This window comes from Monodelphis domestica, chromosome 4 (genome assembly GCF_027887165.1).
Source record: "Monodelphis domestica isolate mMonDom1 chromosome 4, mMonDom1.pri, whole genome shotgun sequence".
Taxonomy (NCBI): Eukaryota; Metazoa; Chordata; class Mammalia; order Didelphimorphia; family Didelphidae; genus Monodelphis; species Monodelphis domestica.
This window is the reverse complement of record NC_077230.1, coordinates 353786422-353858510: the sequence shown is the minus strand read 5'-3', so window position 1 is coordinate 353858510 and position 72089 is coordinate 353786422. Positions and strand designations below refer to the sequence as shown.

The following is a 72089-nucleotide window of genomic DNA, read 5'->3' as shown; positions in this document are numbered from 1 at the left end:
TGGGTGCTCCTCACCTTAAGGTTTACACATTTAATTTCCTATATTTAATTGTTTTGTGTTCATTGGATGCCTTCACTCCAATGACCTTGCCTCAGTCCACATTCTTTTTGAACTCTGCAGCATCTGACACTGTTGATCACTCTTTTCTCTTCTATACTCTATGTTTTTTTTTTGTGATATTGCTTTCTCTTGGGTTCTCCACCTTCCTATTTGACCATTCCTTTGTCTCCTCTGTTGCCTCTTCATTGACATCATGCCTGCTTGCTGTGAGTGTCCATCTGGGCTCTGTCTTGCACTCTCTTCTACCTCTATACTGTTTAATTTGGTGATCTCTTCAGTTCTCATATATTCAGTGACCTCTTGGATCCACTGGTCTGGCCCTAACATCTTTCTTGATCTCTAGTCTTGCATCTCTGGCTGCCTATTGGATATCCAAATTAAAAGTCCCATACACATTTTAAATGCAACATATCCAAACTGAACTAATGATTTTCTCCCCAAACCTCCCCTCATTCTAGAACTTCCATTTTTTTCCAATCTAGGGGACCACCATTCTCTCAGTTAGTAGGTTCATGACCTTGATGTCATCTTCTATTCTCATTCTCTTACCTCCTTCTACCTCTTTAACCAATTATTTACAAAGTCCTATCATTTTTACCTTCATAATATTATTCATATACTCATTCCCCTTTCTCTCCTCTGATGTTGATACTCTTTAGCACTTCATGCTAGCAAGCTAATACAATAGACTGCTGTAAAAGGATATTGCAGTAGACTATTGGTCTTTTTGCCTTTCTCTACTCCTCACTCATCTGGAAAACTGATCTCCCTAAGACATAGGTCTGAGCATATCATCTCACTTTTCTTCACTTCATTCAGTAAGCTCTACTGGCTCTCTACTGGCTCTAGGATTGAATATAAAATGTTTTGCCTTTTAGAGCCCTTTATAATTTGACCTTTTCCTACCATTCCAGTTTTCTAATACCACACTCTTCTCCATATATTCTGTGATTTAGTGGCACCAGCTTTCTTGATATTTTTCTTACCTGCCATTCCATTACCTGACTCCCAGTGTTCTTACTGGCTCTCCCTCATCTCTGGAGTACTCTGACTTCCTCTCTCTCCCTCCCAACTTCCCTGGCTTCCTTTAAGTGTCAGCTAAAGCCTTCCATCCCACTAGAAATCTTTCCTAGTCCTCCTTAATTTTAGTGCCTTCCTTCTGAGACAACCTCAAAATTTATGCTGCATATGAAATTGTATATACTTACTTTTTTGTGTGTTGTCTCCTTCATTGCACTGTGACCTCTTGAAGAGCAATATCTGATTTTTACTAATCTTTATATTCTCCAGAACTTAGTTCAATGCTTGGCATATAATAGGTTCTTTATAAATGCTTTAGAAAATAAAAAAAAAGATTTTATAAAAAATAAAAAGATTTATAAATCTTTATAAATGCCTGACCAGCCTATTTCTGGTCCAGGGATAAAAGTCTAACAAATCTTATATATTTACTTAATACACGTGCCTGCCTCTTTGTTCAGTCATTCAGTAGGAATTCATTCTCTTTCTTGAATTCTTTCTCTCTTCTAAACATTTGAATGAACATCATTCATTCCCTTGTCCTGAAGACTCCACAGCTGTAGACCTGGGGTACACACCTTAAAATAAATAGGCTTTACTTCAATTGGTCATATAATTTCTTCCCCTGAATTTATTAAAGTTTACTTTAGCCCTCCCTTTCTCTTTCTGCTCTCCTAGACTTTCAAGAACCCACCTGCCTCTCTAAGGAGGTTAATCCTGAGTTTAGTAAGGGTGGCCAGTGGTCTATTTATCCTGCTTTGTGAGTCTGTCATCTCTACCCTTCCTTGGTCCTCTCCACCCCTTCATCCCAATAGAACCACATCAGCTGGCACAACTCCAGTGGGAATACAAGATGAGCCAGTTGTAGAAGGAGGTGATGCTAGAGAATTCTTGAAAACACAGGAGATTAAATATAACCTGGAGGGGAGATTAGGGAACTGAAGGGAATAGGGAAGATAAAAGGATCATAACAAACTGATTTTTTCCTTTCTTTTTTTTTTTAAACCCTTGCCTTCTGTCTTAGAATCAATATTGTGTGTTAGTTCCAAGGCAGAAGAGTGGTAAGGGCTAAGTAATGGGGGTTAAGTGAGTAACTGAGTACCCAGCTGCCCCCCAAACTGTTTTTTTTAAGGAGACCTCAGAGCCAAAGTAGAATAAGATTATGGTGTGTTTGTATATGTGTGTCTATATCTGAGTTTATGTAGTAGAAAGCATATTGACTTGGAGGCAGAAAACCTGGGTTCAACGTTCAGTTTTGCTACTTTCTTTGTGTGACCCTAAACAAGTCTCTTAACCTCTCTAGACCTCCCATTTCCCCATTTAAAAAGTGAGGAGTTTGGACTAGATGGATAAGGTCCCTTCTACTTCTAAATCTCTGATCTTATAAACCTGTGGATTCATATGATTGGTCCTAATTCACTGTAACAACTTGGGAAACTATTGGGCATAGACATTCTAGGGATCTTTCATCAGAAGAGAACTTTCCTGGAGACAGGACAGGTGTTGTGTTGATTTAATAAACAGAGTTGGTTGAGTCTTAGTGCTATATGATGCCTCCATCTGGGATCCCTGTGCTTGTTCTTGTGGCTGTCTATCTTGCAGGGGGATGACAATCACATCTTCTTAGACAAAATGAATATTCTGAGCACCCAAGGCAGAGGTACAGCTTCCCCCTAGGGTGGAGTACCTCCAAGGGTAGGGTAGCCCTAAGGATATCTTGGGAGCATCAGGAGATATGAGTAGAGCTGTGTCTAGCTCAGTGGGCTTCCTTCATTCATCCAGGAAATATTGTTATGAGCCTCCAGTTTTTAATGTCTTGGTCTTCTTTTTCCTTGGATTTCTTGATTCTGATGTCCATATCCAACCCCCTGAAGTCAACACATACTTAATATACTTAACACAATGATAGCTAACATTAGAGAGCTTATTATGTATCAGGGACTCTCTTTACAATTATTATCTTATTTAATCTTCAGAACAACTTTGCATAGGTGTTAATATTACTCCATTTTACAGTTGAAGAAACTGAGGCAAATAGATTTCAAGTGTCTGAATGGGATTCAATCAAACTAAGTTCTGAGTCCTAATAGGACTAGAATAGCATGGGCCATGGGGCAAATAATTGATAGAGTGATATCTGCACAAGAATCCCTCTTCATGCCTGATGCTGCTCTATGTGTCCACACAAAATTTCTATTTCTGTCCATTTACTGGTGATTCCAGGCAGTCATGTCCACCGCTGTGTGATCCTTCAATGTTCTCAACTGGTGAGGTTTCTGCTCTCCTCTGTTCCTGAGCCATTCTCAGGCTGCTTTCTTCTGCCACCTGCCGGTATTTCTCTGAAATGCAACTTCCATTTCTGGGATATGACTTTCTCTCCAGTAACCAAGCTTCATGACCTTGAATTCATCATTTTCTCTTCATGCTCATTTGTTTTGGAAAATTTTATTTAATTAGTTAATTTAGAACATTATCCTTGATTACAAGAATCATATTCTTTCCCTCCCCTCCTCCCACCCCTTCCTCTGGTTTTTACACGTGTCCTTGGGCAAAGCCTATTTCCATGTTGATGTTTGCTCTAGGATGATCATTTGGAGTTTTCATCCCCAATCATATCCCCCTCGACCCATGTGATCAAGCAGTTGTTTCCCCCTATGTTTCTGCTCTTCATGCTCATTTAACACCAGATCAGTAGCCAAAGTTTATTAATCCTATCTTGAAAATATATCTTATCCTTTTTTTCTCCTCTCATAAAGCTTCTTTACTGCCTAAATGATGACCAAAATTTCCTAATTGATTTCCTTGTCTTTAGACTCTCCCTTCTCCAAACAGTTTTCCACACAGCTGTTAAATATATGCTTAAAACACAGATCTGACTGAACAAACCCCCTGTACCCCAATAAAACAAAATTAAACCTCAATGACACCATATTGTCTCTTAGAATAAAAAAGTACAAATTCTCAGCATGACAGTGTCCTGTTCATTCCAGTCAAATTGTCCTGCTATCTTGTCTTCTAATGAGATAGTCCATTTTCTACTGCTATTCCCTTGCATAAGTGGTGCCTCTTGCCTACAATGCATTGCTTTCTCATATCAGATTTAAATAATCTCTAACCTTCAAAGCACCATTCAGGGAGGCTTTTCCTGATTCCTCAAGTTATTTTTATTGTCTCTTCTGTAACTTACTTTCTATATGCTTTCTATTCATTCACTCATCTATATGTTATATCCAATATACTTCCCCTTTCCTTTTAAGCTCCTTGAGGACAAGGGTTGTATTTATAAGCTTCCAAACATCTTAACAAATGTTTGTTGATTGGAATTTTCAACCTTGATATGGGGAACAAATGTTTTAATGGCAACTGGCAAAATATTGCTACTATTAACATATTTTATATTATTCAGATGGCGCCATTAGATTCCTTCCAGCTTGATGATCCCGTTTTCTCAGAATTGAAGAACAGATTCTGATGTTTATTTGTTGTGTGATCTTGATAAGTCTGCTCTGCCTACTGATCTCCTTGACTTCCTTTAAGTCCCAATTAAAATCTCATCTGTTACTGGAACTTTTCTCCAAACTCTCTTAATTCTAGTGTCTTCCCTCTATTAAGTATTTTCTCTTTGTCCTGTATATAGCTTGGTTTGATGTGTGTTATCTCCTCCATTAGATTGTAAGTTCCTTCAAGCAGGGACTATCTTTGCCTCTTTCTGTACACTCAGCATGAAATGCAACACCTTGCATGGAGAAGTTGCTTACATTTCATGGATTGATTGAATTCTAATTATTAGGAAGTCTTCCCTGACATTGAAGTCTACCTGTGATGCTCATGGTGGCTCAGATATCAATTGAATATATAATCATTAATTTCATAGAACAAAGAACTAAGAAGTTGAGAGTTGGGGTACAACTAATATCATTCTTTTTTTCTTTTCTTTAGTTGGGGTGGGAATAGGGTATTGTGGTCCCAGGCTCCAGGTACAAGGAGATATGGAAATCTGTTGACCCAACTTCTCATAGTGTAGAGGAAGGAAGAATAGAATCAGGAAGAGAAATTGAAATCAGATCAGGAATGAGGGAAATTGATGTTGCAGGTTTTGTAAGCAATATTATAGGAGAGGCACTGATGGACTCACATTAGAAAGTCAAGGACTGTGACTCAGTGTCTGAAGACTAACCTGGGGAATTGGATGAATAATGGAAAAGGCAAACAGAATAAGAGTCAGAGAGAAGAGGGGGAATGTAAGTGAGTGAGGTGGAAGGCAGGGGAGAAGAGGGAGAAATAATGAAAGAAAGGAAATTAAATGGGTGGAGAGGGAAGAAAGAAAGAGTGACTGACCTTGCTATTTCTGGTACTCAATGCTCAATTTACAGCACCTGAGCCTTGAATTGTCCCTGGGGATAGAAAAAGGAGAAGGATAAATATGCCTATAATAGACACTGGAATATGGTCTCTCAATGACTCAACTTTCTGCTGTCTGACTGCTGCTTTTTCCTGCAGTGAGAATCAGTAGGGCACAAACCTGGTCAGTTAGAGAACAGTCTGTGGTGAGTGTTTCTTAGTTTAGATCTTTGATACTTTAAGGATGGGGAGGAAAAGAGGCCAGAGCAGGGATACATGACATTTGGCTACAATGGAAAATAGCTTGAGCTGGGAATCAAAGGACTTGAATATGATCCCTTGCTCTACCACTTCCTAACTCTGTGACCATGAACACTTGAGGGCAGGGAATGACTTGTGTCTTTCTTTGTATTTCTAGCACTTAGTCCAGTGCCTGGCATGGAGTAAGTGCTTAAAAATGTTTATTGACTGAGTAACTGTAACCTTGACAAGTCATTTTTCTTCTCTGGGTCTTGGTTTCCTTAAAAAAATTTTTTTTAAAGTAAGAAATTGGACTTTCTGATCTATGAAGTCTACTCAGGTTTTTATTTATTTATTTTATTTTAAAAATAATTTTTCATGTTTCCAAGTTTCATTTTCTTTCCCTTCCCTCTTTCCTCCCCCTTCCTGGATCTAATAAGCATGTCTACTAGGTTATACAAATGTTATCACTTATACCTATTTTCATATTATTCATTTTTGCAATAGAGCAATCTTCTACTCAGGTTTTGAAATTTATGATTATATGACAGGAAAAGTAGAAACAAAAAGAGGGCAGGGTTGGAGCAGTATTATTCTAAGGAATTTTAAGTGGGACCTTAAATATGTGGAATGTCAAAAGGAAGTCCTTACTCTTCTTCTTTTTTTTTTTTTAATTAAACCCTTACCTTCCGTCTTGGAGTCAATACTGTGTATTGGCTGCAAGGCAGAAGTGGTAAGGGCTAGGCAATGGGGGTCAAGTGACTTGCCCAGGGTCACACAGCTAGAAAGTGGCTGAGGCCGGATTTGAACCTAGGACCTCCCATCTTTAGGCCTGGTTCTCAATCCAATGAGCTACCCAGCTGCCCCCCTTACTCTTCTATAGGATCATAGTTGTAGAGCCAGAAGGAATTTCATAGGTCATATCATCTAATTCAATTTTATAAATGAGGAAGATGAGGCATATAGGGATGCTTAAATGGCTTGTCTAAAGCCATACATCAACTTGTTAGAGATGAGATTTACCTAGGTTCTTTGATTCTAGAGATTTCCTGCTGCATCATGACACCCATTCATCTCCTAGAAGCCTAATGTCTGATGCTTTGGGTCCTGCCTGTCTTGGAATCAATACTGTGTATTGGCTCCAAGGCAGAAGAGTGGTAAGGGCTAAGCAATGGGGGTTAAGTGACTTGCCCAGGGTCACACAACTAGGAAGTGTCTGAAGTCAGATTTGACCCTAGGACTTCTTATTTCTTGGACTGGTTCTCAATCCACTGAGCCATCTAGCTTTCTCTAAAGCTTGATCATTTTTAAGGGGTTGACAAATATATTGATTGGGTTTCAGGATACCTGGGCTCCAGTCATTCACCATTCAACCAACAAATCCAGGGCTTTCTCTTTGTATTCATATGTCTCTCTTTGTTCTACCCTCTTCTTCCCTACTCCCTCCTCTCTATTACACATGTATCTCTTCATGCTTAGATGGAGCATGGAGAATCTCCTTTGCTCTCTCTCCTCTTCCCCTATTGAGTCATGGAAACAGTAAGTAACAAATAACAACAAAATAATTTTAAAATTTCTACAATTAACAAATGTCTTTGAATCAGGATGTGTGTGTGTGTGTGTGTGTGTGTGTGTGTGTGTGTTCTATTGGAATTGTGAGGGTCTTGAGAAATCATATTGCTCATGGGCTCACTTGTGCATGTAGAGAGCTTGGCCTTAGCAAGGGTCAGCTCTTTATGTGAAACAGGGATGCAGAAGGACAGTGGCAGAAGGCACAGCACGCATCTAAGGTGAAAAACAAAGGAAGAAAGAGATCTTTTGAGGAAGGGCCTAAACTTTTTTCAGTGAGACACCAGACAACATTCTCAGCTGGGAGGGTGAGAAAGGGGGAGCTGTGAGAAGTTCAAGAAACAATAAAAAAGTTTTAGAAAAATGTACTTAAAGGCAAAGCAGTTTGCAAACTTCAAAGCACTTTATTAGCATCAGTTAATATTAACAATTAAAAATTTGAGAGGGGGCAGCTGGGTGGCTCAGTGGAGTGGATTGAGAGCCAGGTCCAGAGATGGGAGGTCCTGGGTTCAAATTTGACCTCAGACACTTCCCAGCTGCATGACCCTCGGCAAGTCATTTAACCCCCATTGCCTAGCCCTTACCACTCTTCTGCCAGATGGAAGGTAAGGGTTATACATTTTTTTTTTAATTTGAGAGAATGTTATTTATAATCAGTCCATCAACCAACAGGTATTTAGTATGTGCATTCTGTGTGCCAAGCACTATTTTAAGTACTTAGGATAAAAAGAAACAGCAAAAACTATCCCTGATCTCCTTTAGCAGGTTATATTCTAAAGGGGAAGATGATACCATACATAAATCATCACTACATACTAGTATTGTGTTAGATAGTCTATTGTGATTTTGCATCAATAGATAGATAAAGGCTAGACATTGAAGCATAAAATCTTAGCTACATTTTACTGAGTCCAAAATTAACCCCATACTGAGTTGTAGAGATTCAGGATTTTTAGATCAAGGATGAAATAGGAAAAAAGAATGGGATGAAAAAAAATACTCTTTTCTGACCAAATTTTTCACTCAACCTTCCCACCATATATTTATCACCTCCCAAAACTTTATTATTTCTTTTCTTAAAAAGAGAATGTTTATTTATGAAACTTGAAATTCTATGTATAGAAAATAAAAGTTCAAATCCACTCTAGCATTGGATTTTACTGTTATCTAGTGGCTGAAGGGATGAGGGAATCTTATAAGATTTGCTTATACAGCTCACAGATCATAGAGAGAGAAGGGGTGGAATTGAAAGAGCCAGGTGGTCAGATGATATCAGTCTGGTAGAAGGCATTGTTTATGGTGGGATTGGTAGATGTTAAGGAGGAATTGTGATGCAAATGTAAATGAAGACAAAGAATGAGCTCTGATTCTGATTTGCCTCTTGTTAATAAGTAACCATACCTGTTGGTTTTCTTTTCAGCTTGTTCTCCAGAAAGAGTCCCAATTTTTCTTCATTTCTCACTTTATGTCCCTTATCAATGCCACCCATTTCCGACCTTCTTTCTACCTTATTGGTTTCCCTGGTTTGGAGGCCATTCAACACTGGATCCTTATCCCCTTCTGCCTCATGTATCTGGTGGCCATCTTGGGCAACTGCTTCATCCTGTTCATTATTAAGACAAACACTCATCTCCATACCCCCATGTACTACCTCCTCTCACTGCTAGCCTTCAATGACCTTGGCCTCTCGGTGTCCACACTGCCCACCACACTGGTCACTTTCTGGCTTGGGACTCAGGACATCTATTTTGGCACCTGTCAGTTCCAGATGTTTTGTATCCACTCCTTCTCCTTCATGGAGTCTGCTGTGCTCCTTGTCATGTCATTCGACCTTTTTGTGGCCATCTGTTGCCCATTGCGGTACTCAGTCATTGTCACAGGTCAAAGAGTAACTCAGGCTGGCCTTGCCATCATCCTTAGGGGTCCTGTGGCTCTGCTTCCAATTGTTCTCCTCCTCCAAGCCTTTCCATATTGTGGATGTCGAACTCTCTCACACTCTTTTTGTCTACACCAGGATGTGATCCGCCTAGCCTGTGCGGATACCACCTTTAATAATCTGTATGGATTGACCCTGGTGGTATTCACTGTGGTTCTTGATCTGGTCTTCATTGCCCTGTCCTATGCACTAATTCTTCACGCTGTGATGGGTCTGGCCTCCCGAGAAGAGCAGCTACGAGCCTTTCAAACGTGTACCTCACATCTCACTGCCGTGTTGGTCTTCTTCGTGCCCATGGTGGGGCTGTCTTTAGTACACCGCTTCGGAAAGCATGCTTCACCTGTTGTCCACCTCCTCATGGCTAACATCTACCTGTTTGTGCCTCCCATGCTCAACCCCATCATCTATAGCATCAAAACCAAGGAGATTCGCCGGGCAATTGTCAAACTCATGGTGCGACTCAAATAGAGATCTACATATTAGGGTCAATGGAAGCCTTCTTGGGAGTGGGGCAGATTATGATTTCTTTTCTACTTTGTTGTTGGACAAATGTTTATTAAATTTCTATTGGGTACTAGTCATTGAGTTCTATCCTGAGAGAATTAAAAAAAATTATTTAGTAAACAATCTCTGGTATAAAACACCAATAACAGGTAACCATAAAACAAAATGTAACATTCCATTTTGGACAGATGGACCAATTGAAAACCCAGAGACAGCAATAATAATATCATGGCTCATACTTTCATTGAGATATATCTAGAAGCACTGGATTTAGCTCATTTCTGGCATAGCTCTGATCTAAGTATCTTTAGTTCCCTTGAAAATATTTAAGTTTATATGGTATGGAACATAGAATAAGTTCAGGGCAAACCATCCAGGACAGTATCACAAAGAGAGACATACACAGATATTAACTATTTCCAACTCAAATAAGATTTATTTTGAAATCTTCTAACCTGGATTCCCTTCTGGTCTCTTCAGAACATTCCATTCTCTACCCACCTTTCTTCTCTCTCTAGTTCCCTCTAACATTAATCATTTTCTCCCACTCATTTGGCTAAGTTCTCCTCAGGCTCCCTGGGCTACTGAAGAAACTGTCCTTTTTTTCCTCTGCCAATTCATTTTTTTTAAATCTGTGGTCAGCATGGTCCCCGGGCTCAGATCTCTCAAGTCATGGTTCTGTAAGTGTCTCTTGACATTCAGCTTTTTTAAAAAGTCTACACGAAGCAAGTAAAGCTCTCTCAGGGACTTGTCCTCTTATTACCTTTGATCACAACAAAGCAGAGTTATTGAACTTGTCCAAGCACAGAGCCTAGGCTCTGGAGTAGACCAGGAATTCTTGTACTATAGAAGACTCATTGGGGTAGTACAATGGAGAGAATTTTACACCTGCCATCTGAAAGACTTGGATTCAAGTCTCATATGAGATATTTACTAAATGGGTGACTTTAGTCAAGTTAACCCTTCAGTGCCTGTTACCTCATCTGTAAAATGAAGGGATTGGATTTGAGGTCCTCAAAGATCCCTTCTAGCTCTAAATCTATGACTCGTGCCAGAGGGCCAGATCAGGAAATTGGTCTCAGACTCAGCTGGGGAAGATTAGTGGGAACTGTATGCAGCTATGATTAGGTCCGCTAGGTGGCATACTGGGTGTACACAGAGTGTAGGACCTGGATTCAAGAAGACTCACCTTCTTGTGAGTTCACATCTGACCTCAGACAATTACTAGTTGTGTGACCCTGGGCAATTCACTTAACTCTGTTTGCTTCGGTTTCCTCATCTGTAAAATGAGATGGAGAAGGAAATGACAAACCACTTCAGTATCTTTGCCAAGATAACCCCAAATGGGGTCAGAAATAATCAGACACAGTTGTAACAACTAAACAACAATATGACTATGTTACTTTTATAACTAAATGTATAACCTATATGTGGCATAGTAAACTTGTAAATATTTCCTTGTGGGTCAGGTGGGGTCTGGGAGGTGGAAGAAGCAGAATGTATATTATCAGCCTGAGTATGTAAGACTGTGCGATGGCTGAAGGTGCAGCAGCTGATTTGGGGGAGAGAACTCTTTCCATGGTTACCAAAATCAAAATAAGACAAACTGACCACCACATGAATGCTTCAGTAAGGAGCTAGCTTCTGTGATAAAATGCATGCAAGAGAGGCAAAACCTTGCCAGGTGGCAGCCCTTCCATCCCATACAATAAATAGCCTCTACTCTGTTATCATCACAAGCTGAAATGGGACTTAATCTCAGAGCTCTTGTGTTCCTGGCTCCCAATTCAAACTGATTTAACTATCATTTACCAAGGTTTTACTATGGTAGAGGCAGTAAGGTGGGTGCTGGAGACCCAAAGTAAGTGCTACAAAGGCTAAACACAAAGTCAGAACCCTCCCCTTCCCTCTTTCTAGATCCTCTGTTCTCAGCAGTAGCCAGGTCTGTTTCCCTGTTCTATCATAGATTGAGCTGAGCCCCAAAGGACCAGCCTTATCCATAGGATTGTGTTTACATATCTAATTTATCAGTTGTTCAGATTCACAAGTAGGGGTCCCTCAACCTAAGAAGAAGCTAGGAAACTCCCCAAAATAGAATGTGGACAGAGTATCTCAGGAGGAGAGTTCTTTTGAGGAATCCATCACCCCTAAAGGCAATCAGAGTATGTATAAAGTCCCCTAAGATATTAGCTGTGTCACCCTGGGCAATTTTCTCAACCCTGTTTGCCTCAGTTTCCCCATCTGTAAAGTGAGCTGGAGAAGGAAATGGCAAACGACTCCAATATCTTTGCCAAGAAAATCCCAAATGGAGTCATGAAGAGACAGACACCTCTAAAAAGACTGAACAACATGAGGAAATGTTCCACATGTAGGATAAACAAGAATCAGTCAAAATTCAGGAGCAGAGCCCCAGACCTTCAGATGCCCAAGGATAGTGTAAATTAAGAGACATCTAAAAATTTCTGTCTCTTAGTGGCTAGCTATTGGGACTACATTACCCTTACCAGGCATGTAGCTCTTTAGGGCATACTCTGTTTCTTTGTTTCTTTGTTTCTTTGTTTCTTCGTTTCTTCCTTCCTTCCTTCCTTCCTTCCTTCCTTCCTTCCTTCCTTCCTTCCTTCCTTCCTTCCTTCCTTCCTTCCTTCCTTCCTTCCTTCCTTCCTTCCTTCCTTCCTTCCTTCCTTCCTTCCTTCCTTCCTTCCTTCCTTTCCCTTCCTTCCACCTTAGAATTAATACTAAGTATTGGTTCTAAGTCAGAATAGCATTAAAGACTAGGTAAGGTTTAAGTGACTTGTCCAAGAAATATCTCAGGCCAGATTCAAACCAAGAAATTCTTTTCTCTAGGCCTTGCTGTCTTTCCACTGAGGTAATTTAGATGCCCCTAGCTATATATATATATATATATATATATATATATATAAACAAATTTATTGAATGCTGCTTCCCAGTCAGGCTCTGTGCTAGGAATTGGGGATAAAAAGGCAGAAATGAAAATGTCTATTCTCAAGGAATTTACAATCTATAGGAGAGATAACCTGTATGGTAGAAGTGGCAAACACAAGACCTAAGGGACTGTTGTAACTCACAACATTCCTGAGTGGGGCCTGAAGCATATTAAAGCTTTTTAAAATGTAACTGGGAAACATTTAACAAGATAAATAAAAAATATAATAGAATATAGATAACAAGTGTAGGAATCCTTATGAGAATCCTTTTCTATTTAAGTTTAATACTATTGATAAAAGTGTCTAAAAGAGGAAAAACATAATAAATACAAAGTAGTTTAAGAAAGAAACTAGGGAAGTAGTTAGGTGGCTCAATGGATTAAGAGTTAGGCCTGGAGATGGTTGGTCCTGGGCTCAAATCTAACCTCAGACACTTCTCAGCTGTGTGACCCTGGGCAAGTCACTTGGCCCCCATTGCCTAGCCCCTTACCACTCTTCTTCCATGGAACCAGTACACAGTATTGATTCCAAGACAGAAGGGGAGGGTTATAAAAAAATAGTAGGAGAAGATGAACAAATTTGGATGGGGGCGAGGGTCACTTTTATTATCAGGGTCCTTTATTTCTTGGACATAGTAATCTTTAATTTCCAGGTTCATTCATTCATTCAATTATTCTTCACCTGTTTTGACCTGAGCATTGTGCTCAGACCTGAAGGAGAAATTAAGTTTATTATTATTTTTAATTTAAAATATATTTTTTATTTTAAGTTCCAAATTCTCTCTCTCCCCTCCCTTCCTTACCCTTACTCCCCCCAACCAACTGAGAAGACAAGAAATAGGATATTCAAGCAATCAAGTTTATTGCTCTTTGGTGATAGTCACTGTTCTCATAGAGGGAAAATTAATAGATAAGACAATAACTATAGTATAAAGCAAAATTAAAAGAAACTGCTAATTTTACAGAGGAAAAAACCAAAGCCCAGAAAAGGATAATGATTTGCCCATCATCACACGGATAGTTAGTAGCAAAGTCAACATCTGAACAGAGATCTTTGTACACTAAAGCTAATGTTTCTTTCTGAGACAACAATCCACTCTCTTCAGTTTCCTTTGAATACTACTGAGAGGCAAAGCTGTACTGTGGATGAAGTCCTGATCTGAATTAAGGAAGGCCTGCATTCAAATTCTGTCAGCATCATTTATTAACTGTGTAATTCTGAGAAAATCATATGATGTCTCCCTTTCAATTTTTCATTCAGAAAGTAGGATAATGATAGCTCACAGAGGTATTATTGAGGCTCAAAAGAGAAAATTTATTGGAAGGATTTTTATAAGACTTAAGGTGTTTTATAAAAGCTATTCTCTTGCATTTCCCTACTTGGTTCTCAGGATCCTCCTCTTTAAAATGGGGAAAGGTGGGATTTAAATTAGATGATCCCTAAGGTCTCTTTAAACTTTAAATCCTAGGAAAATATATTGCTTTGCTATAGTCTCCTGAGAGGAGATGGAGGACACTGGATCCACAAACCTGTGATGGATGCCAAGGGATCACTGGGTAGAAGTGCATCAGTGATTTGAGAATCTCTGATGAGCTCAAAGTCCCAGTGATAATTTATGAAAAAGGAGGTGATATAAATATCCTGGCAGGGAGGGGGACTCACAGGCTCTTGGGTACTGGGGACCTTAAAGGTAGGCAGCACATAGGTCTGGCTCTACAAGTATTGGCAGAGGAGTCCTGGCTGGCAGAGAGAACAGGTGAGCGAATGCCAAGGTGAACTCTTGGAGAGAGTTAAGGCTGGTGTACAGTTTAGGCTGGACTGAAATGGTGCCTGGTGGCAGGAACAGAATTTTGTATTAGTGACCTTGGGGAGAGGAGGGATTCAGGTGAAAGAAAACTTAAAATAATCACACTACCTGTTCCTTATCTTTGTACAGCCTGCCTATATTACTTTCAGAAGCTCACCTAATCTCCGTGACAGTCTTCTGAGGCAAGGAGTACACTCAATTGTTTTAATCCTGCCCTGTTCAGTCCACATCTCTAGACATATGAATATTAAGTCACAAACAAGTGAAGGGATTTGCCAAAGGTCACACAGCTTTCCAGGGATAGAACCTGGAATCATGGATCAAATTCAGTTCTCCTGATTACATGTCCAGTGTCTTACCACTATTTTCAACTCTCACAGGCTTAATTTCAAGACCATATAAGAACATACAAGAAGGGGATGGAGCTGCATCAGGAGAGATATAGGACATTCACACACACACACACACACACACACACACACACACACACACACACACACACAAAAGCAAACTTCCTGCCAGGGAATTGGTGAGACATTAACAGTGCTAGTGGTGGGCGGTCATTGGCATCTCCATTCCTGGGAGTCATAGAAGGTTGAATAGATTCACATCTCATCAAGGAGAGATCCTGACAAGAGACAGAAGACAGGATGAGATGGCCTCAAGGAGAGATGCCTTTATAAGAAAAACATTTCTGGGACAGCTAAGTAATTCAGTGAATAGAGTGCCAGGCCTGGTCTTGGAGTTGGTCAGTCTTGGGTTCAAATCTGGCCTTAAGTAACACTTTCTAGCTATATGATCTTGGGCAAGTCACTTAACCCATTTGCTTAGCCCTTGCCCTTCTGTCTTAGAGTTGATACTGGGACAGAACATGGGTTTTTTAAAATACCAGTATTTCTGCATCTTTCCAGTTACAGAGCTTTCATCACTTACTCTTCCTTCTCAGTATATCATTCAATCTCCCAGGCTATGTTTCTTAGCCAGATAGATATATGCTGGGAATGGTTCAAAATGACTTTGGAGAGCTGGTTGTTAAATTTTCAGTGTGAGCATTTATACCCCAGAAATCAGCAAATTCTCTAAATCTGGACTTGATTTATTGTTCTGATTGTCTCAACTTAAGAAAGTGATGGAGAAAATGTTAATAGTGCAAATTAAACTGAAATATCTGTTCTGTGTACATTTTTTCCCTGAGGTGATAAATATTTGATTCATCATCCTAATTGATAAACATCTACCACTACATTCTTGTCTTTCCCTTCCTCTCTTCCTCAGTCTTCCTCCTTCTCCTCATTTCTCCCCAAGCTAACATGTAATATGTTCAATTACAAGGTTGTGGGAGAAACACCCAAGTTTGTAGTAAAGTCTCACCTCAAGAATGGGAGACTCAAATTCTGTTCAATCCAGAAGTGAGAAAAGAATTTTATATGAAGAAGAGATTTATAGTGGTATAATAGTCTAATAGTTGTAGATATAGTCTGGGGCTAATCAGATAGTCTTAGGGTTGATGGATTAGCCCAGGGGCTAATAGAGTAGTCTCTCTGGAGCTGATGAAAGAGCAGCTCTCCAGCTGATGGAATAGCAACTCCATAGCCCTGGAATTGATGGAATAGTCTTTGGGATTGATGGATTAGTAGCAACCCCATCTGTGTAGTAGCAATTGATTTGTAGTGTAGCAACCCAAGGTGAGGATCAGGGTTTGCATATTAGGGTCTGGGAGCTTGTCATTTCTCAGTCTAGGGAAGTCTCCACCTTTCCTGAAAACTCTGGAAAATGGGCATGGCCAAATTCAGGTGGAGGTATATTTGGGGGTTTGACATAGAGGAATAGGGAGCACATGCAGGTTTTGGGGATCCTTCTGGAATGCCAGAGTCCTTGGTGCTCATGTCCAATGTTCTCCTAGTGTTCACTTTGTTGTCATTTTTTCAATGTGGGCTAAATAATTATGGGATCTCAGATTAAAGCTAGAATGATCCTTAAAGGCAACCCTTTCATTTTATAGATGGGAAAACTAAGGTTCAGTGATTGACAAAGGATACAGAAAAGAAGGGTAAAATTGAGGGAGTGGGAATGGAGACTTTAAGTGAAGACTGTCTCAAAAGCAATGATCATGGAGATTCAGCCCAGGTCAGAATAGTCAGAAGGTAAGTAATAGTCTGAGGTAAGTAAGAGAGATTTACCTTTTTTGTTTTTTTTTTGTCTATTGACTACTCAATCCTTAATTATCCCAGGAAGAATTGCCAAGGATGCCAAACCTGCCCAGGACCAACTTCAGCTTCACCACCTTCTTGCTGACTGGTTTCCCAGGCCTGGAATGGGCTCACTGCTGGATCTCCCTGCCCATCTTTGCAGGCTATCTAGTGGCTCTTCTGGGCAACATCACCATCCTGCACCTGGTCCGCACTGAGAACTCCCTGCACCAGCCCATGTACTACTTCCTGGCAATCCTAGCAGTGACAGACCTGGGTCTCTGCATGTCCACTCTGCCCACAGTGCTGGGTGTGCTGTGGTTTGATGCACGGGCCATTGGGCTGGTGTCTTGTATTCTGCAGCAGCATTTCCTCTACTCCTTCTTTTTCATGGAATCTGCTGTGCTTTTTGCCATGTCCCTGGACCGCCTGGTGGCCATTCGCTTCCCACTGCGCTATGCCACAATTCTCTCTGGCCCCCGTGTGGCACTGGCTGGGGCAATACTGGGTCTGAGGACGGTTGCTATCACAGCAGCCCCCTCAATCCGCTTGTTCACCTTCCAGTACTGCCGCCCTGGAGCCCTCTCTCATGCTTATTGTGTACACCAAGACATGATACGCCTGGCCTGCTCTGACACACGCTTCAACAGCATCTATGGGCTGTGCATTATCATGTTGGCCATGGGCTCCGATGTTCTCTTTATCCTGATCTCCTATACCATTATTCTCTACACTGTACTCTCCATTGCCTCTGCCAGGGAGAGACTAAAAGCCCTCAACACATGTGTGTCCCACATCCTGGCTGTGTTGTGTTTCTATGTGCCTGTGCTTGGCTTATCCATTGTTCACCGCTTTGGACGCAATGCTTCCCCTGTTGTGCATGTGCTTATGGGTACAGTTTCAGTACTTTTTCCTCCTCTGATGAATCCTGTGATCTATAGTGTCAAGACACATCAGATCCGTCGAGCCATCCTCAAGGTGGTCTCTTTGGGGAAACACTGATGATGGGTTTGGGGCATGCCATGGGCAAAATACTAGAAGCTATTTGGCAATATTCTACACTCAAACAATGATTTATTTAATAATATTAAGTTTTAAACAGAAGGTGATACACATGAAGACTTCTTAAGAACTTTTGAATTTAGAGTTCAGCAGTTTCAATAGATCTGGACAAATGTGACAAAAGCACTTGCTATGGTAGTGACTAAATGAGTGGAGGGGAGAGGGGGGACAAGAGAAATATTGTACTCCTAAAAGCATCTGCTCTATTACATTGGTTAGACATGAAGGAAAAAATTGAAAATGACTATCAGGATTGAGGTTGGAAATCTTGAATGTGCTTAGTATCATCAACAGATGCAAGGCAGGGTTCTTTATTGTGTATGTGTGTGTGAGGGGAATCAGGGAAAATAATGAAATGTTTGTAAATATGGAATTTGAAACCATTATGGAATAAATAGATGAAAATGTTATTAGGATATTAGAATTATGGTATATGAGCTTAGCAATAATCTGTGATAGAGATGAATATTTAGGATTTCTCCACTTAAATTTGATCAATGAAGTTACATAAGTGAGTAAAGTCAACAAGAGAAAGAGCATAATGAGAGAGAAGAGAAACAGGGAAAGGATAGACTCTTTAGTAAAACCCGTCCTTAGAAACAATCAGTAAAGGGAGACTTGTCAGATCCAGAATAGTCTGAGTTCTATGTTTCTCACAAACAAAAGTGGTCTTCATTGTTGACACAGATTAGGTACCAGCATCATCATCATCATCATCATCATCAGTGGATGGAAACAGATAAGTAATTAAAAGGCAAGTAAGATTTAAATTCCTCTGTAGGATTGGGAATTATTCAAATTAGCTTTAATTCATTTTGGTTCAATAAAATTATATTCTGCAACAAATATGTAGGTACTTATACTATGCTATGCTAAGCCATGGGAATCCATAGAATTCACAAAATTAGAACTAGAAGAAACTTTCGAGGCCATTGATTACACCTTCATCATTTTACAAATGACAAAAAAATGAGGTACAGAGAAATTCAGTAAATTGTCCAGGTTCACACATCTCATAAATGTCTAAGGTTAGTTTTTTTCTTTTTGACTTCAAGTTCAGTTCTCTTTGCCAAATGCTTTTCAGTGCACTTTGCTAAATGAAACAGTGCCTGCCCTGAAGAAATTTATTTCCTGATAGATTCAGTTCAATTCATCAAGCATCTATTTAGAAGGAAGAAAAGAAAAAATATACAAACATTTAAATGCCTACTATATGCTAAGCATTAAAAATATATATATTATTTCATTTGCCCTTCACAACAACCCTTGGAGGGAGGGGATATTTTTATTCCCATTTTACAGTTGAGGAATCAGAGGTTAAATGATTTGACCAAGATTATACAGCTCCTCTGATAACAGATTTGAATTCAGGCCTTTCTAATTCTCAATATGTTAGGAATTCTGGTAGGCACTAAAATTACAATAAAAAAGAAACAATTCCATCCTTTAAGGAACATGCATTTGACACAAGTGAAAGTGAAAAATTCATACAAAGAAGAATATAAGTGCAAATACATTATGCAAATGCAAATACTCCAAAGAAAAGATTCTCTTCCTCTAGTTGATTGGCAGTTCATTCAACATTCCATCTCTTGCTTTTTCTTGCAAAAGCCATTTTGTGCTGTGATCTTTTCTTTGCAATATAAAATATAAATGCAAAATAAAATACATACAAATAATTATAAAATAATTTTGAAGTGTACAATAACTGGGAAAGTCAAGAGAGGCTTCTTATTGGAGGTAGCACTTAGTCTGGAGAGGAATTAGGGAAACGAGAGCATTTTATGCTTGAGAGATTTCAGGTGCAAAGTCATAGAGGTAGGAGATTGAATCAGAAATACAGATTTAGAAGGTCATTCTGTCTAAAAGTAGAATTCATAGAGGAAGTAAGTGAACTTGTTCTAGAAATGTCAGTTGTAGTTAGACTTTGAAGAACTTTAAATTCCAAATCTAAGAGTTTAGATTCTATCTTTGTGGCAGTAGTAAATCCTAGAAGCTTCCTGAGCACCACAAGGGACCCTGTCTGTCTGTCTGTCTGTCTGTCTCTGTTTCTCTCTCTCTCTCTCTCTCTCTCTCTCTCTCTCTCTCTCTCTCTCTCTCTCTCTCTCTCTCTTTCTCTCTTTTTCTCTCTCTGTCTCTCTGTCTCTCTGGCTCTGGCTCTGGCTCTGTCTGGCTATGTCTCTGTCTCTCTGTCTCTCTCTGTCTCTCTGTCTCTCTCTGTCTCTGTCTGTCTGTCTGTCAGTCTGTCTGTCTGTCTCTTTCTCTCTCTCTGTCTCTCTCTCTCTCCCCTTCTGTCTCTCCACTGATCCATTATCCAATCAACTGTCAGTTGCTTCCTAAAATATTGGATGACTATATCCCCTCTCTATTCCATAAATTTCAGTGAATTCTTTTAACCCCAGGTTTTATAAAAACTGTGCTTTTAAAAACCCTTCAAAACCTTGTCCCTTCTTACTTTTCCAGTATTTTTATGCCACACTCTTTATCACCTGTTCTAAAATCCACTGACACTGGTTTTCCTTCTGTTCCTCTCACAAGACACTGCATCTCCCAACTCCAGGCACTCTGATCAACTGTTCCCCTGTGCCTGGGAGTATCTCTCACCTCATTTCTACTTCTCATTTTCTCTGACTTTCTTCACATCTCAGTCAAAATCCTATGTTCTGCAAACTGCTTTTACTATTTTCTTTTTAACCTCAATGCCTTCCCTTTGAAACCTCTCCAATTTTATCCTGCATGTGTTTTGTTTGTACATTTTTGTTTTCATTCCATCCTGAGCTCCTGGAGAGCAGGAACTATCCTTTGCCTTTCTTGGTATGCTCAGTGCTTCACATAGTGTTTGGCACAGAGGATTGACTTGTGGACTCAAAAATTTTGTCGGGAGACTCAAAAGAGAAATTGTATATGAAAGACTGAATAAATGTTAAAGCATCATGGAAATGTCAATTATCATTACATCTTATTTTCCTTCCCTGGGCCTCAGGCATCTTTCTCTAAAATGTAGGAGTTGGAGTAGTTGATTCCTAAAGTCTCTTTTACTTTAAAGCCTAGAAATCATCTTGATCCACTGGGAGAAGGAGATGGGGAGCACTAGCCCCACAAGCCGGTGACACCAGGGACTCCCTGTAGAATTACAGGAGTCTCTTAAGACCGAGACTGAAGTCCTAGGAGTACTGTTCCTGTAAAAGGAATTGATATAAATATCTCAGTCGGAGGGGTGGCCCATAAGCTTTCAGCCATTGTGGGGAAGGACCTTGGGATACTAGGAAGGCAGAACAAAGGCCTGGCTCTGCAGATGTGGGTAGAAGAAGCCCAGCTGACAGAAAGCAGGTGAGTGAATATGGAGATGGACTCCTGGTAGAAAGCACAGGGGCTAGAGTGGAGTTCAGCCAAGCCAGAAAATAGTTTCTAGTAGTCAGAAGAGAATCTTAGATTTTTGATGTAAGGGAAGATGAGAGGATATGGAAGAAAGAATTTTAAGTGTCAACAATACCTATTTCTCACTTTTTTTTCAATATTTTATTTTCCAAAGATCTTCATTTTTATCATCTGTCAATTTTTGAGATTATGTCTCCTTGCCCAGGCTGGAAGTACAGAGACCACTTATTGGCCCCACCCCACTACTGATTAAGGTCAGAAGATTTGGCCGGCTCTGTTTCAGACCTGGGTCAGTTCACCCCTTCTCAGGTGAACTACTGGCCTCCTAGCCACAGAGTTTACACATATTGATATAAATGGTGCAGATCCCTGAACAACTTTAGTTGTACTGCAGCTCAAAACTCCAAACTCAAGTGAAACACTCAGCTTTCTAGGCATTGGGGTCTACAAGTCTGGTTCAAAACCCTTTCTTCCACAAATTCTCTTGGAGGCCAGTTTAAGTATAATCCAATTTAGTCCAAATCTCCAGGAGATTGAGGCACAAAAAAATGAAGGATTTGCCCAATGTCATACAGTTTTTCAGTAACAGCCTGGAAATATAGATGAAGACCCAGGTCTCCTGGCTGTGCATCCAGTACTCTTTCCACTATTTTCAAATTCTACAGTGACTTTCAAGAATAGCAACTAAGAAAAGAGCAAGGAGCTTCATCAGGAGAAATATAGGACATTCCAAAAAGCTAGGCAATTGGGTGAGATGTTGGTGGTGGTAATGCAAGGTGACTACAGGGTTTCCTTTCCATTCCTGGGGATCTTGAAAGATTAAACAGTTTCACATCTCACCAAATAGAAAAGATCCTGCCAAAAGAAAGGGTACTGGATGAAAGGACCCCAGGGAGATGTCATTGAAGGGCCAATATTTTCTACAGTTTTCCACTTACTAAGTCTCATTCACCCAGTCTTCCTTCTCACCACTGTCCAGCTTCCCCATCTGCTTGACCTTCCCTTTCTCTGCACCTGAGTATTCATTTTCTTCTCTCTGTACCTCAGTCACTTTCTCTGTCTCTGACTCTCTTCATTTATCTTTCTTTCTCTTATCTGTATCCTCTCTATGTCTTTTTCTGTTTCTCTGTACCTCTGTCTTTCTGTTCCACCCCACTCTCCCACAGTCTGCTCTGTCTCTGAGTATTTTCTTCTGTGACTTATTCTTCTCAAGTCTCTCAATATGAATTCTTTCCCTCTCCTTGATCTTGAATCTCTTTCTCAGCTAGTGTGAAAGCAATCTAGTCAAAGGAGATGCCATGCTTTCAAATTAAATGGAAAAAGAGGAGGGAGAGGGGAAGAAAGCTCTTAGATAGAGAAATTAAATCAGATCTATAGAGAACAGAAAGCATTGCTAAGAGTAGTGGTTCTTTTTTTTTCTTTTTTCTTTTTTCCTTTTTTTTGCATCACAGAACCATTTGGCAGTCCAGTGAAAACTATGAGTTCCTTTTCAGAATAATATTTTTAAATGCCTAAAACATGTAGAATTAAAAAGAAAAACAATTATGTTAACATGCAGTTGTCAAAATATTAACGAAAACCCAGGGTCCTTATGCCCAGGTTAGGAACTCCTGGCTTAGAGAGAAAAGTAGCACTGGAGATTCCTAATAATTCACAAGAGGCAATCATAGAGAATTCATATTTATGGGTTCAGATGTTCATATACCAATGCATGGAGAATGGCAAAGAAACACAGTTAACTAGACATCTTGCCAAGAGCAGGGACATCCAGCCCTCATAGTTAGCACTGAGAATTGTTGGTATGCGAATAATTAGTAGCAAAGTGCCTGGAAGAATAATGTCATAAAGAACCCTTAGTTGTGGACATTCTTTCTGCCAAAGCAGGTCAGCAATCTCCTCTGCAATTCCCAGTCTTAGTGAGCTGTCTACCATCCTAAGAAGAGTAGGGATTTTTCCTAAGAAGACTAAGATCTCATAATCAGTATGTAACAGAGGTGAGACTTCACTAACTTATCTTGGCTTTGGAAACAGCTCTCTCTCTCCATTGTGATCATACTAACACTTCTGATTAGTGAGCTAATGGAAGGATATTCTGCCTTTAAATGGAACAATTCAGAATTTAAAAAAGGTGGGTGGCATCATAAATCAGGAAGATATTTACCTGTCTGAGAATATATATGCTTGAAGTGACATGTAGACAAAAAAGATTTTAGTGAGGATCTGCAGACTGACCAAGGATATTGGGAAAGAGATAAGACTATACTTCTGGTGCTCTGTTACCCAGAAGAATAGGATAATGTGAAACTGTTGTAGCTCACCAAGCTGATAAGAAGGTAGAATATACTCATGCCTTGGGACCTCAATGGCCATCTAGACTTCTGTTGAAGAGAGAATGGGTATAATTAAAAAATGGATTTGGTATCAGAGGACATGAGTTTGGCTCCTGGCTCTCTTCTCCAGTAAAGTAGGAAGTCACTGATCTTCTCAGGGCCTCAGTTTGTTGATTGGTACATTAAGAATGTTGACCTAGAAAACTATAGGATCTTAGATTGATAGCTGGAAGGGTCATTAAAGGCAGCCCCTTCTTTTTACAAATGAGGAAATCAAGATTAAGTGACATACCAATAGACATATAGGCAATGAAGGTTAGTTGCAGGACCTGAATGAACACCATTCTTCTTGACTCCAGACGAGTATCCTATACCATGATGTGTCTCCATATTGCTCAGTCTTATAATCGAATAAGATAATTGAGTTCACTCTGGACAAAAAGAGCAGCTATAAAATTTTTCTTACAAACATGTCCTTTCCCATTTTTAAATCTCTTTGGGATACAGGTCTAATAGTGGTATTAATGGATCAAAGGGTATGCATTCTTGAATAACCCTTTGGGCATATTTACAAATTGCCCCTCCCCAGAACAATTGGAACAGTTTACAACTCCACCAGCAATGCATTAGTGTCTTAATTTTGCCACATCTCCAACATTTATCATTTTCCTTTACTGTCATATTGGCCAATATGATAGGTGTCTGGTGGTACCTCAGAGTTGTTGTAATTTTAATTTCTTTAATCAAGAGGAATTTAGAGCATTTTTTCATATGATTATCAACAGCTTTGATTTCTTCATCTGAAAACTGAGCAACAATTTAATCTTAAGGATTGCAGATCAGTGGGGAGATAGATATTAGGTATAATTCGATATGTTCCTTATACTGAAGGATTATGGATTTCAAAATGTTCAGAGAAAAGAGGACAGCTTCAATAATGAGATTTTGTCTGAATTTAGTACTTGATTAAGTCTGAGAAATTCAGAATCATGTTAGTGTCACCATCCTCATGAACCTCTTGTTGCTTCAGAGGCAGCTGCTGAAAGCTATTTCCTATCCTGGGAACAGGACTCCGAGGTCATTGAACTTGCTTAACAGACTAGAAGAAAAATCAATTAAGGAGGGATGGGAAACTCTCAAATACAAATTTTCAGTACTATAGTTTGATGCCAATAAGAAAGAAAAGTGGCCAGTGGAAATATACTGGGAAGTCTGTGACCAGCTTAGGTTATATAAAAGAATTTTATAGTCTTTTTAAAAACTTACAGTCTTTAAAAAGATAGAAGGGTAGTATTTTTTTTTATTATGAGTTCTTTGGAACTGTAATCTCAAACTAAAAAGAAAATAAAATTGAATAGATAAAGATGGAAAGAAGATCATGTAATAAGTGATGAACAGAAAAGAGTGGGAAGAAACTAAGAGAATGGTGTTCAAAATTCCAAAGCACATTAAGACCTGAATCTGGGTATAAATACTGAAATATGACCAAAAGATCTTTTGATTCAATACTGGGGACAAGAGAAAGACTAGAGAAGACAGAGAAAGAGCCCCTGGTGAGGCTGGATGGTACAATGATGTTAGTCAATAGAGAAAACACTAAACAGCTCCCCTTTCATTTCTGATATTCCCCCACCCCTGTTTAGAAGCATCATATTCAGAATATAAAAGATAGCACCCAAATAGTTAATATGAAATTTAGGACTTTTCAAATGTAATAGCAACCATAATAAAAACAAAAATAAGGGGAAAGCAGGTGGCTCAGTTGATAGAGAACCAAGTCTGGAGATGGAAAGATACTTCCTAGTTGTGTGACCCTGGCAAAGTCACTCAACCCAATTGACTATCCCTAATCACCTTTCTACTTAGTATTAATTCTAAGAGAAGTTAAGGGTTTAAAAACAAACAGCAAAACTTCATTTCTTGAGAAATCCCTGATTTCATAGTATAAACTTCCTCTATTCATACCAATTGCCTCCCTTTCACAAGTTAGTGGAGAGACTTCAAAATTTGATATCTTATCTATCACTAGCAGCCAACGTGGTGACGAAGTCTTTCTGAGCTGAGAGAAGCCTGTCCTTTGATAACAAATATAGACTCTATCACTAGATACAGACCTATAGGAGAGACTCAGCTACACTGACCTAGCCCTCATAAATGAGGGCGTGCTTAGTGGAGGACAGGTCTGATGAGGCATCAGGGCAGATTTTATGACCTGCTTTATTAAAAGTTCACAAAATGAATAACATTAGGATGGTTATGCTCCATTTTACAATGAAGAAACTGAAGATCAGAGAAATTAAGTGACTTTCTTACAGTCTAATAAGTGTCAGAGCATGGATTTGAATCCAGAACTGCTAATTCTCATGTCTTCTAACTTCAAGGGGATTACTCTTTACACTCCACTGGAGCAGAATAAGTAAGAGTTAAAAAAGCAAAACATTTTGCTAAGAAAGGAAGGAAGGAATTTGAATTATATTATGTCATGGAACCAAAGGAAGGAAAATTTTTAAATTAGAAGTGGAATGATAAAAATGTAAATGACAATAAATTTAGAGTTCGAGGAGAAGTAGAACTGAGAAAAGCCTTTGAAGATGACAATTATGCCAGTCTCTCATTCTCTCTAATCCATATTGGTGCCTTTAGAGAAAACATTTTTACTTGAGGTTTGACATCAAAAATCCATTTAAACTTGTTAGTGCAAGAAAGAAGAAATGGGATAGTAGTTAAAGGAACATCTGGCTTAAGCAAGATGAAAGTAAAATATTTTTCAACTCAGATAGGATCTCTGTATGTTTCATGGCTGAGGGGAAGGAACCATTGAAGAAGAGAGACTAGAGATATTAAAAAGAGAAAGCACAATGGAAACAGACTATCTCAGAGACCTAATAGGAGGTAGGAATATAGTATATTGAAGGAGATATTAAATTTAGAGAGGAAGAGAGTTTCCTACCAAGGAGAGAATGAGCTTAGGAAGTCAATTACTCAAGCATTTAGGAAGTGCTTACTATTTCCCATGCACTGTATACTGCAGATACAGAGAGACAAAATCATGACCCTTTCCTTCAAAGAGAGCACATTATAATATGTGAGAAAATATGTAAAGAATTTGGTACTTACATGATTTATAAAGCATAAATGGAAAGAATTATAAAGGAGAATATACTGGCAGTTGAGGGAACAGAGAAAAATTCTTTTAATAAAGTAATATTTGAACTGATTCTTGAAGGAAACCTAGGAAACTCAGAGGTGGAAGTGTGGAAGGAAAATACTTTGGGCATGAAGGACTGACAGTGAAATAATAAGATATGAAGTGTGGTATGTGAAGTATAACTATTAGAGAAATATTTCTGGATCATAGTTTGTTTAGGGGATGAAAAATCTGAATGGTAAGGGCCAGGTTATAAAGAATATTATAGGCCAAATCAAAGACTTTATATTCAACACTGGAGGTAATAAGGAACAGAGAGAAATTACTAGGTTGGGGCTGACTTAAACAGACTAGGAAAATCATTTTAGCAGAAGAAGGTGAAAGGGTGGGGACAATTTTCTGGAAAAGATGGAGGGGGAAAGAACATAGGTGAATATAGAAGTGTCAGCCTTTGCAACAAGAATGGTCACATATTCCTGTGAGAATGGATGATGGAGAGAATAGTAAGGAAAAATGGCTGAAAAGGAGTGGAAAAGAGTGAGCTCTTTAAGAATGGCCTGCATTTTTTTTCTGGAAATATATAATGAAGTCTTCAGCTGTGTAATTTTGAGGGACTCTTTAATGGAAAAATGAGAGTTGAAGGCAGTGAGGAAAGGGTTGATGAAATGGCTTCCCTCACTACCCTCTCCTGGACTCCCTGATTACTTCAGGGAGACACAATGGAGATCTCCCCTCAGTGAAGGATTGCCCCTTGATGGCCGTGCTGGCCCTCAAAGGCAGCAGGAAAGTCTTTTCCTCAGGAAGAGATGTGTGGGACCCCAACCCAAGTATGAGCTACTTTGGGGAGCTCACCAAGCCTCCCCCTCACGTCCTATTGAAAGCTGGCAGCATGATGGAGTCTGCCAATGAGCTTATTCCCTTGATGCAAATAAATAAGTTTGAAGTCACTATCTGACTGCTCAGTGTGATTTAATTGTGATTGTGGTAAAGGAAGAAGTGGATAGAGATTTGGGGGTTGTAGGTCACCCTAATTTCAGAAATCCTTTTCAAAGGTCCATCCTTTGAGTGGGCAGAATTTGCCACATCCCAAAGTTCACCTTCCCTTTCCAAATCTATCCTAAAACTACATTTTTAAATAATCTAATTATAGAATTAAAAGGTATTTCTTATAAGACAGGAGAAAGGTGGAAAAGGGGGAGAGAACACTGCTCAACAAATTGAGTCCAGTATCTCAATAGTTCATGGAATGAAAGTCTTCAGAGTAATTATGTTAGCTAACAGGAACCAGTGATTTTAGGATTTTTGTTAGTGACAGAAATCTCCAAAGGTGTCTTGAAAAATGGCACAGAGAAACAGCTCCTCTTTTCACTGCCTTCTGTGTCTTAGCACTCAAGACCCCCTCCTCAGGAGAATTTCCCAGAAGTCCTTGTCCAGTTTCCAACTGTGCTTCCTGCCTCATACACCTTTAGAGCTCTCAACATTCCAATCCCCCAATGGCTGTCTCTTTCCTATTCCCCATTATTATAGCTGTTAGGGTAAGGGGAGGAGATACAAAAGAGTTGATGTATTGATGTGAAATTTTAATTACTTAGTGGTGTAAGAGTAATATTTAAAACACTCAGTTTCTTCAAATTTTATAAAGTTTATTAGAATTACTTGGATAGGTAAAAGATAAGAATTAGGGAAAAGGATAAAAGTAAAATAGCCTAATCTAAACTACCATGTGGGTGGTCTCAGTCTGGCCACCATAGCAGCTTCCCCAGTGGGGTCACCCAAGATAGAGAGCAAGCACTTCCTGGATCACTTTTCTTTACACGTGGATCTATTTCAGAATCATGTCCAGATCAGCTGTGTAGGTCACCACCCCATGACCTGCGCTTGGTGACTTGGGTGACGCAAACAGGTACACAGACAAAGACTCAACTGACTTAATTTACCCAATGATTTCTTTTACCCCTTCCTGGCTTCTAGGTCAAATGTTTGGCAGGAGCTGAGGTCGTGTACAACCCCAGAAAAGTAAATTTCCTTCACACAATGGCATAACTAGTGATAGCAGAATAGTGTCTGTCTCCAAAATTTGATAGAAGTATGGAGTGGTGTTTAGGTTGAACTGCCTTCTGCTCATAAATAAACATTATTTTGGGGAAAAAAAGGATCAACGTGTTTCTTTTGGACAATTCCAAAACTTCCCAACATGGCTACAAATACACAGTCCATCTCCTCACATAAAAATAAAAAAGTTCAATCACCTGCTCATTTTGGCGGGAGTGGTGGGAGAATCATTCAATTTTGATGGTAAAAATGACGTTAGTTAATTTGTTTTACAAATATGATTGAGCCAAAAGCTATAAAATAACTTACCTAAGAAGAAACATTTGTTGGTGGCAAATAAGTTAAAGAATTTATTGTAAATGATTTTTGTATGAGCTCTTGTTGGCAAAGGGCTAGGTAAATATAGGACTTTAAGGAATTACATGAAAGAAACATTTTAGGGAGTCACAGTATAATGGGAGGCAAAGGTATTGGTTTCGGAGAAGTGGGAATTCCCAGTGGGCATAGATAAATGGATTTAATAGGGAAGCCCAATTTTATCACAGTTCTGAATTTTTCTCTAGCAGCAATGTAGTCTGGGTATCAGAAGAAATCCACAGTAGAGCTGATCTAGTTTTAGGGCTTGTCAAGGGACAGAAAGGCATGGTATATTGAGTCAGAAGGATGGAAATTTTGAGTGAAGACTGTCTCAAAAGCAATGATCATGGAGATTCAGCCCAGGTCAGAATAGTCAGAAGGTGATAGTCTGTGTTAAGTAAGAGAGATTGATCTTTTTTTGTTCTATTGACTACTTAATCCTTAATTATCCAGGAAGAATTGCCAAGGATGCCAAACCTGCCCAGGACCAACTTCAGCTTCACCACCTTCTTGCTGACTGGTTTCCCAGGCCTGGAATGGGCTCACTGTTGGATCTCCCTGCCCATCTTTGCAGGCTACCTAGTGGCTCTTCTGGGCAACATCACCATCCTGCACCTGGTCCGCACTGAGAACTCCCTGCACCAGCCCATGTACTACTTCCTGGCAATCCTAGCAGTGACAGACCTGGGTCTCTGCATGTCCACTCTGCCCACAGTGCTGGGTGTGCTGTGGTTTGATGCACGGGCCATTGGGCTGGTGTCTTGTATTCTGCAGCAGCATTTCCTCCACTCCTTCTCTTTCATGGAGTCTGCTGTGCTTTTTGCCATGTCCCTGGACCGCCTGGTGGCCATTCGCTTCCCACTGCGCTATGCCACAATTCTCTCTGGCCCCCGTGTGGCACTGGCTGGGGCAATACTGGGTCTGAGGAGTGCTGCTATCACAGCAGCCCCCTCAATCCGCTTGTTCACTTTCCAGTACTGCCGCCCTGGAGCCCTCTCTCATGCTTACTGCTTACATCAGGACATGATCCGTCTGGCCTGTTCTGACACACGCTTCAACAGCATCTATGGGCTGTGCATTATCATGTTGGCCATGGGCTCCGATGTTCTCTTTATCCTGATCTCCTATACCATTATTCTCTACACTGTACTCTCCATTGCCTCTGCCAGGGAGAGACTAAAAGCCCTCAACACATGTGTGTCCCACATCCTGGCTGTGTTGTGTTTCTATGTGCCTGTGCTTGGCTTATCCATTGTTCACCGCTTTGGACGCCATGCTTCCCCTGTTGTGCATGTGCTTATGGGTACAGTTTCAGTACTTTTTCCTCCTTTGATGAATCCTGTGATCTATAGTGTCAAGACACATCAGATCCGTCGAGCCATCCTCAAGGTAGTCTCTTTGGGGAAACTCCGGTGAGAAGCCAGGGTTCTGCTACAGGCAAAATGTTGAAGGCTCATTAGTGATGATCCAAAAACCAAGCAATGGCTTAACTAATTATACTAAGTTGTAAGTCAAAAAGAACTTATTAAGGGAATACCATGTGTCAGGCACTAATAATGCTGGGTGTGCAAAGAAAGACAATCACAGGGTTCCTAGCCAAAAGGAGCTTTAAGTTATGAGGAGAAACCAATGATGCATCAACAATAGTTTGTAAGCTTCTCTGAAACTTTATAAAGTCTGAGTAGATGTAAACAATTTAGGGTTTTCAGCAGAAAAAATGTTCAACAAATGTAACCCAATCCACATTTATGTTCATAGTCATTACACTAATTTATGATATTTGGGTATGAAGATTAAGGAATGGAGAGGCAGAATGGTGTAGTAGATAGAGAATTGTTTTTAAAACTACCATAGATCTGAATTCAATTCCTGCCTCTGATACATCCTGACAATGGGACCAGGGGAAAGTCTCTTAATCACTCTATGTTCCAGGCTAAAGAGAGAAAGAAAGAAAGAAAGAGAGAAAGAAAGAAAGAAAGAGAAAGAAAGAAAGGAAGGAAGGAAGGAAAAAGAGAGGAAGGAAGGAAGGAAGAAAGGATGGAAGAAGGAAGGAAAATTCATGACCTTCATTGGTAGAGGGAGTTTCCTTATCTGAGAGTTTCCTAAACAAATGAAATCATAAATCACGTCCCAGTCCAGTTAAGCAGCTGTGATTTTTTTAGAAGAGGGAGTTTCCAGAAATGAAATTCTCATTTACCAATACAGATCAATACTTTCAATGCAATTTTAGTCTTGTAGAGTTGCCTGGAGTGTACTTAGAGTGGCTTGAATGGCATCTCTTTTATTATGGTACTGGAAAGCATTAAACCCAGGTCTTTCTAAATAAGATCTTCTCTTCTCTTCCATCTACCCTACCACATTGGTTTTCAGTAGGTCATGCAAATACCTATAATTTGTATTAGTTTATGTTCCAAGATGAACTTTCCTTATGTTTCTTATAGTACTGTTGCATAGTGGGCAGATAAAGAAATTGAGGTTCAGAGAGATTTTGCTGCTGATCACACAGCTAATAAACATTGGAAAGAGTCAATCCAGGCTTTTCTGACTGCAAGTCTATAATCCTATGCATTGTACCATGTTACCTCTGTATGAAATGGACCTTATATTGGGTCAAGAGCCCAACTTATTCATTTTATACAGGGGAGAAATGATAGATATGAGGTCAGACAATTAGTTCATTATAGAGCTGGGTAATCAGTTGTCTCCTATGCCTATGCTTTTTGTACATAAACCAACTTCCTCCTGAAAACAGGTTGAATTTGTTCAAGTAACAGATGAACACAGTGTTTCTGGAATATGCAGCATAGTGTAAAACATACTGAACCCAGGTTCAGATTCTTCCTCTGAGACATCCTCCACTGGGTGACCTTCTATAAATCATGTGATTTCCCTGGATCTCCTTTCTCCCCTGTAAAATGAGGTGGTTGGACTAGATGACCTCTGAAATCCCATGTAACTCTAAATCTATGTCCCTATGAATCTAAAGAGAGAACTGAAAAACTAGGACAGATAAAGCCAAGTCCCAGGTAAAAGAAAACAAATACAATGGGGATCATGGAAGAGATGCTTAGAGTGTGAGGACATTATAATCTAGAAAGCTTTACAAAGTACTTCAATAAATTGTATTGTATTATCTTCTTTAAATTCCCTTCTAGGATGGAGGGGTTTTATTTTTTAAACAACAGAATGATTAATCTCTCTTGCCCATTTCCCACAATTTAGTAATTAATGTTCTTCAAATGGATGATTATGTAGTATATCTAACACCTCTCAAAGGAAGTGCAAGGCAGATCATTCACAAAACATACATATGATCGTGAGATTAGGTCAAATATTTTTTAAACAGCCATCAACGGTCTTTAGGAAGGTAATAAAATGTCAAAGATCCAGTTATTATAGCTTTTTCTTACAAGACCTTTAAGATGAAAGTGTGTCTTGCTCTCAATCTGTCTTCAACTATCTATGACAGATGAGCATCCCCATGCCCAGGTCTGACTGGGAGATAATAGCAATCCAGAAGTGGTTTCCCAGTTATATTTGGAAAGAATCCTGGCTCTACCATATGTTGGTAGAGCTTTCTTCATTTCCAAGAAATTCTAAAGCAACAATTGCTAAACAGACAAAGTGTATCTGTTTCCTCCCATATCTATATTTTGGGAACTTTGAGTTTTATAACTGAGGAAAGGAGAAAAGGAAAGGGAGAAGCAGCAAGATCTGGCTCACCTCGGAAAATCATTGTTCACTGCATCAAGATAGAAGTTAGTTCTCATGACCTCACTCTTGAACTGAAAAACAAATCTCCTTACCTAGGTATTCCAAGAACTATGAGGAAGTGAACTGCCATGAAGAAAAGAACAAAGATGAAATGAAATTTGTACATGGTCAAAATTTCTAACAGTCTGCACTTGTCTGAGCTATTTTCAGACTATCAATCAATTAACAAGTATTTCTGAAGCATCTGTATGATATCAGACATGATGCTAGATGTTAGGGTTTTTATGACAAAAATAGTCCAGGTAATGGGTGAAATAGAGCTGACCAAAGGCACTGGTTCTAAGAGCAATTAAAAAGGGTCAGAAGGGGGCAGCTGGGTATCTCAGTGGATGGAGAGCCAGCCCTAGAGATGGGAGGTCCTAGGTTCAAATCTGGCCTCAGACACCTCCTAGCTGTGTGACCCTGGGCAAGTCACTTGACCCCCATTGCCTAGCCCTTACCACTCTTCTGCCTTGGAACCAATACACAGTATTGATTCCAAGATGGAAGGTAAGGGTTTAATAATAATAATAAAAAAAGGTCAGAGATGGACTGTAGCAGAGGCAGTGCTGGCAATATTGGCACCTGATTAGATATGGGATTCGAAGGAGTATAAAGATTCAAAATGAGAGCAAGAATTTGACCCTATGAGATTGGAAGAATAATGATACTTTTATCAAAAATAAGAGCATTTGTTAGGAGTTGACTGGGCATGGGGGGAAAGAAAGATAATGGGTTCTGATTTGTATATGTTCAGTTTAAAGTATTTTGAGGATATTTAGTTCAAAATATCTAATAGGCAGACACAAGTCTAGAACTAAAGAGAGAGACTGTCTATGTAACTTTGAAAGCACAATAATGTCGATTATTATGGGAACTTGTGCTAAGCAGTTCACAAATATTATCTTATTGGATCTTTTATAACAACTCTGTGACATAGGTGGTCTTAGTCTTATTTCACAAATGAGGAAACTGTACTAGATGGAGCCTGAATGAATTGTTTAGGGCCATACAACTTAGTAAGTGTCTGAGGTTAGATTTGAATTCATTTCTTTCTCATTCTTGATTGAATGCTGGATCCACCTAGCTGCTTGTTTTCTTTTTAAAGTTAGAAATGTAGTTTGGGAACTCAAGAGAGCAGTCTGGAATAGAGATATATATTTGGAATTCAACAACATGGAAATGGTAAATAAAGCTGTGTGTGTGGATAAATTTACCAAGAGAGAAAGTATAAAGAGAGAAAAAGAAAACATTTAGACTGTGTAAAATTCCACTTAGAGGTCTGTAAGTCTGGAATGACTTGGGGGAAAAAGCCATGTTCCTCACCAGGAGAGATTATTTGAATAGTTAATGCAAAGCAGACAGTCTTTATTACCAATGTTTAGAATAAGATAAGCAAAAAAACTGGTGAATAAAATTAAAAGTTCCTCTTAGAAATGGGGTGTCATGGCTCCCAGGGTTCTGTTAATTCATTTTTATTAAACAATATTGCATTTTGAATCTGTGATATAAGAATTTTGCTATCTTACGCCACGGGGAGACAAAGGCAAAATGAAAAACAGTCCCTGTTATCAAGGAATTTATAACCTGAATTTAATTCAGTTCTATTCAGCACGTATTTATTAGTGACTTGGAATGTGTTAGATATTTTGCTAGGGATTGTAGTTACAAAGACAAAAATGAAATAGTCTATGCTTAGTCAAACATCACATACAGGAATAAGTAAATATGAAGTATGTACAAAGTAAAAGCAAAGTTATTTGAAAATCTATCAGAAAAGGCCTCTGATAGGAGGGAATCCCTTGCACTTGGCCTTGATGGAACCTCAGGAGATCAGAATGTTAAGGTGAAGTAGAAGAACATTTCAGGTCTGGAAATTGCCTTTGTAAAGATATACAAGTGAGAGGACAAATGTCAGGAATATGGAATGTTAAGGAGGCAGGTCTGGTTGGAAGTAGAGTTGAGGGAAGTACTTTAAACACCAGAATAAATTTTTTTTTTATCCCATAGGCAACAGAAAGCCATGGAAATCACTTGAGCAGGGGAATGATACTGTCATTCTTGAGCTTCATGAAATATTATTAATACAGAATGAAATCACATTGTTTTTCTTGTAAATGACATTATCTGCTTGTTCCTGTGGAACTTATAGAGATAATTTATAGCAAGAGGGCTCTAACATTTCCCCTGTCCATGGTGAGGTCACATCTGAAGAATTGCATTTAATTGGGAGTGTCAATTGCATCAAGGGAATTGACAAAGTAGAGTGCGGGTTGGGGGAAGTAGAACTCTTAGAGGACTTCAGGGAACTTGAAGAAGAATGTTAAGGAAAACATTATTCATATTTCCACAGATAGGAGAATAGATAGTTGGAGGGTGAGGAAGTGTGGAGAAGATAAGCTATTAGAAGAGAAATTGAGTGTGGTTGGATGGATAGTCCACAATAGGAAGAGAAGCTAAATGTTCTGTTGCCACTATTGTTGCTTGTGAGAATAAATTCGAATACAAAGTTAGCAGTTATATCATTCAATTACATTTGTTATCTGTTCAGTTTCATCTACAAATACACTTGAGTAGTATCTTACATCAAATATGCTTACCATATGTGGTCTTTATGAAGGATATGAGGACAAATACTGTAGCAATCTCTACTCACATTGAGCTTATATTATATTAGGGAAGATAACAATTACATATAAAATATATATATGGCATTAATATGGAATGAATATGTACAAATATACATGAAATAGTTAAATGTTAGTTTGGGAAGGAGGGCACCAACAGTGAGAGGATCAGGAAAAGCCTCATGCAGAAAATGGTGCTAAGCTGCATCTTCAAGTTTTCCAGTCATGGGGACTGACTAGTGCAAAGGCGTGGAGAAGGGAAATAAATGTTATTGGGGAAAAATAGAAAAAAGGTAGTTTTGATTATATTTCAGAATCCAGGAAGAGGAACAGTGTTCAACATATACCTGCTTACCCTGGACAACTTTTAACTTAAAACAAACAAACAAAAAAACCCCCAACAACTTTGAGGTCATATCAATTAAAAATTTCCATCCAGATGAGAAGAAAGCAATGGGTGTGTATTATAGAATTGATGAATCTCAAAGTTGTAAGGGCTCAGAGAGGTGATGTAATCTACTCAACTTAACCCCTTCAGGGCACTATAGATAATGGTCATCTATTTTCAGATTGAAGAACTTTAGTGTGGACAGGTTAATATCTTGTGAAGGATCTAATTAAACTTTTTTACAGCTCTAATCATTAAGAAATGCTTTCTTTTAATTGACCCCAACTATATTTTTCCCAAATTCCACTCATTATTCTTTTCTAAATTCTATTCTGTTCCTATTCTAAATTCTAGGGCCAAGAAAAACAAGCCTAGTGTGTCTACCATTTAACTGCCCTTCAAATATCCTTGTTCAATAGACTGGAACTGGTAGAGGTCTTAAAGACCATTTAATTCATTCTTCACTTTACATACAAAGAATCTGAGATACAGAGAGTTTAAATGACTTTCTAAGGGTCAAATAGCTTGGAATTTATTGGAATTTGAACTCATGTCTTCTTTGGATCTCCAATATAATGCCTTTTCCAGTGGATCAAACAAAGTATAAAAGGAATTTAAAATGATACATAGGGATCTACCATCCACTCAACTTCTGTATTTACAAATAACACAGTCTTAAGTATGATATATGGTCTTATATTTCTAGGTTTCCAATATTGACATTTTTTGGGGAAAATGCCTAAATCTGGTTATTTAGCATAATTTTTTATGTTCCAAGAATGTACCTCACATATGGAGCACTAATATTTTTCTTTCTTCCTAACCTGATACTGAATCTAATTAGCTATTTCCTAAGGATGTGTCTCCCTTTGTCTTCCCTTTGTGGTTTTGAGAACATCACTGTACATTTTGGGGGGTTCATTGAGGTCCCTTTCTCTTGAGAATTTTATGATCTTATACCTATTAACTTTTTCTTTAGGGCCAATATGCTTGAATGGAAAACTTTTCCTAATATATATTTTTAAATTCGTACCTTCCATCTTGGAATCAATACTGTGTATTGGTTCTAAGGCAGAAGAGCAGTAAGGGCTAGGTAATGGGAGTTAAGTGACTTGCCCAGGGTCACACAGCTGAGAAGTATCTGAGGCCACATTTGAACCTAGGACCTCCTGTCTTTAGGCCTGGCTCTAAATTCACTGAGCGACCCAGCTGCCCCTCCCCTAATTTTTTCTTGTTACATAACCATATAAAACCACTACTCCCATATAATTTCATTATAATTATGTTGGAAATATTTGCTTCCAAGAATTCATCTCTGAAAAACATGTCTCAGGATTTCATAGCCTGGAGCAGAGATCACATTCCAGCTTTGTTATAAGAAAACAAGCGGAGAAAACCAGTCTGTATTTGCTTAGTCTTGACACTATAGATAACGGGATTCATTAATGGGGGGAAAAGGAAGTAGACATAACTCATTGTGATATGGACCACATGTGGCACATGCTTTCCAAACCGATGGATGAAAGTCAGGCCAACCACAGTGACATAGAAGACAAGGATGCAGCAGATGTGGGACACACAGGTATTGAGGGCCTTGGCTCGTTCCTCCCCAGAGGCAATGCCCATGACTGTCTTGAGTATCAGAACATAAGAGAAGACGATGATTAAGAAGTCCATTAGAACTAGGGCAAACACAACTACCACAGGGTATAGGTGATTGAAGGTGATGTTGGCACAAGCCAACTTGATGACATCCTGGTGGAGGCAGAAGGCATGGGAGAGGACATGAGAATGGCAGTAAGGGAGCCAATGAAGTCTCACAATTATGGGCATAATAGACAAAGCAGCTCTCATCAGTACCCCAATGCCAATCTTCATCACCTGGGAATTGGTGAGGATAGCGGTATATCTGAGTGGGTTGCGAATGGCAATGAAACGGTCATAGGCCATGGCGAGCAAGACCCCTGACTCTACAATAGAGAGAGTGTGGATGAAATAGGCCTGGGAGAAGCATATGCCATGACCAATTTTCCTCTGGTCCAGCCATAAGACCCCCAGAACAGTGGGCATTGTGGTTAGAGTGACACCAAGGTCTGTGGCTGCCAGCATGGCCAGGAAATAGTACATGGGCTCATGGAGGCTGTGTTCATTCTTGATGAGGAAGAGGAGACCACTATTGCCAAGAATAACAGAAAGATACACCACAAAAAAGGGAATGGAGATCCAGCGATGAGCTACCTCCAAGCCTGGGAAGCCAGTCAGCAAGAAAGGGGCTGTGTTGCTGCCATTGGGCCACATGTTGGCATGAGGACTCTCCACGCAGAAAAGGATCCCTTCTGGAGGTGGAGACTTATACTCCTCAAGACTTGGGGGCTTCTTAAAGCAGAGGACTATCTATTTAAATGATGTCCATTTTCCCAGCACTGATTCAAGGATAGCCAGAAAGGGAAAGATTTGTCCCTTCTCCAGAAAGCCTGAGAGATAGGAAGTAGATAGAATGATATGATCTTTGAAGTTATTGGGAGGTCAGAAGTCATTGAGTTCAACTCATTCTTAAACAGGGATCTGATTTACAACATCTCTGATATCTCTGACCAGTGGTCATCCAGCCTTCACTTTGAGATTTGTCATCTCTGGCTACGTATGCCAGTCACCTTTTTATCTACCACCATATGAAACCCTATGATGATAAGAGTGATAGAGAATCTGCTATCTCACAAGACAGTTCATTCTATTCCATTTTTGGAAAGTTTTAAAGATTAGGAATTTGTTATTATCTCCCTGTAATTTCAACTCTTTATTTCCTATGCTCTCCCTCCCTCCCTCCCTCCCTCCCTCTCTCTCTCTCTCTCTCTCTCTCTCTCTCTCTCTCTCTCTCTCTCTCTCTCTCTCTCTCTCTCTCTCTCTCTCCTATCTCTTTCTTTCTTTCTTTCTTTCTTTCTTTCTTTCTTTCTTTCTTTCTTTCTTTCTTTCTTTCTTTCTTTCTTTCTTTCTTTCTTCTCTCTCTCTCTCTCTCTCTCACCCTCACCTCTCTTACCTTCTGTCTCAGAATAAATATTAAGTATTTGCTCTAAGCAGGACAGAACTAGGCAATTGGGGTTAAGTGACTTGCCCAGGGTCACATATCTAGGAAGTATGTGAGGTCATATATGAACCCAGGAACTCCTATCTCCAGATTTGGTTCTCTATCGATTGAGCCACCTAACTACCCAGTTATCTTTCTTATAAGCTATTTCTTTACCTAATATAATATTATCAGTCATTGGACAAGTATTTAATAAATGCTTATTAATTGCTAGGCACTGAGCTAGGCACTAGTATAAAATGAAAAAGAATTAAACAAAATCCATTTTCAAGGAACTTACATGCTAATGAGAGACAAATAAGTACACATATATTTTGCATGAATGTCTGAACATGTAAACATACAAAATGTAAAGCAAATAATATCTATCTAATAGTTTCTATCTTTCTACCTATCTCTATCCTAACACAACATAGTGGATAGAGAGTCAAGGAGTTATGAAAATAGTTCTGGAGAGAAGGAGGTAGCAATTGATTGTATCAGGTAAGGCTTAGAGTAAAGATGGAACTTGGAGGGAGAAAGACATTCTATGCTAATGATCATTTGAATTATTTGCTGAGTTAATAAATAATGTTATTAGTAAAAGTCCACTTGAAGAAAACTTCAGAAGAATGGAGGCAGATGTTAAGAAGGAGAGAGCAGTGAGAAGGGGGCAAAAATATTGCAGAGTGAGTGAGTTATTGATGTTCTCTACTTCTGGTAGATAGGGTGAAAGGTAGAAAAGGAAAGGGAAAACTTAAGGAATTCAGAGAAATGACTGAGAAAGGTAGGAAAAAGAAAAAGGAAAGGAGAAGATCATATAGGAAGGAGAGGAGGAAATAGAGGAGGGAGAGTGAAGGCTGGGGTTGGGGTGGAATGGAATGATGATTTTGGGATAATCAAGAGAATAAACCCTCTCAGTTCAGAACCAAGAAGTCTAATTTCCAACGTGGTCTCCATCTCAAAGAATCTGGCCCTGCCTCCCTGGACCCACAGAGCATGAGTAGGGATTGCAGTTGGATTTGTGCATATATGTACTTGTGTTTATATACACACTTCTCTATTTCTCATGCTGTACCTTACCTATATATTGTAGATGTAAGATTTCTCTCCCTCTCTTTCCCTTCTCCCCCTCCCTTCCCCTTCCCCCTCTCTCTTTCTCTTTCTCTATCTCTTTTTTTTCCTTAGTATGACATAATGAATAGAATGCCAGGCTTAGAGTCAGGAATACCTAGGCTCACATTCCACCTTGGCCAAAAATATTCTGTGTGACTCTGGACACATCATGTAACCACATAGGGCAGTTCTCTAAGATTCTAAATTCCAGAACCATGGAACAACACAGTTGAAATCACAGGTGGGGATCAATATTTTTATGCATAGGTATGTGTATACATGTGAATAAACATATTCATGCCTGGATATCCACATATTTGCATATACGTATATGTATACACACAATCATTCAGATTTGTCATTTCATTGGGATGTGGAAGTCCCAGTGAGTAAACTTCCTTCTCTATCAGAGATGAACCAGTTTTGCATTGGTCTTTGAGATTTCCTCTGGGTACTGAGAGGCTAAGTGATTTTCCTAGGGACACACAATAAATATTTTGCCCCCGGTATTGCTGACATTAAGACTGGCTCCTTATCCACTATGCTCTGTTGTCTCATATGTATGTAAAAAAAAAGCAAACATCTCTATATCTGTGTACATACTTACATGTGTCATATAAATTGGTAATCACAAATACTGGAGTTTCATGAGCTGAAAAGACATGATTTGCAAAGCATAGATATGCTAGCCAGTTTTATAGATATGTATGAGGACACACGCATAGCATACAGGCTCAAGATGTATTATCATAAGTGGCAATGAGTATATGTGATTATTGTCTGTTGACATTTCTAGAATGAGCTAAAATTCTATTCATAGACTCTGTCTTCTTGAGAAAAAAATCGCTAAATCAAAGCAGGGTACTTAGCTGCCAGGGTAGGGATGGAACATGGGAAGATGCATAGAAAATATTTACTTCTCTGATGGGCAGAGCTCAGGAAAGGCTTACCATGATTGGAGGCAGGCAGAGAGAGAGATTTCTTACCACCTAGTGTTGTTGAATATCCTACTGATAGAATGTCATGCTCAAACAAAGGATTCTGATATATGCGCTCATCTATTCATTTCACTGACACACCCATATACTGATTGACTGATTGAAAAGGGAATGGAGGGAGATTGGTGAAGAGGAGGGCAGGGAGGGATTGAAGACGGAAGAGGAGAGTAGAGAGAAGTGAGAAGATACAACAGATGTGGGGGAGATGGAAGGAGTGAGAAAGAAGAGAACAAGAGAGGAGTAGGAAGAGAGGGCAGCTTTAGGAAAGGAGGGCATAGAGCAGGGGTTGGGTAGGAGAACCAACATTGAAGTGGAAAAGATGGGTGAGAGATGAGTCTCTAATTCCTTCTGGGTCATGGTGATGGAGAATGAGCATGTGCATGTAAGTACTGTGTGGGCTTCAGGAGCTTCCTGTGTGGAGTATGAGACTCTGGCAAACAAAAACTCTCCAATTTGAAAGAACTCAAATCTAGCACTTAGCTGGGTTCCTTCCTGGGTCTTTCAGTGGTTTGAAATCCTTAACTGAATTCTCTGGGTCCCATTGACACCACTGGAGCTTTGTGACACATTTTGGAGGATACAGCCTTGGTTTGTCTTTTCCCTTACCTTGCATCCTTCTTCCTTCCCATTAGTCATGGGAACCAACACTACTTCAGATGCCTTGTGATGTGGCAACAGTGTTTATTTATATCCTTGACCAGGAGACACAAGTTCTGGGAGTATCATAGGCTTAAAGGGAATTGGCTAAAGAAGCTTTCACAACCTCAGAAATCTTGTTCTGGATATCTCTGTTCATCTCCAGAATCTAGTCCATTTCCCTTATTTTTGTCTCCCCAGGAATGTCTTCTTAGGCTTTTGCCCATAGGCCAGACCAAACTTTCCCTAAACCTATCCCACTTTGGATCTTGAGACAAAAGACTTTCACCCTTTATTCTAGCCCCAGGAGAACAGCTGTCCAAGCTCCTTTTCTCCTGGTTTTCCAAATAACAGGAATATATTTTGGTCTTCACTATCTAGGGAAGGCATCTAGGTGGCACAATGGATAGAATGCTGGGCCTAGAGTCAAGAAGTAAGTTCAAATTTGACCTCAAATACTTACAAACTGTTTAATTTCCAGAAAATCATTTAACCTGTTTGCCCCAGTTTTTTTCCCAACTGTAAAATAGGGATAATAATAACACATGGTTTCTTCATCTATAAAATGTGAATAATAATGGCTCCTACCTCCCAGGATTTTTGTGGGGATCAAATGAGATAATAATTATAAAGGTGTTAACAGTCCATGACACATAGTAAGTGTAATATAAATGTTGGATTTTGTTATTGTTATTTGTAGTAGATTTTTATGTTTATCTTTTCTATACTTTCTCAAAAAAACATTTAGATCTCTTTGGGTAGTATATTCTGTTACACTCTGCAATTGAGTATGTCATTTGGGGCACTTATACACTACAAATCACTTGATCAGGCACAAGGGGTAAACTAAGTACTTGAAATGGTGACACAAAGTCTTACTCACCCTACCAATACAGACCTAGTTGGAGTGAAGAGATCTGGATTCCAATCCTAGATTTGCCATTTACTACCTGTATGACCTTGGGCAAATCACTTAATCTTTCCAGGCCACCATTTAATTATTTCTTCATGAAAGAGGCTGGATTAAATAACCTAATTTCATTTAGCTACAGTGAAAGTAGTAGTGAAGTGGAAGCAGGTATTTTATGTGCCTTTCTGGCCACCACCAGGTTCACTAAAATCCCAATGTGTCAAACTCCAGCTTTCTATGAGGATTAGGAAATTCAGCCTTGGTCTTTCCCTGGTCCTATTCTAATGTTCAGGCAGAAAGTCAGTGGAAGTTATATTATACAACCAACCCATCTCAGATGATCAAAACAACCTGAAGAAAGCAGCCAGCATTCTTTGACCTGGCCAGAGACCTGAGAAATGCTTTGGGAGATCCCTAGGGTTTCTATTACAGATGTGTAATGTGGAAAAGGGAGGAGAATTGAACACATGTGGAAATGGAAATTATATGCCCAGGCTTCCATTTTCCTTTTCCTTTTTTTCTTTCCTAAATTCTGTCTTCTCTATTTTAGAAATCTGTGGACTCTTAAGAAAGGGAATGATGAGGCTGGACTTTGCAGCTACCCAGTGAAATGCTCAAATTTAGATTTTGGAAGAGATCTCAGAGAACATCTTGTCAAAATCTCTGATTTTATAGAAGAACTTGAGTTCCAGAGAAGCTAAGAAATTTGTTTGAAATCACACAGAGTGGCAAGAATTGAACCCAGGTTATAGATTGAGAAGTAGGAACTTCAGAAGTCATCTAGCCCAACTCCTAGATTTTATAGATTTAGAAGTTCAGATTTAAGAAGATTAAATTATTTGTCTAAAATCACATAATAAGTGAATAGAAAAGTACCCTTTGGCCTACCTAGATCCTCTAACTCCAAGAAGCAATGAAATTTCCATAATATCAAAGAAAAGACTTGAAATTGAATGAATTCTTCTATGTGAATGCTTAAATCAAAATTCTGTGAACTTGTCCTTCTAGGCTAGATGGTATCCATGTAGAACCCTTGGAATCCAGAGAATAGGATTCTCTGTTTGATCCACCTTTAAAGGAATAAAAAAAGAAAATTTACTATCATCATCTCTTTTTCCACTCACCCTTACTTACCCAAGCCAAAGCCACAGGGCTGATGATAAATCTCTGGTCTTATCCAAAGGCTCATTTTTGCCATTGTCTCTTGAGTCTTTTCAGAGGCCCATGATAGGGCATATTTATTTAAGAGAGCATCTCCCCAGGGTGATTTTTCTTTCTTGCCAGACTACTGAAGAATTTCTGTTTGAATATCTTCTCCTCCCTCAGAGATATCCTAAAGATCCCCAAGTCCCTGTCCTGGTGAACAGTTGTTAGAACCTGAGAACTGAGATTTAGATTTTCTAGCTCCAAATTTGGAGAAGAGTAGTGGAGCATGAGATACCATAAGGTGGCAGCAGGGTCTAAAGAAAAGGAAACTGGCTTTTAAATAATGATATCCAAGAATGAAGTGGTGTAGACCCAAGGAGCATATAGTGAGGCTATTCCCTCACCAACCTGACCCTGGGTAGCTGAGAAGATGCCTTTTTGCCTCTCTTTTCTTCACTGGCTACTTCTGTTACTGCCCTAACAAGGTTATTTGAGAAAATAGATGCAGAAACTAAGTACCAAAGATCCCAGTAAGAGCTAAAATTAGTATAGAGCATATAGAATTTTACAATAGCATGCCAAAGTTTAGATGATCCTGATATTACTGTTTTTTATTATTTATTTCTTTTACATTGAAAACATTAACAGATGGCTTTTACTTTGCAAGAAGTTTTTTTTATATTAAAGTAAAATAGTTAAGTAATACTAATAATGGGCAGCCAGGTGGCACAATGAATAGAATGCCAGGCCTAGAGTCAGGAAGCCTTATCTTGACGAGTACAAATCCAGCCTGAGATACTTACTGGCTGGGTGATCCTACGCAAGTAACTCAACCCTGTTTGGCTCAGTTCCTCATCTGTAAAATGAACTGGAGAAGGAAAATGACAAATGACTTCACCATCTTTGCTAAGAAAATCTCAAATGAGGTCACAAAGAGTTGAACATGACTGGAATGACTAAACTAATTATATACATATGTGTATATTATATATGTATTTGTTCATATATATGCACATAAATATGGTCCAAGTGATTTACTATATATATAAATATAACTAGGTATACATGTATGTATTTGTTGTTGTCCCAGTTGAGTCCAACTCTCCATAACCCTATCTTGAGTTTTCTTCATGAGGTTACTGGAATGGTTTCCATTTCTTTCTCCAAATCATTTATAGATTAAGGAATTGAAGGTAAAGTCATTTGCCCAGGTTCACGCAACTACTAAGTGTCTATGACCAGATTTGAACTTAGGAAGATGAGTCTTGCTGACTCCAGGTCTAGTACTCCATCTACTACCCATGTGTATATATTCTGTACCATAAACCTCCACTTCTCAGTAAAGGGTCACATATTTCATCATTGTTTCTCTGCAATGTTAAATGGCTATTATAATGATCATAGAGTATATAGCCTTCAAAGTTGGTCACTTTACAGTGTTGGAGAAACTGTTCTGGTTCTACTCATCATATTCCTAATGAGTTTATAAAGTTTTTTTATTTGTTATTTTTATACTATGTATTCCACAGTATGAATTGTTGTTCTGTTTCTGTTTACTTCACGCTACATACATCAGTTCCTATACCTCTTTCCATATCTTTTTGAAGTTTATCTTCATTAATTATATCATAGTAATCTTACATAGAGCACAACTTATTCAGTCATTCCTTAATTGTTGAATATCCTCTTACTTTCCAGATTTTTTTTTTGCATCACAAAAAGTGCTACCACAAATACTTTAGAATGTATAAAATTTTTTCCTCTTTCTTTGATCTCTATTGGATATAAGTCCAGCAGGGAAATAACTGAGGCAGGAGGAAAAAGCAAAGCTTAGCAACTTTTTGTGTATCACTAAATTGCTTTCCAGAGTGTTTGTGTCCATTCATAAGCCCACCAAAAAGTGCATCAGTATTTCCTCCTCTCCCCCCAGTCCTGCTAACATTTATCATTTTTCTTTGCTTAGTCATCTTTGCTACCCTGAGGGGTGTGATATGATATAACAAGATTGCTTTATTTTTCATTTCTCCAATTAGTAGGCACTTGGAACATTCATAAGACTAAAAATAGCTTGAAGATGTTCCCTTGAGTACTGACTGTTCATATCCTTACACTATCAATGGAAGAGTGGTTCTTTTTTTATTAAAATTTGAATCAATGATATTTGTTATCCTTCAGTAGATAGAAAGAAGTGACAGGGTTAATATCTGGGGAATACTTTTTTCCCTATAAACAGAAGTAGTTTCATATGTCCTAGGATTTCTCCTATTATAGAGTATTATCTTTGAAGTCTGAGGTTGCTTTACTTATATTGAATTTGTCTTTAAAATTGACTTGAAGGGGGCAGCTGGGTAGCTCAGTGGATGGAGAGCCAGGCTTAGAGATGGGAGGTCCTGGGTTCAAATTTGACCTCAGACACTCCCTAGCTGTGTGACCCTGGACAAGTCACTTAACCCCCATTGCCTAGCCCTTACTACTCTCCTGCCTTGGAACCAACACCCAGAATTTATTCCAAGATAGAAAGTAAGGGCTTAAAAAATAAATAAAATAAATAAAATCTATTTGAAGGTCCTTACATGCTTATCCTTCTCAAAGTTGAGTTGATTACCAGAATTACTTTAAAATTTATATATTCAGCCCTCCTGCTAACAGATCCTCAGATCTAACCTCTTTAGAGTTGTTGTTCCTCTTAAGAGTCTCCAACTACAAAGTCAAAGGAATTTTAAGCCGGCAAATACCACATCAATTGGCTCCAATGAACCTGAGGAAAAATCATTTCTCCACGTCCACAACAAATCTCATCCAATATTCCCTTGATGACTTCAAGTGAGGAGATGTCTATCATCTTCTAAGGCTGCCCATATCATTTTGGAATAGCTTTTATTATTATTAATCTCTCTCATAACAAATTTAAATTTTCCTCTGTGTAATCTCTATCTATTGTTTTTGGATGTAAGAAACACTAATATCTCTGATGTGAGGGTTTGCTGGGCCTTTTTCAGGACTGCTTTATTCTGTTGTTATCCACTTGCCATCCAGCTATCACCTGTGACTCCAAGAAGCTATATAAGCACAGTGATCACATCCCAGAAACACCCTGGCTAAACCAGGTTGAGGGTAACTGACAGAACTCAAACCCATTGGCGAGTTAGGGGAATTTCTACCCCAGATATGTGAAGACTTTCCATGTTTTAAGGAGAGAATGAGAATAATTTGTTCCAGTAGCCAAGAAGTTGGTTGAAGCAGGCTCTATGGAATGCTTAGAGCTTGGTTAGACATAAAAAATCCCACTGCAAGCCTGGCCATCATAACTCATATTGAGTTTTGTCTTGCCACTGCTCTTAGATGACTTTTGGAGAGTGAGGCTGGTGACTTTGTATAACTCTGCTGCACTTAATTCCAATTTACAGACAAATCAACCTTCTTACTACATCTCATTCTTCTTATCCCTTTGGTACTCCCAAACATTGTCAGGCAGGCTCCTAAAAATTTCCAACTAGGTTCATTTAGATTCCAGGATTTCATATTTCAAAGCAACATCCAGTCATAGGAATAACTCTCCTAAATCATTCACCTGCCCTTTTAAACTCCCCAGTCCAAACATTTTTCGATGAAAGAGACTAACTTACTTACCCAAGGCCACACAAATACTAAGTGGCACAAGCAAAATTCAAATCTAGATTTTTTTTTTACTTGACATTCAAAATTCTTCCTTCATATTTTGTACAAGCAAGGAACCAACATTTTCCCCTTCCTGCTTTCTCCTTCCTATTCAGGTCCAATACATAGCAAGAACAAAGGTCTATGTTTTCATTACCAGTTTTTTTAGATGGTACTACATGGGAAGCATGGAATAGTTCAGGCTCCAAAGAAAAATGAGATTGACAAAGGGTAATGGAGAAACATAAGAGTAGGCTGTGGCTTATAACAACCAAGGGTCAACCAAGAAATCAGGTAAAAGATATTATCAAAGAAAAGTGAATGGGGAATGTAGATATAGAATTGAAATGTTGAATGCAGAATGTTAATGTAGAAAAAAGCAATGGTACTGAGGGATGAGGAATGGAAAGGCAATGCATTTTTGGTCTCACAAATGTCAAGAGCAACAGAGTAAAGCCCCCAGCATATTGGATGAATCATTCTCAAATCTACTGATCCAAGTCTAACTTCTTCGCTGATCTTTTATCTTTTATCTTTTTTTCTTTTATCTTTTATCTCCAACTGTCTATTGTATGTTCCCAACTGGATTTCTTAAAGCTAACTTATTAACGTCCAAAAATGAATTTGTTATCTTTTCCCCTAACTCCTTTACTCTTCTTAATTCCCTTATTACTCTCCAGAGTACCACTATCCCCCCAGTCCTATCCCTTTGCCTCCAAATCCAATCAGTTGTCCAAAACTATTGTTTCTATCTTCATAGCGTCTCTTTCATATGCTCCTGTCTCCTTTCTGTTATTGCAACCACCCTGATACAAGTACTCATTACTTCTCACTTCAACTATTATAATAGCCTACTGATTGGTTTTCCTGCCTCAAGTGTCTTCCCATTCTAATCCACCCTCTGCTCAGCTGTCAAAATGATCTTCCTAAAATAAAGGCCTGACTGTATCATTTTCCTTATGCAACAAATTCTCTGAATCCCTATTATCTCCACAATAACATATAAAATCCCTTGTTTGGCTCTTAAATTCCCTCATAACCTGGCCTCTTCGACCCTATCCAAACTTTTTATTCCTTACTTTCCTCTGCATACTCTGAAATGAATAGCCCTTGCTGATCTTCATGCAGAATACTACATATCCCAATTCCAAGCATTTATGTTGGCTCTCTCTCTCATGACTGGAACTCTCTCTCATCTCTGATTACTAGTTTCCATGGTTTCCTTTAAGTTCCAGCTAAAATCTTTTCCTGGGTTCTCCTTAACTTCTGCGCTTTCCCACTGAGATTGTCCTGTGAAAATCTTATTTGTACATAGTCATTTACATACTATCTTGCCTATTAGTTTTGCCTGAACCCCAAAATCTGGAATGCTATTCCTTTTCTCCTTCAAATACTGACCTCCCTGACCTCCTTTGTCTCAACTAAAATCTCACCTTCTTCAGGAAGCCTTTCACAACCCCTCTTATTTCTGTTGCTTTCCTTCTGTTAATTATTCCATTTATAAATTTGCTTTGTATATATTCTAATATATGTTGCTGCCTACCCCACCTACAATTAGATTATAAATTCTCTGAGAGTAGAGACCATTTTTGCCTCTTTTTTATCTCCAGGATTTAGCACAATGCTTGGCATATAGTACGTGCTTAAAGTTCATTGCTTGATTGATTGTCAGTTAATGTTTTGAGTGTCCTTTGAAAAGTGACCTAAGATACTCAGTTCCACATAATTCTTTTGTTGTGTGTGTGGTTGGGAAGATTAAAATATGGACATCATTGAGTGAAGCAATTTTGTTAAAGTTTTTCTAAGAAGCACTTACTCAAAGATGTTTTGATAAATTGTGTTACTCTAAAAAATTCAACTTTCTGATTTCATTAATAAAAATGTATAGAATGAGAGAAGTTTTCTGGTAAAGATTTCAGTAGTCTTGCCATTTTTTATTGTGTTCCATTTTATTTCTATAATCACAGTGTACAGAGTACTAGCCTGTACTAGTATAGAGTACTAGTGTCCCATGAGAGTACTATTGGTAGTTTGTCCATAAAATCTTCCCGAGGGGATTAAAACCTTTCATCACTTGAAAAAGATAAATTTCTTGTGCCTGAGAGCAATGTCCTGATAGTGGTAGCTAGTTGGTGGAATGGTTAGAACACAAAGCCTGGAGCCAGAAAAACCTGAATCTGACCTTAAATACTAGTTGTATGACCCTGGGTGAAACATTTAGGCTCTGTCTGCCTCAGTTTCCTCAACTGTAAAATTAAGATAATAATAGAACTGGGTGGTTATGAAGATCAAATGAGATAAAGATCAAATGGCTGGCAAGTGATAGACACTAAAATGTTTGTTTTCTTCTTCGTTTCTTTATTTCCAATTAGTTCTGATGCCAATGTCCCAGGATACCTTCCACAGGCATGTAGCAACTATGAGTGACTATGCTAAAATAGCAGCCAAAAAGACATTCCCCCACCTTCTATGATGAATCCACTTGATGCCTGAATTACCCTGAAAGCACTTGCAATAAATCTGTCTTAGGATATGATTGTTCTTCATGTCTTACTTCCAGAGAATGCTCAAACTCACTGTGTTCATATAGCTGAGCTGAGAGCAGACCTACACCTTTGGGACACTGGATCTTAGCTACATGGCTGGGTCACATAAGAAGAATCTGGCTGCCCATTCACCCCATTATACAAACAGGAATATGTGTGCAGGCATCTCTTCTAGACATCTTGCCACATTCCTTTGACCCTGGGACTTTCCTTGCTGGGATCATATTTTATCAGACCTGGATCCTGAGAACATCATTATCAGAATACTCCCCCAAAGGCACCTGTGGACACCTGGCTTATCATACATGCTTTTATTTATTTTTCCCTATGAAAGAGGGACTCTTAGTGTAGGATGGTTGTGGGGATCCATACGTCTGCCAGCCATCACTTTTTTCATTTCCCATTTGTAATCTGTCTAGAGTGAACCTCTTTCTTTTATTTTTTACCATTTTGCCTAGTCTGGTATCATTTTTTGGAATCTCCTTTGGGCTTATGGGGAAACTATTCTCTCAAGTCCCTCTTGTTATCAACCAACACCATCCATTGACCATAATAAATAATAATAAATGAAAAGTGCATTAGAGAATTGCAAAATAAAACCTTAAGAGGAGGCTTTTGGGAAAATGGGCATTATGACTGAAGTCAATACAGAGGACCATGGGACTTAGAAACAGGATACTGTAATAGTTAAAGGAATTGTAGAGGATTGAAGAGGTACAGGGGATAAAGAGGTTTTGTAACAGAGAATGGAGGAGTTGAAGGGGTAGGGGGAATATGGATGCTGGTAAGGTAAAAGGAGAGATACCCCCCGCTGAGAGGCTTTTTTTTTTAATTGGGTCCCCAAGAAATGGACCAACTATGATAGCCTGAGGAGATGTCTTCTTTATTGATTGATGTTGAAGATACCCCAGGACATGTAAGCACGAACCCTCCTGAGGGACATACCTTCCCATGGACAAAGGTCACCCAGCAGGCGTCTGATAAGGACCATTTATGGTTGAATGGTTGCCTTTAGGTTCTCCTCCTTCTATGTTCCACTGAAATGATAGTCTTCTTATCTGACTGTGGGTTATTTAAATAAAGATGAATTTAATAACAAGTTTGGATTGGGAAGATATCAGAGTAGAGGGAAGAGGGGTTCTCTATACTTTTCCCCTAGATTGGGTTTGAGTTTTTCTCAGCTTTTGAGCTGAGGCCAGGCCTCTATATTGGTAGAGTGTTTCTTTTATTTCTGTCTATGCTAATCTGTGCTAGCTTTCTTAAATTCAAAGTCTTAGCAGTAGACAGCAAGAGGAAGAAAAGGTTCTCTGATCTTCAGAGCTGATTGGGTCTGTCTCTTCAGATTGACGACCCTAAAGTCCACCCTTACAGTTCAAACCACTCCCCATAAATCCTTTTGTTTGATGACAGGATCACAGGAATCCAGGTAGAGTAAACAGTTGGGAAAAATACAGGAATAGAGGTACTTCTATCCAGGGACAGGGAGAGAGTGCTCCTTCTAGTCTAAGGTCCAGGAAAGAGAGCCCTTCCAGAGCAACTGTCACTCACCAAGTCACCCCTCCCCCCACCAACTGACCTTGCTGTCCATCAATTTCACTCTAACCTTCCAACTGCTATTTGCTCCAACTTAGTGGCAGAAAGTCCAGAGCTTAATTCAGTTTTCCTCTCCACAATACCCTGAGCTTGAGTACATGTTTTGCCACTTAAGTTACCATTTAACCCATAAGTATATCTAGGCAAGTCAACATAGCATTGTATATAATATATTAAGTATTTAGATATGCTATCACATTTGATCCTCACAACAACCCTAGCAAGTTAAGTCCTACTATTATTCTGATTTTACTTAGGAGGAAACTGAGGCAGAAAGGGGGTGAAGTGACTTGTCCAGGGTCACACAGTTAATAAGTCTCTGTGATTGAATTTTAACTCAGATTTTTCTGAGTCCAGGAAGCTAGGTGGTACATTGGGATAAAATGCTGGATCTGGAATCAAGAAGTCTCATGCTTCTGAAATCAAATCTGTTCTCAGACATTTACTAGCTGTGTGACCCTACACAAGCTGCCTTAGTTTCTTCATCTGTAAAATGAGTTGGAGAAGGAAAGGGGAAACCACTCTAGTATCTTTGTCAAGAAAACAGACCTTAAATGGGCTTGGCCACAACTGAAAAATGACTGAACTGAATTTCCTGGGCCCAGGTCCCACTCTCTATTGATTATTCTACTTGGCTGCCTACTCATGAATGCCATGAGTAAGCTCATGTAGCACACACACAAATCTATATGCATATCTATCTTATCTATGTATCTACATATACTTCATGTTATAGAAATATAGAGAGGAATACTCTGGCTGCAATATAAGATTCATGACAGTTGAGTAGTCAAAAACAAGATTGGAAACAAAGAGTAGGAATAGATTGTGAAGAACCTTAAATTCTAGGCTGATTTGGAGGGAGACCCTGAAGATTTTGAGCAGATGGAGGAACATTTCACATTTTCTCAGTACTTTCAAGTTTGCAAAGTTCTTTCTTGATAGCAATCATCTAAGGAAGGTAAGACAAGCAATATTATCTTCACTTTTCAGAAGGGGGTAATCAAGACTTAGAGAGATGAAATGAATTGTCAAAGGTATCATAGCTGGAAAGATTGGAGCTATAATCTGAATCCAGTTCCTCTAAATCCAAGTCCAAGACTTTATCCTATAGTAGAGTGCCTCTCTTTGCTCTAGGGAAGTTAATCTAACAGTTGAGCAATTAAGTCTATGCTAATCCTTCCTCTTTTCCACAGGAAAGTGGTTTTCAAGATGCTCAATATATGTCTCACAGGGTACAGATCATTATAGATCATGAAAAAGGCATTTGGGAAGGAAGAGAAGTTAAGGAAAGATTGCCCAAGAGCTAAGTGTCTTGGAAGAGGAAAGGGCTCTAGGGAGCCAGTTTACAGTACAAATACCCTGCTGCCAGCTGAGATTACAGGCAGAATCAGAGTCAACAGCCTGCAAACTCAGTGCTTAGCCAGGCCACTGTGACCTCCCACTCCAATCCCAGTATTTCAGCAGTACCAACTGGGAGCAATGGGACTTTAGAAGAAGTAAAGGAGTTTCAGGGGTGATTTTCTTTCCCTAAAGTCTGAAAAGAGAAGTGACATCGATTGGAGAAGTCCTTTATCTGGAATTAATGATTTTAGAAAGTAAGTACCCAACAAAGAGGGTCACAGAACCCATGGGGACATAGCTATTTGTTCTTTTCCATCTCTGTGACTCAGTTTCCTTATTTCTATAAAAAGATATTGGATGTACTAATTTTTAAATTTCCTTCCAAATTGTCAAATTCTCTGACTAGGAAGAAGAACAATGAGCTTTTGATCCACTAACTTCTAAGAGATGCCAGGGAATTACATATTCAAGTAGTTTCCTGGTTAAAAATATGCTGCCTTGGATAGATGAATTTGTCTTATCATTTGTTATGGGGCTAAGAAGCCATGTTTGAAATCCAAGACTTTTGAAGAGAATGGTGGGGAAAGTGAGGTCCCTGAAAACTGTGAAAGCATTAGGATTTTTTTATCTCCTAAATATCATCTCCCTGTTTTTCTATCCTAGTATCATCTCTTGTATTTCCCTCTGATCTTTCCCATATCCCCAAGAAATTTTCTCCTTAGCATCATCACTCATGACCATGCTCAGGGTCCTAGACATAATAAGGCTCTGGGGAACAAAGGAACAAAATTCAAGGAATGGTTTTTAGAGAGGATGAGGCACAGCAGCAATGCTCAGTTTGTGACACTCTGCCTCAAATGTCTATGCGTCACCCAGTGTAAGAAGTATAATGACATCTTAGGACTGATCCAGAGTCATTAGTCTGTCAAGATCAGAATCATGGAGAGGTGGGAAAAAATTGATCGGAGAAGGACTTTAACAACCAAGTTCAGTTTTGGGGAGGGGGCAGGGTCTTGAAGAAGCTATGACTAAAATATTTTAATTTTTTTCCTGCTCTGTGCATCAGTTAAAAAAAAACAAATAAGATATTGAGTGTAATATTCTTGACCCTTTTTAGTCTCATATTTTTTTGCCTGAAAAATAAGAGAGTAGATATCAGTGGAAAGAAATCTAGTGTTAGAGTCCAAATACCTGGCTTGAGTCTTAAATTCTTATTTAATTTCTCTGTAGATATCAGTGGAAAGAGATCTAGGGTTAGAGTCCAAATACCCGACTTGCGTCTCAAATTCTTATTTAATTTCTCCTTGACTTTAGAAGAAGAATCACTTAACTTCTCTTGAGTTGCAAGTTGTTTTTTTCTCTATGGAAATGACATAACATATGCACCACTTATTCCAAAGTGATAGTGAAAAATGTGGAATATAAATGTTAAGATGAAAAAAATATTATTGGTAAGCTCATATATTTTGTGCCCACTCTTAGGCTAGTGGGTGAGTGATTCTCATTAGAGTTGCTAATATTCAAGATTGTTGGGGGGTGAAGAGACAATGAGGAGGCTGAGATGAAGAAGGAAAGTGGGAGGAAAAGGAGGTGATGATTTTGGGGTTCATTGTGAGCATACAGAAAGAGAACATGAAAAGTTTTGCTATAAAGCTCTATCTTCAGAATGAAGGTTGCTAAGGTTTACAAAACATTTCCAAATTGTTAGAATTAAAATTCTCTAGAGACTGTATATTAATTTATATATAGTTATTATATAGTGAAAACAAGTTGGAGGGAGTAAAGGCACATAATCACATGATCTAGCTAATCTAAGTTCACTACTCATTTGAAGTCTCAGTTTATTTCATCTGCTTTCTGCCCAAGAGAGTGTAAACTTCCTTGATCCATCATTTATAATCCTGGGGATGTTACTTTTTCTGGGTCTCTCTGGTCAGACCAGACCTAATTGACCTAAGTCTTAATCAAAGGTCAGTCTTTTGGATGTCAGGAGTCATGTGGGACACAAGGCAAGCTCTCTTGGACTCCAGGGAGCCACGGGGCCTCTGGTATCCTCCCACAGTATGCATTCACACCTGATTAAAGGGTAGGGATGAGACCAAGTTGGATTTTCAAAACTTTCCTTCCTAAAAGTAAAGGGGTACCAATTTATGTTAAATTCACACAAAATATCTCATTTTATCCTCAAGATTACCCTAGAGTTTAGAAGTTATTGTTATCTACATTTTATAAAAGAAGAGACTGAGGCAGATAGGAGTAAGATATCTTACCCAGGGTCTTGAAGCTATTAAGTACCTGAGGCTGGATTGGAAATCAAATTTTGCTGCCTCTGGGTCTAGCGCTCTAGTGGTCACCTAATTGAATCTCACTCTCAAAGAAGGATCATTTTCATTGTGTGGTACCCAGACTCTCCAAAACTCCAGGGAAGCCGAGTGGCTAAAACATTGAATGAAATGAAAATTAATGGGAATAAATGTAGCATCCTATACAAATCAATTTTATAGGCTAGGAAACATTTGTCTAAAGACAAGTTCATCTGAAAATGATCTTGAGGTTTTGAAATATGACAATCTCAGTATGTGACCACAGAGGGATTTAGCTTTTTCAATGGCCAAATCCCTCATACCCCAAATCCTCATACCAATAGAGGTTTAGCATCCAGGAATGAGGAGGAGGTGATAGTCCACTGCCTGAGTCAGATCATATCTGTAGCACTGTGTCCATTTCTAAGCACTCCATTTTAGGAATGGCATTTATCGGTCATAGAATTATCAGAGAAGGGTAACCGATGCTGGAAGACATTGAAAGCATGCCATTTGAAGATCAGTCAGAAGACTGGAGATGGATGAAAAGTTAGAGGAGATAAGGTAGCTATCCAGAAACCATTGAAGGGATATCATGAAGAGGAATCAGACTTGCTCTACTTGCCCAGAGATGGTAGAAAGCATGGCAATATGTTGCAAATTCTAAGATGCATATTTACATTTTATACAAGGGAAAGGATACTAACTTATTAAGTAGAGTTGTCTCAAAGACAATGAGGTCCTTGGGAAATCGTCTTTAAGGCAAGTCAAGAAGCCTTTAAGGCAAATCTGAATGGTAGTGTCTAGAAAGAGTCTTCCCCCACTTCCATAGGTGGTTATGATTCACTTTCTAGCTCTTTAATTGGATAATTCTTTGAATTCACCTGAATAGGTAACAGGTGTATTCTCTTTGAGGTCTAGTAGGGTCTGATTGTTAAAGGTTTGCTGTACTAGAGAGGCAGGTGATGTACATTGTCATGAAAATATGAAGATGATTCACAAGTTTCCCTGTACTTGGATGGGACCTGGACAGTCAGAAGAGGTGAAGACTGAAAAGGATCATCTCTCCCTCTTTACCAGAGACACAGATTTTCATCCAGAAACTGATTCACCCTATTCAGCAACTGGGGAGCAGAAGTAAAGTTTTTGAAGTGAAAAGCCAGAAAGAAATCTAGTGAAGAGGTGGCATCTCTAGTTAAGAAAGAGAAGAGTGCCATGTATGAGCAGAAGACATTACAGGTTGAAAGAAAAAGGGTTGAGAAAACATGGGGAGCGAGGACAGTGGTATGGAAATTTATCTAGTCTAGTAGTTCTTCATTTATGGTCTGAGAACTTTAAAAATACTTTAATGGCTATGTTTCAATATAAATTATTTCTTTTGAAATTCTATAAATTTTTGTTCATTTGAAACATTATATTGATAAAAGGCCTATAGGCTTAACTAGACTTCAAAAATGATCTACTCCATGAAAAGAAAAGAAAAGGTTGAAATAAATAAGACTGATGGAGAAAATGAGAAAGGAATTTTTCCCCCAAATTGGACATGGTTATCTATCTGAAGTGGAAGATCTTTAATCCTGGCTTGGATACTTATAATCTGGGTGACTTTGAGCAAATCACTTAACCCACCTGGGCCTCAGTTTCCTTATTTGTAAAGTGAATAGAACAGGATAGTTGTGCTACAAGTTCTATAACCTTTTATTCTAACTGGTATTTTGTCTGTGTCTTGGATGGTCTGCAGTGATTTAATGGTTTCCTTTACCCATGTAGGTCTGAGATCATGCTACTAACATAATATTCAAGGAGAAGATGAAAAAAAGAAGAGAGACCTATATTCCTGAGACAAAAAATATAATTGGATACATGTATTGGGAGCCACATACTACAATTAATCAGAAAGGCAAGCTAGTTCCATTGGCAGAAGAACTGCAAAGAACAGACAGGGAAGGGGTGAGATGATGGGAGAAATGGCACCAATCAGATCTGAATCTGAGGAATTCTGCTAACATTAAGGAGCCAAAATGCAGAGAGAGTCATGGAATTATTCCTTCTAATTTTTTACCCAACATCAAACCATATCCTGAAATCTTAACTCTTTTTTTTTCTTTTGGAAGCTTAAACATCCTCACCTTGGGTGGAACTGACACCTTGTGTATTCCCAAACAGACTTCATTGAATCTTCTTTATTAAATAATCTTCACTAAATCTTAGACCCATACATCATCATGTGGTCTAATAACAGTTTAACTCCTTTCCTTCTGACTGGATTCCCAGGTCTGGAGGCAATTCATCACTGGATCTCCATCCCTGTCTTTGTTGTGTACTTCTCTGTAATTATTGGCAATGGCACTCTCCTCTTTCTCATTAAGGATGATCACAGTCTCCATGAGCCCATGTACTACTTTCTGGCCATGCTGGCAGGCACAGACCTTTTGGTGACCCTTAACACAATGCCCACAGTGCTGAGGGTCTTGTGGTTGGATGAGAGGGAGATTGGCCATGGCACCTGTTTCTCCCAGGCCTACTTCATCCATTCACTCTCTTTTGTGGAGTCAGGTGTCTTGCTTGCCATGGCCTATGACCGTTTCATTGCCATTCGCGACCCCCTACGATATAGATCTATCCTCACTAACTCCAGAGTGTTGAAAATTGGGATTGGAGCATTTCTGAGAGGCTTCATCTCTGTGGTACCCCCAATTGTCCCATTACATTTTTTCCCTTACTGTCATTCCCATGTCCTCTCTCATGCTTTCTGCCTTCATCAGGATGTCATCAAATTGGCCTGTGCAGATATCACTTTCAATCGCATTTATCCTGTGGTTTTGCTTTCATTTATCTTTTTTGGGGATTCTCTGATCATTCTTTTCTCCTATTTGCTAATTTTGAAAACAGTTATGAGCATTGCCTCTGGAGAGGAGCGGAACAAAGCCCTAAACACCTGCATCTCTCACATTTGTTGCGTCTTGGTTTTCTATGTTACAGTGATTGGTCTGTCCCTCATCCACCGCTTTGGGAAACATGCTCCCCATGTGGTCCACATCACTATGAGTTATATCTATTTTCTTTTTCCCCCATTTATGAACCCAATCATCTATAGTATTAAGACCAAACAGATCAGGAATGGCATCCTCCGCAAGTTCTCTTTGCATAGATTCAGGGCTTAGTCTTTGTTCTGTGATACAGCTCTTTGGACATGGAGTTTAGTGAATCTAACATTATGGAACTTGCAATGGTTCTGACCCAGTTATGCATTTCCCTCTGGCTTAGAGGGTTTGATTTGGGTGTTTTGGAGGAAGAGAGAAAGAATGGAGTCTCTCCCCCCACCCCCCACAGACCTTAAGTTTAGGATAAGGAGATGATGTTTTATTCCCAGAAGGTAGAAGCAGGGTGAAATGGGTTATTCCTCCCTTCAATTCTCGCCAGATATGTCTCCTCACTAAACCTGCCTTTTACTCCCCTCTATTAACTGTTCTTGTAGATGAACTTCTTCCCTTGGGGAAAGAGAGAGAAATTAGCGCTCTCTCTCCTCCACTGTGACTATTTCCTTCACTCACAATGAAGTCATTTGAGGATAGATGACAATCTTCATTGTAAAAAAATTATTATCTGGGGTAAAAGAGGAATATGGGGAAGGGTTAGGGTCTAGAGGAAAGAGGGGAAAGGAAGTCCCTGTCTGTCTAAATCTTCCTTCCCTCCCTCCAAAGTTGAGAGATGCAGGCTTGACAACCTGGCCTCTGAGAGGTTCAGATTTGATGAACCCTGGTCTTTTATCACAGCAGAGGAATGTCCAGACCCAGGGTGTCAAGGATCTGTGAGAGATCTTGTTAAAGCTGCTTCTTCCTCTTTGGAGGGATGGTGATCAGGTTCAAGGATGGATTTAGCTTAGTGCTCAGGATCCAGTCTCAGATAAGATTTTTTCCTTTGCTGACAAGAAAGAGAGAGAGAGAGAGAGAGAGAGAGAGAGAGAGAGAGAGAGAGAGAGAGAGAGAGAGAGAGAGAGAGAGAGAGCACGAGCAAGGGTTCTCAGTCTTAGAATCTCCTCCTCTCTCCGGATTCTAATCCTCTTGAACCCCTCCCCCAATTTGGATGAGAAGCCTCTGCAGCTTTCCAGACTCTCATTCAACCAATAAAGTTCTTGGATTAGACCTCTATCACACCTCTGATTACACAGTCCCTGTAAAGACTCTCTAGGCATCATCTTAAACTTCATTTAGGAATCACGAAGTCCTTTATAGCATTCTGAATGCATGAAATAAAATAAGCTATTTGTGAATTTAGGTTTCTAATGTCTTCCATCAATTGATATCTGGGAGGAAGAATGGAGCAAAGAATCCATTATCCAGTTTGGATAATGGAGCAACCTAGTGACAATGATAAGAGAAGACTCTCCCATTCTCCCAAGTTGTGCCTCCTACACACTTCCATTCATTTCCCATATATTGAAATGTTGCTATCTGAGCATTTCCTTGTGTCCATATGAGAGATGGAATAGGTATGGATGATCAGATTTAATGGAATTCATGCACAGGGTCATGGCAGAATCAAATAATCTCCATCCCTAGATGGGACAGATCTTTCCTCAAATAGTTTTTCAATGATCACACCTGCACAGTAGTAATTCTAAGTTAGTACCTAAATTTAGGACTTCTGGATCCAAGTCCAGTATTCTATCCATGTTTTGACACATCTCATATGATTAAATGAAGCATTTGATAATTTCTTTAATGATATTTTTATTACAAGTTGGATTACAATTAAATAGACTTGAACAATCAAATAATTGGTCCCAAAGTAAAGTGGTAAAATCACAAAATTTCAGATTTGAAGGAGAATTCTGTCACCATCCAGTGCACCATCACCATTTCCTAGACTGTTTTGTATTATGGGCTCATGTGGTAGTTCGGTGAAACCTTTGGTCACCTTCACCGAATCATGTTATAGCGGTTGTTTTTAATATATAATTTGATAAAATGACAAAGTTCGGTTAGAGGACAATAAAAATAAAGATGATTTTTCTTCCCATTCAAATTCTCAGACTACCTTAAAACTCCCAAAAATCAGAATTTGAGAGGAAGAGATCTATCGACCTCATGTTAGGAAACCCTGATCTAGTTAGGATAATAATTGTACCTAGGTCACAGGGTTGTGTTGTTGTGAGAGTTAAATGAGATAATTTTAAGTGCTTAGAATGATGCATGACACATAGTTTATACTGTATAAATATTATTGGTTTTGTTAGTGATGATTTTGCTGTTGTTATTACAATTATTACCTGAAAAAAATCACATACAATATACTTGTTAAGTAGAGATAATTACCTTTCTTAGAGTCCAAGTGAAGGGGAATCCAGGGTACCTCTAGGAAAAACATTACAATTTTGGACAGTTTTAATTGTTAGGAAGTTTTATCTAAGTTCTATTTGTTGCTTTTGTTTTGCCTTTTAAGGTAAAAGAGAAATTTTAATTCCTTCCTCCTCAAAATGTCAACCTAATATTTTAAAAAAGCTATTATCCTTCCCCTCTTTCTTCATTCTTATTTTTTTGTCAAATAAACCCCAGTTTTTTCAACCAAATATCTTATGACAATGACTTAAAGTTGTGTTGTCCTGCTTATTTTTCAGTTAATCAAAGTATTTCCTGAAAAGTGATGTTCACATACTCCTGAGGTGGTCTGAATAAGGCAGATCATGTTGGGACAAAATCTTCCTTATTCCATAATTTTATTCCTTTCTTAATGAAGCCTAATATATTAGTTCTCATATTAGTATCTCTTCATTTCTTGACTGACATTACCTTGACAACACAGATTTAACTTGTTGTCAGTCTATAGCCCCAGATCTTTATTATTTTAAAGATAAACTGTCATTAACATTATAGATGTAGGTTTATTTTTTGAAATCAAATATAACATTTATCCCTTTAATTTCATTTTAAACTGACATTCTTTTTAACAGGTTGTTAGTCATCTCTTTCAACTTGACATCATTGACAAGCATGTCATCTATGGCTCTATTAAAGTTATTGATAAAAATATTTAATAATACACAATCAAACTTGAATTCCTAGGGGAACTCCATTGACTATCTTCTTTCAAGATAGTTTCACATGATTAATTACCATTCATTTTATCTGGCCATTTAAGAAGTTCTGGAACCATACAAATTAATGATTGTCCAGACCATACTGTTCTGAGTTTTCCACCAGAATAATCCAAGACTTTAACTTACTGTTTTTTTACTTCTTAGAGGACCCTTTGACTAGCCCTGTGCTTCACCTTGACCTATATTTCTCTAGACTCTAAAACAAAATTCACTAATTGGTCATTAACGTCAATTTTATTCTTGACTTTGTAACATAGAATTCTAACACAGAATTTTAGTTTAATTTCTCTAGTGGTTACATGGCTTGATGGAGCCTGTATTCATATATTGATGCACAAAGTATGGTAAAGAAACACAGTCAGCTAGGTATCTTGCCAAAAGCAGTTAGTCAGCCTCATGGGTAGCACTAAGAATGGTCAGTGCCTTGCACAAGGCTGTCTTAGGAGAAAGGAAAAAAATAGACCTGGTGTCCCATGAGGGCACTACTGATACTTTTTTTTCCATTAAAGCCTACTGAGGGGAATAAAGCCTTTCAACACCAGAAAAAGACAAGTCCTTTTGGCTTGGAAAACCTGAATTAAAATCTAAACTCAAACACTAATTGCATGAACCTGGACAAGACATTTAGGTTCCGTCTGCCTTAGTTGCCTCAACTGTAAAATGGGGAGAATAATAGTGCAAGGTTGTTGTAAAGATCAACTGACATAATGATAAAGTTCCATGATGCTTGATGGGTGCTAAATAAATGTTTGTTTTCATCCTTATTTCCTTCCATTCTATTAATTCAGTTGCCAAGACCCCCAGGATACTTTCAAGGGGGCAAGCAACAACTATGAATAACTATGCTAAGATGGCTGCTGATAATACATTCTCCCACCTTCTATGATGCACCTGCTCTGCTGAAAGTCTGAATTACCCTGCAAAACCTGACAATAAATCCATCTTACTAGCAAATATGAGTTCTCCATGTCTTACTTCCAGAGAATAACTGTTCACATAGCTGATCTGAGGGCTAAGGCAGACAAAAACATCCATTGATCATAATACATAATGATGAATGAAAAGTGTTTTAGAGGAAAGCAAAACAAAACTTTAATAAAATGTGCTTGGAGAAATGGCTGACTAAGGTCACCCTGAGCTCGAGTACATGCTTTCCTACTTAGTTACCATTCAAGTGACAATAAATCTGGGTAAGTCACTAAAGCAGTCTTCCAGGAGGTGAGACTGAAGCAAGATGTACTTGAACTAGAAGCAAGGGTAGAAGAGGAAAGCCTAGGCAGTGTGGATGATGGATGATGGATGATGATGGATGATGATGATGATGATGATGATGATGATGATTAGTATTTATATAATACTGGAAGATTTTCAAAGGTTTTACATTTGCTATATCATTTGATCCACACAACATCAGGAGGTAGGTGCTATTATTGTACCCATTTTATTGATAAGAAATCTGAGGCAGAAATGGGAAAATGAATTTGTGTAGGATTGCACAGTTAGTTAAGTCTCTTTGATTATGTTTGAACTAAGGTTTTCTGGAATCTAAGCTTCTACATTATCTAATGGTTAAATTCCTGGATTGGAAGTCAGGAAGACTCATATTCTGCATTCATCTGGCCTCAGATACTTACTAGCTGTATGTCCCTAGACAAGCCATTAAACCATTTGCCTCTATTTCTTCATTTGTGAAATGAGCTGGAGATGAAATGAGTATCTTTGCCAAGAAAACAGACCTCAAATGAGGTCACCAAGAGTTAAACACAATTGAAAAATGACAACAACTGAGTTTCCTGGATCAAGGTCCCACTCTATCTATCATGGTACTCATCTATCTACTCTTGAAGAGCTTGAGTAAATTCACAAAGGGGATGAGTGGGGAAGCATGTGTTCAAACACATATTTACACTTGCATATATATGTAAATAAACACACACATATATGCATACACTTCCCATTATGGAAATATTGAAAAGAATACTCAGATTGTAATATAATATTTATGATAGTTGAATAATAGAAAACAAATTGGAAGATGAATAGGGAATAGATTATGAAGAGCCTTAAATGGTAGACCCAGGAGTAGATAGTTTATTTGGAAAGTAGGAGGGAGACCCCAAAGATTCTGATCAGGAAGAACATTTCATAGTCCATAGGACTTACAAGTTTGCAAGTGCTTTCTTCATAACAATCACCGATACAGGTAAAACAAACATTACGACCTTCACATTGCTGAAGAGGGAACCTAGACTTAGAGAGATGAAATGAATTGTCCAAGGTGTCACATCTGGATGAATTGGAGCCAAAATTCAAATCTAGTTGTCCTATTTCCAAGTTCAAGACTTTGTTCTTTAACAAAGTGTCTCTCTTTGCTCTAGGGAAGTTAATTTCACAGCTAATCCTTCTTCTTCCAGAAAGGGAAGAGATTTGCGATTCTCCATGTATGTCTCAAGGGACCCAGATATTTACAGAGGATGAAATTAGGGACTTGGGGATGAAAACTAAAGAGAGATTGACCAAGAGCTAAATGTCTTGGATGAAGAAAGGGCTCTAGGGAGCCGGTCTACAGAATAAATACCCTGATGTCAGATGGATTCCAGGCAGAATCAGTGACAACAGCCTGCAAATTGAAAGCTCAGCCAGGTCACAGTGACTTCCTACCTCCATTCTGATATTTTGGCATTGCCATTGATGAGCTGGAGACAATGGGAGTTCAGAAAAAGTGAAGGTAATTCGGGGGTGATCCCCTATGTTACCTTTAAATCTGAAAAGGGAAGTGACATGGATTAGAGAAGCCCTTTATCTGGAATTAAGAACTTTGTATAGTAAGTCCCCTATTTAGAGTACTACAGCCTCTATGGGGCCATAGCTATGTGTTTTTTTCCTTCCCTTTGATTCAGTTTCCTCATCTCTGTAATAAAAATATTGGATTATTGATTTTTAAATTTCCTTCCAAATTTTTTAGTTTTCTGACGAAAGAGCAGCCATGAGCTTATCCCCCAATTAACCTTCAGAGATGCCAGGCAGTTCCATATTCAAGTACTTTCTTAGTGAAGAATTAATTGCCTTGGATAACTGAAGATGGTTCATGTTAAAGTCACCTTTTCCTCTTGCATGAGGCTAAGAAGCTACATTCCTTTTAGGAAGGATAGTTGAAAACCATGATTTTGGGAGAGAATGGATAGAAAGGTGAAGTTTCTGTGAGTTGTAAAGGCAATAGGATTTATGTTCTCCTAAATATTATTCTTGTCTTCTCATTTCTCTTTCCAAGTATGATCTCTAAAGTTCACTTCTGATATTTTCCATAACTCCAATAGATTATCTTCCTAGGACCCCCAGGGGCTTCTCCATCACCATGTTTAGGATCCTAGACATAATTAGGCCCCTGATGAATTCAAAGTGCCAGAAATGAAGGCATGGCTGCCTTAGGCTATGTGTGAGCCAGTGTGATAAGTTTGATTATAATAGTTTTGTAACATTTTGGGACTGTATTAGGTCTGTAAATATCAGCAGCTTAAGTGGGACAGAATGGGCAAGAGCTATCCATGCTAGGTTTGTGGTAGGAGGCAGGGTCTCGCTTGAAAGATGGCAACTTCAGGATGTGTCCACATTGGGACCTGATGATTCAGAAAGCTATTATGATAATAAAAAAATGCAAGCATCCAGGATAGAGGGGAGGAAGTATATATGTATATATATATGTACATATATATATATAATATCATTATATTATTGTCTACTGCCTGAGTCATATCACATCTGGAGCACTGCAGAACTGGAGTTCTAGGCATTCCATTTTAAGAATGGCATTGATTACCCACAAACTGTCAAAGGAGGGCAAACATGATGCTAAAAGATAGTAAATCTATGCTATATGAGAATCAGTCAGAGGACTGAAGATGTTTAACCTAAAAAAACAGAAAAATTAGGGGAGATAAGATGACTATCTAGAAATCTTTGGAGAGATATCATGGAGAGGAAGTATTACACTAGTTCTACTTGACCAGAGATGGTAGAAAGACTAGCAATGTGCTCCCAAGATGCATATTTAAATTTTCTTCAGGGAAAGAATAATAAATTATTAAGTAGATTTATCTTAAAGTAGAATGAGTGCCTTTGTAAATAGTAATATTTAAGTCAAGATCACATGCATTTAAGGAAAATCTGGATGATTATATTGGATAGAAAAATTTTCCTGTCCCCTCCTAAAGGTGATTTATGCACTCACTACCTTATAGCTCTTTAATTGGATGATTCTTTGAGTTCACCTGAATAGGTAACAGGTGTATTCTCTTTGAGGTCTAGTAGGGTCTGATTGTTAAAGGTCTGCTACACCAAAAAGATAGGTAACCTACATTGTCATGAGAATATGATGTTGATTTACAGGTCGCCCTGTACCTGGATGGGACTTGGGCAATCAGAAGGAGTCAAGACTGAAGGGGATCATCTCTTCCTCTCTAGTAAAGGCATAGATTTTCACCAGGAAGTGATGAAACCTATCCAGCAACAAGGAAGCAGAAATAAAGTTTATGAAGGGAGAGGAAGTCAGAGAGAGAACAATGAGAGAGGTCATTAAGAAAGAGAAGGTGAGTTGCCATGTAGAAGCCAGAGGAGATGACAGGTTGAAAGAAAAAGAGTTAAGAAAACATGGGGAGTGAGGACAATTATATGGAATTTTATCTAGCCTGGTAGTTCTTCACTTATAGTCTGAGAACTTAAAAATATTTAAATAACTACATTTCAATATAATTTATTTCCTTTGAAGTTCTATGTAGATTTTTATTCATTAAAACATTTTGAGAAGTGGTTCATAGGTGTAACTAGACTTTAGAAATTATATCACAAAAAGAAGAAAAAAGTTAAAATTACATCTAAACTGAAGGAGAAAATGAGAAATGAATTGTTCCCCAAATTGGACATGGTCGTCCATCTGAGTCAGAGGACATGATCCTGGCTTGGGCACTTACAATGACTTTGTCATTTAATCAGTTTCCTTATTTGAAGAATGAATAGGTTGGGATAATTGTGCTATGAGTTCTAAATCTTTGGTCCCGTGTGACTTAACAAAACTGGTCAATTGTCTTTATCTTGTATAGTGATTTAATGGTTTTCTTCACCCATGTAGGTCTGAGAGCATATTGCAAATGTGAATGACAGGGAGATAATGAAAAAAAGGAGTGACCCATGTTCCTGAGAGAATCTGAACAACTGAATATATATATTGGGAGCCATGAACCAACTAATCAGAAAAGCAGGTCAGCCAAGTGATGAGGTGACGGGAGAAATAGTACCCATCAGGGTCTGAAGCTGAGGAATTCTATTAACATCAGGATTCAAAGTACAGAGTCACCGAATCATTTTCTTCAATACTTCTTCCAAGTTCAAGCTACATTCTGAAATCTTACCTTTTACTTCTGGAAGCTTAAGCAACCATATTCTGAATAGGACCTAGACAGGACTCAGTAACTCTTGTTTATTAAGTAACCCTCACTAAATGTTAGATTCCTACACCACAATGTGGTCTAATAACAGTTTATCTCCCTTCCTTCTGACTGGATTCCCAGGTCTGGAGGCAGTTCATCACTGGATCTCCATCCTTTTCTTTGTTGTATACTTCTCTGTCATTCTTGGCAATGGCACTCTCCTCTTTCTCATCAAAGATGACAACAGTCTCCATGAGCCCATGTACTACTTCCTGGCCATGCTGGCAGGCACAGACCTTTTGGTGACCCTTAACACAATGCCCACAGTGCTGAGGGTCCTGTGGTTGGATGAGAGGGAGATTGGCCATGGCACCTGTTTCTCCCAGGCCTACTTCGTCCATTCACTCTCTTTTGTGGAGTCAGGGGTCTTGCTTGCCATGGCTTATGACCGTTTCATTGCCATTCGCGACCCCCTACGATATAGATCTATCCTCACTAACTCCAGAGTGGTGAAAATTGGGATTGGAGCATTTCTGAGAGGTTTCATCATCGTGGCACCTACAATCATTCCACTCCATTGGTTTCCTTACTGTCGTTCCCATGTCCTCTCTCATGCTTTCTGCCTTCATCAGGATGTCATCAAACTTGCCTGTGCCGATATCACTTTCAATGTCATCTATCCTGTGATTCTGCTTTCGTTTTTCTTTTTTGGGGATTCTCTGATCATTCTTTTCTCCTATATACTAATTTTGAAAACAGTTATGAGCATTGCCTCTGGAGAGGAGCGGAACAAAGCCCTAAACACCTGCATCTCTCACATTTGTTGCGTCTTGGTTTTCTATGTTACAGTGATTGGTCTGTCCCTCATCCACCGCTTTGGGAAACATGCCCCCCATGTGGTCCACATCACTATGAGTTATGTCCATTTCCTCTTTCCTCCATTTATGAACCCAGTCATCTATAGTGTTAAGACCAAACAGATCAGGAATGGCATCCTCCGCAAGTTCTCTCTACACAGATTCAGAGCTTAGTCTTTGTTCTGTGATACAACTCTTTCCATATGGATTTCAAGGAATTGAATGTTATAAAATCTCAGTTATCGATTCATCTGTGAAATCATATAATCCCTGAAAAGACTCTCCTGGAATTATCTTGGACTTAACATAGGGATCACTAAGTACATTTCCATATTCTGAATGCATGGAATAAAAACATAGTTTGTGGATATAAAATAATATCTGGAAAAAAGAGGGAAGAGAGAATATTTTGGACAGTGGAAAAATTTCAATGACAAATTAGAAAAAATGCCTTCTATCTTCTGAAATTGTTTCTCCACTCACCTCCCTAATGTGTAAATGATGTCAGCATTTCCTTGTGTCCCATATGAGAGATAGAATGAATACTGATGGTCATATTTAATGGAAATCATACATAGATCACGGAAGCATCATATAATCTCCTTCCCTGGGTAGCGCAGACATTTACTTAAAGTAATTTTCTAATGACCACATATGTACAGTAGTAATTCTAGGTTAGTATTTAGACCCAGGATTTCTGAATCCAAGTCTAGCATTCTATTCATTGTGTCGATGCCACTCAGAGCATTAAATAAAACATTTGAAAATTTCTTTCATGTTATTTTTTGTGACAAGTTAGAGTACAAATAAATAGCCTTGAAGAATGTAATAACTGGTTTTTAAGTAGAATGGCAGAATTTCAAATCAGAAGATAGAGGGTCAAAAGAGACGGTAATTTAAAAGTATTTAGCATAGTAGTAAAATCTATATAAATAATGTTGTTACTGTTATTATTCAGATTCATATCTTAAAAATTCCCTATACAATATATTTAGTAAGAAGTAATAATTAATTTGTCAAAGGACCCCAAGTGAAGCAGAATTCAATGTCTCTCTAGGAAGCATATTACAATTTTGGATATTTTTATTTGCCAAGAAGTTATTTTGGTGGGGGGCAATGGGCTTTTTCTCTTTAAAATTTCAACTCATTGCTTCTGTTTTGCCTCTTGGAGCCAAACAGAAAGTCTAATTCCTCTTATACTACATATTAAGACCCTTTAAGTAATTTTATCATATCAATTATTCCCCCTTCTCCCTTCTTTCTTTTTTTTTCTTTGTGGTCTCTGATAAAAATCCCTAGTTTTTTTTTTTTTTTTAACCCATACCTCCCATCTCGGAATCAATACTGTGTATTGGCTCCAAGGCAGAAGAGTGGTAAGGGCTAGGCAATGGGGGTTAAGTGACTTGCCCAAGGTCACACAGCTGGGAAGTGTCTGAGGCCAGATTTTAACCTAGGACCTCCCATCTCTAGGCCTGTCTCTCAATACCACCCAACTACCTCCCCCCTCCTAATTTTTTTCAACTAAAGTTATTATATAGATTTAAGGTTGTTTTGTCCTAGTAATTCTCCAGTTACTCAACGTGTTTCCTAAAATGTGGTGTCCAAATATTCCTCATGTGGTCTGAATAGTCTTGGTTATAGTGATAATTACTTCCTTACACCTTAATTTTATTCTCATAATGAAGACCAATATATTAACTCTGTATTAGTATCACATTTCCTTCTTGGTTAACAATACCCTTTTTGACAAATATTTACCTTGTTGTCAACCAAGATCCCCTGATTTTTATTATTTTAAAGATGAACAGCCATCTAACTTAAATATTATGATTTTATTTCTTGAAATTAAATATGACATCTATTCCTTTAATTTCACTTTAAATTCTCATTCTTTTTTAAAAAGATTGTTAATCATATATTTCAAGTTTGGCTTCTCTTCAAATTTGATGAGCATGCCATCTATGCATTTATGAAAGGCACTGATAAGTATATTTAATAATAGTTATATAACAAAAAACTCTTTTTATTTCAAAAGTTATTTCTTTAACTATATTCTTTGGTCCCATCTGAGATATGTATTGAGTCTTCTACTTGTTTCAGTTGATTGATGAGTGAAATACTTTGTACTTGATCAAAGGTTATCATTTTCTGGCTCAAGTTATAATTTCTAACTATTTTTAAACCCTTATCTTTTGCCTTAGAATCAATAATGTGTACTGGTTCCAAGGCAGAAGAGCAATAAGGGCTAGGCAATGGGGGTTAAGTGACTTGCCTAGGGTCACATAGGTAGTAAATATCTCCCATCTCTACCTCTGGCTCTCAGTCCTCTGGGCCACCCAGATGCTCCCTGGCTAACCATTTCTTTAGATTTGATTATTTATTTCACATGTATTGGGACACAGAGAGGAAAGAAATTTACCCCAAATCTTAGAATTCTATCCCTATTATAGATTATTTTGTAAATAAGAAAATCATAGAGTAAATAATTCTCATTAAAATTAAGATGAATATTATGTTATTATAGAAAATATTGGACCTAACGGTTCATCTATTTGTGATGATTGCTGTCACTTACACCTCTGAAGTGCCCTTCTGCTTCATCTTTATGGGTATTCTATGTTTGAAAGCCAGGCATATTTGGATCTCGAGCCCCTTCTACTGCCCATACATGATCTCCTTCTTGGGCAATACCATCATCCTGGCTATCATTCATACAAAATATAGGCTCTACTAACTGATAAAACTATTCCTATCCATTCTGATACTAACTGAGCTGGACTTACCTCTTACCACACTGTCCACAGTCCTGCAACTACCCTGTCCAATTTCTGAAAGATTAGCTTGGAGGTGATGCCATCCTTTCGGTTCCAACTGAAAAAGAGAAAAGGAGTAGAGGAAAGATCTCAGATAGAACAAGAAATCAGATTACAGAGAAAAGGACGTATTGCTTAGAGAATGGGATTTTCTTCTTTTTATCTCAGACCCCTCTGTCAGTCCACTGGATCCTATGTGTTCCTTCTCAGTATAACATTTTTAAATGAATAAAATGAATAGAATTAAAAAGAAAACCAATTATATTGAAATGGAGTTATCAATAAGAAACCCAGATTCATAGAGTCCAAGTTAAGAACTTTTGATTTATGGAGAGAATATCCATGGAGATTCCTAGTAATTCATAGGAAGCAGTGATAGGGAATTAACATTTGTGGGATCAGATATTTATATACCAATGCACAGAGAATGGCAAAGAAACACTGTCAAGCTAGATATCTTGCCAAGAGCAGGTAGATACAGACTCAAAGATGGCACTGGGAATTGTTGCTGTGTGAGATATTACTATCCAGTCAAATCAGAAAAGAAAACTATTATGGGCCTGCTTTCAACTTAAACAAATTATATGGTGAAGAATGAATAATGAGAACTTTGGAAGTCAGTGGACATTTCATTTTAAGAGTTCTAGACCAATAGATTCTAGATATGTATTAATAAAACTGGAGGATTGTGTATTTCAGTGTTCAAAGAAAAGAAGTCAACTTAAGACCCGAGACCCTATATGGAGTTTAGGTCATAATGAATCTGAGAAATTCAGAAGTAAAAAAAAAAAATATCACCATTTTCTTGAACACCTTGTTGTTTTAGGGACAGTTAGTGAGAACAATTACCTGTCCTTGCATCAGTGCTCAGATGTCAGTGACCTTACCCAACAGATTCTACAGGAGAAAGCAGATAAAGGGGGATGTAAAAACCTAAGAACAAACTTCCAGTGACTTAATCACAAATGATCTAAAAAGGGAAGAAAAGTGACCAGTGAAGATATCCTTGGATGTCACTGAATATTGAATTTTGATTTTGTAAAAGAATTTTATAGTCTTTAAAATATAGGGTAGAATTTTCCATCATAAATACTTTGGAATTGTCATCTAAAACTGAAAATTAAATAAAATGAAATGGGCTTGGAGAAGTAGAAAAGAGACGTTTAAGAGACTTTTAGCTGAGTGCCCTCTGCTGACAAGTCAGGGTAGTACAGCTTTCAGGAAAAGCAGCAAACTTGGATTATGTGTAGTACCACCTGGTGGCCAAATGGCAAGTTATAATTAATTTATGAGTAGGTGACAGCCTGAGTTTCTGTATGTGGTAGCAATCAGGGAAATGAGTCAGCTGTGGCTTGTGATAGAGGCAAACCAAGATGGATCGGACCAACAACGGTCATGATGACAACCCCAACGTCTATAAAGGTTAATCAAAGAGATCCATGGTTCCATGCTTCACATGTGAAATTGCATCACACCCATAATTTTGAGTAGCCCTAGGAATGTGATTGATGAGCAATAACAGCCCCTACTGAACACACAGGAAAGCACATGAGAGCCACCTGAATATGGAAGACAGAGCACTGCACATGTTAAAATAATGTAAGGCTAGCACCCCTGAAGAGATGCACCCAGTTACAGCCAAAAGGAAAACATTAGCAGCCATAAGAAAAAAGCCTCTATAGGATATTATATACTAAGTCTCTGCCAGCCAACCATAGTTACAGAAGGAAACACTGTTGTTATATGTGAATACACAATTTTAAAATTCTATCTCTAAGATATAGAACTAAAGTAACCATATGATGAATCTTCTAGTGACAAGAGAAACAAGAATTAGCAAACTTGAATTCACTATTCTTATGCATTATGCTCACACC

At 38.6% G+C, this 72089-nt stretch overlaps 6 protein-coding genes across 6 annotated transcripts; 5 read left to right on the top strand and 1 right to left on the bottom strand.

The window, feature by feature from the left end:
• The first annotated feature begins 8511 nt into the window (after positions 1 to 8511).
• On the top strand, positions 8512 to 9729 carry LOC100619514 (olfactory receptor 51M1-like). The gene has a single exon (XM_016422594.2). It carries the CDS (start codon positions 8696 to 8698, stop codon positions 9632 to 9634), a length of 939 nt encoding a protein of 312 aa, XP_016278080.2. The 5' UTR covers positions 8512 to 8695; the 3' UTR covers positions 9635 to 9729.
• Positions 9730 to 16642: 6913 nt separating this feature from the next.
• Positions 16643 to 17818, top strand: LOC100022322 (olfactory receptor 51L1-like). The gene has a single exon (XM_001374166.3). The coding sequence runs from the start codon at positions 16669 to 16671 to the stop codon at positions 17611 to 17613; it is 945 nt and encodes a 314-aa protein (XP_001374203.2). The 5' UTR covers positions 16643 to 16668; the 3' UTR covers positions 17614 to 17818.
• An 11588-nt stretch (positions 17819 to 29406) lies between these two features.
• On the top strand, positions 29407 to 30354 carry LOC100022293 (olfactory receptor 51L1-like). Its single transcript, XM_001374148.4, has one exon. The coding sequence runs from the start codon at positions 29407 to 29409 to the stop codon at positions 30352 to 30354; it is 948 nt and encodes a 315-aa protein (XP_001374185.2).
• A 6708-nt stretch (positions 30355 to 37062) lies between these two features.
• LOC100022274 (olfactory receptor 51B6-like) lies at positions 37063 to 38004 on the bottom strand. The gene has a single exon (XM_001374137.2). The coding sequence runs from the start codon at positions 38002 to 38004 to the stop codon at positions 37063 to 37065; it is 942 nt and encodes a 313-aa protein (XP_001374174.2).
• Positions 38005 to 57195: 19191 nt separating this feature from the next.
• LOC100022248 (olfactory receptor 51B5-like) lies at positions 57196 to 58344 on the top strand. Its single transcript, XM_001374121.3, has one exon. It carries the CDS (start codon positions 57245 to 57247, stop codon positions 58181 to 58183), a length of 939 nt encoding a protein of 312 aa, XP_001374158.3. The 5' UTR covers positions 57196 to 57244; the 3' UTR covers positions 58184 to 58344.
• An 8290-nt stretch (positions 58345 to 66634) lies between these two features.
• LOC100019702 (olfactory receptor 51B6-like) lies at positions 66635 to 67658 on the top strand. Its single transcript, XM_016422042.2, has one exon. It carries the CDS (start codon positions 66635 to 66637, stop codon positions 67571 to 67573), a length of 939 nt encoding a protein of 312 aa, XP_016277528.2. The 3' UTR covers positions 67574 to 67658.
• The last annotated feature ends 4431 nt before the right edge of the window (positions 67659 to 72089 follow it).

Excerpts from the sequence above, each read along its gene's own strand:
- LOC100619514 (XM_016422594.2), top strand. The coding sequence starts at position 8,696 with ATGTCCCTTATCAATGCCACCCATTTCCGACCTTCTTTCTACCTTATT.
- LOC100022293 (XM_001374148.4), top strand. The coding sequence starts at position 29,407 with ATGCCAAACCTGCCCAGGACCAACTTCAGCTTCACCACCTTCTTGCTG.
- LOC100019702 (XM_016422042.2), top strand. The coding sequence starts at position 66,635 with ATGTGGTCTAATAACAGTTTATCTCCCTTCCTTCTGACTGGATTCCCA.
- LOC100022248 (XM_001374121.3), top strand. The coding sequence starts at position 57,245 with ATGTGGTCTAATAACAGTTTAACTCCTTTCCTTCTGACTGGATTCCCA.
- LOC100022322 (XM_001374166.3), top strand. The coding sequence starts at position 16,669 with ATGCCAAACCTGCCCAGGACCAACTTCAGCTTCACCACCTTCTTGCTG.
- LOC100022274 (XM_001374137.2), bottom strand. The coding sequence starts at position 38,004 with ATGTGGCCCAATGGCAGCAACACAGCCCCTTTCTTGCTGACTGGCTTC.